Source organism: Pavona decussata, unplaced genomic scaffold (assembly GCF_977016875.1).
Source record: "Pavona decussata unplaced genomic scaffold, jaPavDecu1.1 SCAFFOLD_269, whole genome shotgun sequence".
Classification (NCBI taxonomy): domain Eukaryota; kingdom Metazoa; phylum Cnidaria; class Anthozoa; order Scleractinia; family Agariciidae; genus Pavona; species Pavona decussata.
This window is the reverse complement of record NW_028145671.1, coordinates 451,612-522,088: the sequence shown is the minus strand read 5'-3', so window position 1 is coordinate 522,088 and position 70,477 is coordinate 451,612. Positions and strand designations below refer to the sequence as shown.

Sequence of the window (70,477 nt, the reverse complement as noted above, 5' to 3'; positions counted from 1 at the left end):
GCATTAGCTACGACAATTGCATAAACCTGAATACCATTTAAGGTAAATAAATGCTAAGCAACTATGAAATGAAAAGCCTTCTTTGTCTACAACTTCACGAGAAAATATCTGAAAGAAATGCAGGTATGAAGTATTTTTCTGATCAACTGGTATCAAACTCGTCATTCTACTGGGATAACACTCCAGATGTATTTGAAGCAGTATAACTGTTGTGTAGGTTTCGCCACATTGGTCCTGGCAAGGAAAACGTTCCAAGCCGGATGTTCGTTCACTGTAAAATGAATCATATTAATTATTATTATTTACTTTCAACAGATGGTGCGATCAAATAAATTCCAAATGTACGATTATGGAAGCCCGGAGAAAAACATGGAGCAATATGGACAGGTAGGCTTAGCAGGTCACCTTCCCCTCCACTCTCTCTTCTCAGTCTGCTTCCCTCTCCTCAGGGGCGTCCTTGAATTTAAGAAATCCAGAATTTCAATTTTCAAAATATGAAAAATAAAAGCGAAGGAAACTGTAACGTTCACTTTCATGGTTACCCTTTACGGTTTCATCCACAAATTTAAGATAGAATGATTTCAAACAACACGACACTATATTAAAACAGTGAACACCCCTGCGTTGATTCATTGAATGTTAGGGAGATTTAGAAGTGCGTTTACAGGGAACGGCAAACGGCGAAAATGACCACATGACAGTGTGTTATCCTACATTGCCAATCGCTGTTCTCAGTTTCTTAGTTCTTAGTTTTGAATTAGCGTGAAAGGCTAGAATTGTTTGCACTATTCTTATCTATGTATTCATCTTTTTTTCGAGAAAACATAAACGCGAATCTCACTGTTTGCCGTTTGCCGTCAACGCAATTCTAAATCTCCCTATCTCTTGCACTTAGCCCACCGCTCCCCTGTACAATGCGACAGCCATGACGGTACCAGTGGCCTTGTACTGGGCACAAAACGACTGGTTAGCGGACCCCACTGACATGCGAGCTCTGCTGCCTTTACTGCCTAACAAGCTGTACGACAAGTACATCGAGAAATGGGACCATATGGACTTCATCTGGGGAATGGACGCTGCTACGGTGGTTTACAATGACATCATCAAAAATATGAAATCGCCCTGATTCCACCAGAAGAGGCCCAGACACGCAGAGCGAAATTGCTCGGTATAATCAACCCTGAAAGTGCAAGGGTATCATCTGGGTTAGACCATCGGCTGAAATTTTAACATGGCGTGGTTTAGATTTTAAACATCAAACGATAAATGACAAGATTTTTACAGTCAACCTTAATGGGTATTTATAATATAAAGAGGTGTTAATTTGAGGAATAACCTGTGTGGCAAACGGGATTGTGAACGTCAAGCCTTATTAAATGGGTTAAACCTTTTAAGGAATAACACGGTATCAATTTTGTTCTCTTGTGTTGTAAATGAACTGAATTGAATCCAGTGGCGAGAATTATTTTGATTTTACTTTGTTACTGTAACATCAAGTTTTTTTTCTAAAGAGAGCTATTTAGCTGTTAAACCCTTATCCCCATTAAAGCCTGGGCCCAGTTGTTCAAAGCCGGATGAAGTTTATCCTGAGTTAACGGGAAGTTTGATTCGAGCTTAATTGCAAATCAATATTCATTTTTCCAAAAGACTTTTGCTCTTCAGTTTTGACTAAGACTTTTCTTTGCCTTAAGCTTAAAATCAGCTTTTAAAAATATTTTTGACGAGAGAGATGAAAACCTCGGTTAACTTTTAATCGGGGATAAGCATTAATCGGCTTTCAAACAACGGCACCCCGTCGCAAACGATGGCAAACATCAGAAAACCAGTCCCCAACTGGAAATTCTCTGATCTTCTATTAACAAACATCAGCGGCCGTTTTCGAACTTCCGTGATCCGCGATCAGGATCACAGACATAAGACTCCAGTTGTGCTGACAGTAAGTGGCGATGAGTAAAGTGGTCGATCTGTTTTAAAAACTGGAACAGTAGAGTTGTTCCCATTATATGTGCGTGCAAACATTAGTACAATCGACACGAAAAGTTGCGGTTTCGCGAGAGGGGTGTGACGGAAGAAATACCTACGGAACGTGGTTGGTGGAAGGAAAAAGGGATTATTTTGGATGGTTCTATTTAACTGATACTTGAGAAATTCACCGTTTAGGTTTTACGACGATCAACTGAAAACAGCGTCAGCCTGCAAACAGCAGCAGTGCCAGTGTGAAATGATTCTTCTTTTTATCTGTTTGTCGGTTTTCTTCAATAGAAGAAAGATCCTCACAGTTAGTACCGTTAAACCCCGTTATTACGGACACCGTTGGGACCAGAAAAAGTGTCCGTATTACAGTGTGTCCTTATTAAGCGGGTTAATTTTAAGGGAAATGGATGGACCGGGACCAAGAAAGCAATCCGTAATACGACGTTTCCGTAAAGCGGGGTTTCACTATACGCAACTCAACTCAAGCAGTTGCTTGAGTTGTGTACCGAGTGCGAGGATCTTTCTTCTATTTAATCTTTCACCCGCAGTTCATATTCATTTGTTGGTTTTTCTTTTCGCAATCTCGGGCAAGACGCGAGTGAACACGTTGTGTACGAAGTCCCCACGGCATGTCAATATAAATTGTTATACAGGAAGCAGGCCGAAGCTTAAATCAGTTTCATGACTGTAGACACGAAGTGACTACTTCCTTCTGGATAGTCCATCCCGCTCCCCCGCCTCTCCCCCGCCTCTCCACTCACCGGCATTTTGTTAGGTTTCAATGTTATTATTATTATTATTATTATTATTATTATTATTATTATTATTATTATTATTATTATTATTATTATTATTATTAATAACGCCTGGGTTTGGGCCTGAGGGGAGGGGGTGGTAACCCTGCGTTGAGGAGAGGATGGTCCTAGTGGTCAAATGCCCCCAGTGGATACTGAACTTAGGTGCGGGCACTGCTAATGCACCAAGCTGTTACAGTCAATCCAGGTCACGCGTGAACAGTAATTCCAAGAATGAAATGAACATTCGAATTTCTCTTTGTAATGTCCGACGTGTGAATGAAATGTTGGACATCTCTCTGGAAGTCGTTCCGAAAAAGACGCATTAACTGAAAAAAAGATTCAGAATACTTGGGAAACAATTGTTATTCTTGAAATATTCAATTTTGCAATGTAAAGAAAAATTCATAGCTTTATACTGTCAATAAGCTAGGGAAATTTATACGGGAACTCTGAAATCTCGGTGGCGATTTTGAAAACTGACAAGTAAATTTCAAAACTCCGTTCAAATTTCAAAAATGTCGTTCACGCGTGACCTGGGTTGACTGTAAGGACAGTGCCTACTTTTGTTTATACTGCGTATGCGTCTTGCGCATCTTGAGATACTCGGCTTTCCTAGCTATGGGTTGTGGCTACTAATACAGGGATATTTTTGCGCGATTTAAAACTATATGGAGAAAGCAGAACTTAGCAAGTTCTACTTGTATCCAAAATGAAAATTGGGTGTAACTATGCATTTTTCAGAGATAATAAATCTTTATAGATAAACACCTTATTATTCATAGATAATCATTTGTAAAAAGTTTTTAGGCTAGTGCGTGTTTTTTTTTTTTTTTTTCCTAGATTTTAATATTTTTACTTTAATGGAGGACCTCCCTGAAAACCACGTTTTTACGTGACGGGCGCTTCCTCCTTAAAAATTATATATTTTTATTTTTATTATTATTATTATTATTATTATTATTATTATTATTATTATTATTATTATTATTATTATTATGATCATCATCATCATCATCATCATCATCATTATTATTATTATTATTATTATTATTATTATTATTATTATTATTACTAGTCTTTCACAGTTACGTTTTAATCATAAAACTCAATTTACGTCTTTCCTTTAATTGCTTTACCGAATATTTCATACAAAGAGACAATTTCTGACAGCAACACTGACGGTGCTTTATTCTCAAAAACTAAGAGCAAACTGTGCAACAAGTATTCCGTTTGAAAGGGACTTCTGTGTGCTTCGTATAACCCTTCTTAATGTTACTTAATTAATGTACAACGCAGAATATAACTTAACAGTCACCATGCCCAAGCCGACCAAGAGAAAAAAAATATTGAACGGCACGTTTATTTCATCTTCTCAAAAAGTATTGTTTTAAGGTTTATTTTAAAGTTTAGAATTGTCGCGAGTTAGGCTTGCTTGGATTAAAGCTTCGTCTTTCCTCTTGAAATTCGTTGTCTGTACAGTGGGAACTGGTGAAAAGTGCTCTTGGAATAACTGCACGAGTACTTGTGGAGCCAATTTGTTGATCATCTCCGTTCGCAACGAATGCGAGGTGTCTGGTTCCATTTAAGCAGTTATTGTCACTTTCAAGAGATCTTCCAGTGGAGTCCCTTTTCAAAGGCCTTTGTTCGCCAGAAGCCTCAAAGTACCTTTTGCTTTTGTTGAAGTCAGTAAATGTGTTTTTCAAAGACTTGCAATCAAATCTTTCAGTTGAGCATTTTCTCTTAGTTCCCTTGGCTTCTGTATGTGCTCCTTTTAGGAAAGATAAATTCATCCGATTATCACTGCGAGGAGGTTTGTCAGTCGCCGAAGCCGCAATGAGTGCGTCTATGAAAGTTCTTTGTTGGCTAATCATGGAAAAGCTGTTCCCTTTCACAGGTGTTCCACGATAATCAATGTCCTTAGTACTTGTTCCTTCGAACTCAGTGTTGATGGAGCTATTAAACTGACAGTATTGTTTCGAAGTTGACGGTTTGTTTAGCATCTTGAATGTACGATCAACAGTGAAGCCTTGCTTACGTTTTGCTTTGCCATTGGCACAATCAATATCTCCAACTAACAATCTCTTCAGAATTGGCATACGTCGGTTACTTTCTGTTTGCCCTTTCACCGTCTTTGCCTTCACGTTCGTTATTCTGCAGTCGTCATTAGAGCTACCTTGCTCACCTGCTTTCTCGTAGAAAACAGTTGCTAAGTCAAACGTTCCCTTCGTCAGTTTAACATCCTGGGATCTTTTGGAGCTTTGTTCATATTTTGATCCTTCTCCATGGCATAAAACAGAAATGTTGTCCGACTGATAGGGAGAGCTCTGTATCTTTGCAGTTGGTGGTTTCTTGGGGCAGCTATCTTTATTAATGTTTCTAGCTGTCTGTTCTTGAATAAGCGGCCTTTTCCCATGTCTGCCAGGACAAATCAGTGCTCCTTGCGATATTTCATTTCGGGAGAGGGTAGGGAATGTGGTGCCCTCTGCAAAACCCAAATAATTTTGGCGCTGATTTGTCTGAGTTTTCTTGGATGCCAGATCAGTTCGGACTTTGTTTAACACAAGGCGATCAATTTCATCAAATAACTGACAAACTGTAGCCGTTTGTTTCCCCAAGTGCTTCGCTGTATCAATCTTGCACATTTTCCCTCTGTGGCTCTTCCACTTGCTGTCTATCCTTCTAAGGAAGTCGTTAGAAGAATTTATGTCAGACTTGATCTCAGAATCTGACCGTCTCTGGTCAGCGGTAGCTAAACTCTCCTCCTTGCTGCTGACCAAAAAGAACGCGTCGTCTGGGAGCGAGGCAGACGAATGGCTGGGTTCAGTAATTTGTTGGTCACATCTTTCTTTCCTTGTGTTCTTCATGTCAGTAACATCAGTTCTTTGGCGTTTCAGGTTCAGTGTGTTTTGACTGTTGCTCCTTTTACAACATTGCCCATGTTCAATGATGTTTGCAGCCTTCCTTTTCTTCTCGGTGGAAGCAATGAAACAGTTATCTGCACTTAGACCTTTGCCATAACAACATTTCACAGCACAATGATTTGCACTTGTGCCTGCATTTCCTTTAATGGAGCATATTGAGGTTTTATTCTTGTTAGTACTTTTCTCGCTTTTTGTGCCATTTAAACAATTGATAGCGTTCGGACCCTGTGCAGTTGTCCTACTCAGCGTCTCTCTTCGGTGATTATCCTGTGCGCTGAGTAACCTTCCTGGTCTGTTGTCAATTGTTTTGCTTTTTTCATTGTTGAAGCATTTTTGTTGGTTTTTAGCTCTCATTTTTCTGTGAAAAAACACTTTCAAAAGTGGATCATAACCATTCGATGTGCTAGCCCTATCATTACTAAATGCGTTAATGAAATGCTGGGATGATCTAGGCGTTTGTCTTTGTAACTGCTTCTTTTTAAGGCTGAAAGTTCCGGACACTCCTTTAGGCACGTTTCTCTTGTATACGTCACCAGGGTGATAGCTTGTCAGTGCGTCTTTACCTTGGATCATAATGCGTTGTGTAGCGCTTTGTAGATTATCTTGCAATTCGCATCCCGGAGACAGGTATCTGTCCTTCATGTGATTAAAAGGTAGTTGACATTTTCTCACAGATGTGATTTTATTGTCAACCCGCTCTGGCCGTATAAACGTCTTTCGTTTGCTGGATTTGGGTCTCACATAGGAGCTAACATCTCTGTCCCTTGACACTGCCTCTTTTGCCAAGAGATTTACCGAAGTACAAAATTCTTTTGCTCCTTCGCCTTTTCTTCTGCCATCATCTCCAGCAGGTGTTCCTCTGGACTCATACACACCCTCTTCATTTATACTTGTGCTTCTTTCAATACCATTTGGTCCAACATCGATAGCTAAATCATCTTTAGTATTTCCCCCTGTTATTTTCCTTATTCCTTGTAAACTGTCTTCTCTGATTGTTGCTGTGCTTGTTCCGGGTTTGTTTAGGTCTCTTCTATTTCCCATGAACGTTCTTTCACATTCCAAATCGTCATATTTTACGCAAAACCCTTCCCCCCTCAGCTCCCCATGAGCAACAGCGTATGCGTCTTTGTCAGATTTTTTATTCCCTTTTCCAACTCCACGTGATTTGACACCACGAGTCACATATTCCTCTTCCATCGCGATCTTTCGTAGCTGTAATAAAGAACAAACAAAGTTTTTTTTATCTATGTAAATTTTGTGTATCTTTTATAAAAAAAAACTTTCAGTCGTTATCTACTAACTGAATGTTTATATACAGCTGTTGGCACTATGCTAGGCCTTTAATGAAGAACAATTTGTCTTATGCGTGCAGTTATCTAATATGGATATCTACTTCCCTTTCTCACTTATCATGCCCGCCCTTGACCAGTTATTTTTAATTTTTAACAAACCTTGCCTTTGTAAGGTACGTAACTGAGTATGACAGAATATCTCACTTAAGGATGATTCACTGGCTCACCTGTTTGTAACGAATCTGTTGTTTGGTGACATAGTAATAATGAACACACTGGGCCACCGTCTGCAAAGAAACAGATATCAAGGAGAAAAATACGTGAAAACCTCGACAGAAACGAAAAATTATTCAAATTTACTGGTTCAAATTAAAGTATGATACAAATTACCGACTTGGGCTCAAAGAATCTGCTTTCGTTTGTCTTTCTTTTTTCTTTCAGGTGTTTTTTTTTCTCTATACTTTATGGAAAAGGCGTCTGCTCTCCCAGGCTACATGATGGGAATTAAAACTAATCTGATTTAACCATGAAACCATGAACGATTATCGTAAGCAAATCACTTGGCATCGTGGCCGCCATTTTGAACTGTATTTTCTCCATTAGACTGGAGATTCAAAGTAAAATTTATTTCATTGGTAGAGGAAATACTTCGCGTAAAGTATAAAATCTAATATGTTTTCGAACAATTATCACGAAATGAGTACTCTATTGGACAACGAATGAATAGGAAAAATCTCAATGCGAAACAATTTCGTTCTCGGGAGGCACATAAGAATCAGAAAAAAAAATACAAAAAAACGCTACGTGAAAACCTATTGGGAACATTCCTGGCCTCCGCTATTTATAACTCTTACCAGTTCTCCTTGTTAGTAAAATTGTCAATTGCCATTTTTTATGAACTCCAAATTTTGAGAAAAATCTCAGAACACAGTCGCCATGACTATCATTTAGGATGACGTCACAGATACTTTGGCAACGCCATAATCTATATTGCTAAACTTACTGTCTTGAGTTCAGTTACAAGGAAAACCTCAAAGTGGTTGCACCTACCCCTTGGCTTGCATTTCCGAGGTTTAACGATTCAATTCTTTTGTCAAATGAAAAATTTAATATCTCGTTAGTTTAGGTAATCTTATATACTCTTTATTTATTCCGAGTTACAACCCCTGACAACTTAAATGCTTACCTTTTGTGGCAAAGCATTGGCAATTAGCGCGAAGTCCTTTCCAAGCTTTACAAATCTAACAGAAAAATAGTACTGTTACAACTTGTTAAAATTAAAGTAAATTAAAATAAATTGCGCTAACTTAAAATACACTTGCGCACCTCATTCACCAAATCACCCTCTTGAATAAGGTTCTGGTCCCGGTTGTTCAAGAGCGGATAACTATCCAATGGATAAATCGCTATACAGTAGACAAAACATATTCCAACCAATACATTTTATCTCACTGGACTAGAAGTTATTAGCTCTTTGAACAACTGGGGCCTGGAGTATTACAAAAAATGCACTGGCTGTCGATTTGATGATCAACGCATTGCCTCTAAATTTGTACGCGAATGCGGGAACTGTCCTACGGATATATGCGTTGAAACCGGCAAATTAATAGCTTCAAGAGTTCGTTTTATTGGAGCCTTACTCAAACCTCGCTACCGCTAGTTAACATGGGTCATACCTTTGAGTGAAGATATCTTTTTCATGTTCACTCCAGGTTTCGAGTACGCTTCCTTTCTTGTTGATAGAAATGCTTGATATGCATTCTAAAGAAACAATGAAAAGAACATTAAAAGAAGTCGGCCATGTACATAACATTATGTCCGTGGGATACGTTTCCTCTTTCTCTATCGTCTCACATGTACAGTCTTACTGTCACGGAGATTTTGGTGTGTTTTTATCAAAGCTAGTCAAAAATTTCACGTGGGATCTTTTCTCTAACATGAAATTGTTCGTGGAGCACTGGGAGAAAAATATTAACTGATTTATCCAAGAAAAAACAATCTATAACTTAGTTTTTAGCAATAGTTTTTAGCAATACTCTGAAAAAACTCTATTATACACTAATTTATCCTCACATCAACTATGGTTTAATGAGCTGGGGCAACACCTACACCACCCATCTCAACAAAATTCGCACCGCCCAAAACAAATGTGTAAAAAATATATTCTTTGCTCACAAAAGAGAAAATGCCACTGTTTACTTCAATCTACTGGGAATTCTAACCATTGACAATGCATTCAAACTCAAGGTTGCCATTTCCACGTTCAAAATAATAAATGATCAAATGTGTCCTGTTTTTGCAAACTCTATTTCCACAGCATCCCCTCGGCACTCGTACAATACCCGATTTTCATCTCGACAAAATTTTAAACACACTTTTCAATTCGCAGCATCACAAATATGGGAAACAATAGAATGTAACATTAAGCAATCAAACTTCGCTTCTTCGTTTAAAACCACTGAAATGCAGGAAAAATTTGCTTATAAACCAAAAGTAATGTAGAGTTCTTCACCGTCATCCGTTCGCTAAACACGCTCTTTTTCTTTTTCAAACCTTTCCAAATAATTTTCTCTTCCACCGAAATAATTTTCTCTTCCATCGTAAGCAGTGCCCAACTCGAAAGCAGCATGCTCCTTTGGGCACTGCTCACACTAAACCAAACAAATTTATCCTAATTCTTTTTAATCCTCCCGTGGTAATATAAATGTTTATTGTTTCTTATGTATTGTATTGAATCTCGTAGTACGTGTGAAAAATAAAAATTGAATTGAATTGAATTCTCCAAAAAACGCAGGAAGAACTTGGCTAATTTTTTCAAGTTGTAATCAATTTCCATCCAAGCCGTCCGCAACAAATTAAAAGATAACAAATACTAGATTATGTATACTCGTAGGGTCAATTGTTAACATTACTGGGCCATTATCTTAACATTTCCATCAATACAAATGCGTTTCTTGGCGATTCAAAGGCACACTGAATATGGGTGACACCGCCCCTTTAACTTTGATGGCAACTATGGGAGCAGGGTTGGCGCAGTGGTGAGAGCACTCGCCTTCCACCAATGTGGCCCGGGTTCGATTCCCGGACCCGGTGTCATAAGTGGGCTGAGTTTGTTGGTTCTCTACTCTGCTCCGAGAGGTTTTTCTCCGGGTACTCCGGTTTTCCCCTCTCCTCAAAAACCAACATTTGATTTGATTTGTAATTATCTGTTGTAAAATAGCATCTTTATTGTAATTGTCTATTATAAAAATATTAACTTTCTTGGATTGTAAAGCGCCTTTGATCATTTAGATGTTAAAGGGCGCTATATAAGTATTAAAATTTATTTTTAATTTAACTTCTACCTTACGTCTACTGACCTTTGGTGAAGTTCCCCTTGGCATACTCCTCCAATGACTTTTCCCGGAACAGTGGAAGCTCGACCTCAGAAATGCAGTTTACGCGAAAATCCTTTTTTAAGGGAAAGAAACGAAAAGGAAAGGATATGAAAAATTACCATAAAAAAATCAGTCATTTGAATTGATAATAAGACCCTACATTGAGTTAAAACAGTTAAAATCTTGCTCGCTTACCGTCCACTTTTTTAGATAAGCATTCCATGAATACTGTGAATCAAACTTGGGAGACCTACAAAGTAAGAGGAGATTAGTTATATTAAGGAACGATAATACACGAAAACGAAGAGTTAGACGCAAACCCTTATGCGAAAAAAGTGAAAGCGCACAAGTCCAAAATAGTAGAAACGTCCGTAGAAAAGTCCATACCGAGGTATTTTTAATTTAAATTAGCTAAAATACAATATTATGATTTTCTTCCATCTCTTACCCCGCTCGCTTTCGGCGTGTTCTCATGATTTTTTACTCCATAAGAATAAAAGCAATTCGCTGTAGCCTTCGGTCACTGAGCATTTGTCTTCACTCCATCTGTCATCTGTCACTAGCAACAGTACGTCTTACTTTGTGACGTGATAATGAAAGCTCTCTCGTTAGTTTTAATTATTCTATTAGACGTCATAACGAAGGAAGCGCGCGCATCCACAGGTTGGAATTTGGCCGTAATTCCGGCTAAATTCACCGGGCACTTCCAACGCGATTCAAACATATGAACCTTCCTGAGGTCATATTATGCGTCTGTTGACTCTTCCGCAAGACAAAAGCCGACTATAAATAATAAGTTGTTTGTAAAGCGAAGCTTTCTGATCGTGTCGCAAAGCCCACAGTCACTTATGTATGTAGTTGTACTGATAAAGCAGAAAAACGTTCATTGTCTTGAGTATAAAAAGAAATTTCAATGCCTCGTGCGCAAGCCCAAAACCGTCAACTACGTTATTTGGACGGCATTAGCGCATACAGTTACGGGACAAATGGAGTCGAAAGTTGATCCAGGTTTTACATCGCGACGCGTTAACGTTTGTTTCAGTTTGTTTGGGCAGGACCAAAATAATTTAGTATAATGCGTACATTCCCCATCGATTCTCCACTCTGCACCCTAAATCTCTTCACAATAGCGAGCTTGTGCAACAGGGCGGCTGACGCGACGGAAGGATCGTTGTGTGACCAACATGATATCTTATTACCTTCACATTTTTAGGCTATTTGCAACTAAAATTGGTGTTCTCTCATCTGTTACGACGTGAAGACCACGAGCGGTAGGAATGTTTCAATCTAGAGTCGTAAATACTTGGACGTCACGTTGGTCACACAAGGACAATTTGCCGTCCCACCACATCAGCCGTCCTGTTGCGTAAAGAACTCCCTAATGTACGTACATGACGGTTGTTCCCGCTGCTAATCAATACGCTGCACTTTCAAGGAAGTTCTTTCTTAAAAGGTTACCGCTCGCTGTGCCCTAAGTACTGAACTAATAAATTAAACTGAACCCAGTCTATAGCTACGGTTATACCTTGAGTGTGGTTACTTGAAAGCGTCATTTTGCTTTGTTTCATGTGCTGCTACTAAATATTAACTTTTTACTTTTTTTTTAATATTTACTTTTTACCTTTAACAAATGAGTACCAGTCAGTCCAAAACGGACAACAAACTGAACATTTCAAAAAAATAAATAAATCTTTATTGAGAATTCAAGTAAAGTTGAATTCAGAATTCAAATTAATGCTTTTGAAACAGGAAGCTAAATATGAAGATAAAGATAAGATCATGCATAGTACAAACTAAATTTCCCCGTAAATAGACAGTTAATGCAGTGCGGAAGAAAAAAATGCGCGCGGTAGGGTTTCTACTCCACAATTTCGAAAAGCAAAGTTATTTATAATCACCAACTGAGTCGTTTGATTAATAATGAGGATCAGATGCTTATTACATAGAGAGAAACCGCTTTTCAGAAACATAAGCTTCAACAATAATATTCGTGAAAGGCGGGAAAGCAGGATTATGTAGGGGTATGGGATCCATTTGAGACGGGGACGAAAAAGAGGCGGGAATCACCAAGGAAACGGCTTAAATTGGGAGTAAACAAGGACCCGGCCGGAAGTTCGGAACCAAACTGTTATTCTTCCGTTTTCCCTTTCCTACCGAATTTCGTTTATGCTTCGAAGTAAACAAGGAGAACAGAATTCCGCTAATTCTCTTGTTAATTTCACTGATAAAAGCTTTGAATTTTGTCTTAGATAGGTTGTGAATTCAATCTGAGGCGTTCCTATAACTTTAGTTATTTTAATTCGTGAAACAGTGCTCTGCTACCCTAAATGAATTTTAAGTCAATCGCCGTATAGCGGAGCTAACTCTCGAGTTTGTGAAAACGTTTTTGAATTGAAGAATTCAATTCAAAAATGGAATACAAGAAATATAAATTACCGCTATCCTAAATAAACGCCGTATAGTGGAGCTAATACGGAAACAGTTTTGAATTGCATATTTCATTTAAAGATATCTAGTGAAACGGGACTTCTTTACGAAGCGATTCTCGAACTTTTCAAGATGTTCAAAAACGAGGCGCTCAAAGTTTCGAGCAGTGCTTTTTTGCGTGTTTTTGTTTTAATCCGGTGTTGGTGAAAATTAGGATTTACTAACTCTAACTGGTGTCTACTTTGTCGCAAGTCCATATATGGTATGTTTTGCCAGTTGAGCTTTGGTCACTTCACCGTTGTAACTTAATGATGTAATTTGGCCGCGTGAATCACGTATAAACATGCTCAGTTCGCTTTAAAAATGACTAAGGCTGGCTTGCACGGGACGCCTGAACGGTGTCTCGGAAATATACCGTGACATGATACGCGGAGCGTGAAATAATCGCTTTGAATTTCCTTGACTGTTCCGTGGGTGGTGGTTTTGTAAGGAACAAGAACTTGACCTGTTGGTAAGACAATACCGTGACAAGGCTAGCACTGTGTCATGCCTTATGGAAGAGCAATTCTGATTTGTCTTATGGTCCTTAAACAATGGATTCTCATAGCGAGTACACATGCTAAACAGGGCGTTAGCAACAAAACGGAAAAAGCTCAAGAACATGGCGTAGATTTAAGGAGTTTGCATTTTCCCACCGAGTATCATGCGACGGGTATTCTCTCGCTTCCCACAAGCAACATAAATGAACCGTTTGAAGTTTGGCACAGTCAGACCTATGACAAGAGTCGCATTGATTACTATCACGGTAAGTTGGTTTCCCTGTTATCAGTCTAATCGTTAACGTTAATTACAATTTATGATTATCGAGATTTGTTTAGATACTAAAATTTATTCTTGTCGAGTTCATTCTGGATCACTTACAGGATGTTTTGTATTTTTATTGGCGAAGCGTCGGTACCCGTAGAGGTTTGCAAAACATTCAACTATCAAGTGTTTTTTACATGCACCAGTACTCAGAAGAGCTTGGATTCATTTTGAAAATCGATAAACCAACAATTCCTTCTGCTATACAGCACCTATTTACAAAAGAATCAAGTATAAATAAAATTGCCAATATGTAGACCCTAAGGTAGCAGATTACCTTGGATCCAAAGTTATGCCGTTGGGTGGATAAAACACATGCGTACTTGCTTGAAAGGATAGAAACATGACACGTTTAGGAATAGCTCCTTCATCAATGCGAACAAATACTTTGGCATACAATTTGTCCACGCAATTCAAAGAAACGTTACATATTAACATACATTTTTAAACTCCTCCTTCCACTTCTTTTAAGTACTTTTATAAAAGGAAACTTATATCCAAACAGGTGGCCTTGTGCCATCCTTGTATTAAGAGTATACCTTATACCTTAATCATTGCTACTTTGCAAAATTAAAAGCTATAATTCACATCTTGAAGCTTTTATGTGAATGCAATAATGAAGCATTGCAACAACGACCCTCCAATTCATCGAATGTTTGAGACAGAATGAACGAGAACAATGCGTTAGGCCGAAAAATTTTTCTTTTATATTACCATTTTGTCCGCTTTAACTTTTCTCACATTGCCAATCTCTTCTTGAAATAAATTGAATTCTGTTGGTAGGCGTTCGGTGAGCGTGTGGAGCACTGTTACAGTTCTGGCATTTAAATTTAAACTAATTGAAAGACAAAATGTGATTCTGCCGCGTAAACGCAAAGCAACTTTCAGGGGACTGGTTACCGCTTATTATACTGACATGAAAAAAAAAAAAAAAAAAGGAAATTTCCAAACTGTGATCGATAATAAGAAATATGCACCATTAAAACACACCCTGGCGCTCTTATTGCAAGAAATATCTGTAAAAAGAATTCAGTTTGAAACGGAACGAAATCAAACAGAAGTCTTACGTTTGTATAGTTAGCTGTCATCAAATTAAGTCTTTACCCAGCCGGCTGTTCTTTCTTTTCCACGGTGCATATTAGGTGAAGTGAAAACCTTTCAAAGAGGCGATTTAGGAAGACATGGCATGTTCTTTAAAATCGTTCCCAAGTATTCATACAAGCTTCACAAGAATCATCGACATTTTAAAGGCTGTTGGAAGAGGTATGGGACCAAAGTTCGAAGGGCTAAGGCCCAGTCCATTCTACCGTGCAACTCGGCCTGGCCATTCAAGTCTCGACTGGAAGATTTTAAGGTAAGAAATTGCCTTCCTGTAGGGAGTAAATAAGCTACGTGTAAATCATTGAGTATGTTAGTGCAAAACAGCCACAAAAGAATTGAATAAACTAGACGTTGTAGTGAAAATATATGTTCACCATAACATGAACTCTGGATTGTATCAAAGCTGACCGAGCGCTTCGAAAAACACTACCATTTTATGGGGAATAAAAATCGTGTTTATTATACGACTGAGCTGGTCCACGCTGAAAACGTGCATTCTGATTGACTATCTGAGCGGTCCGAATTTTCCAATACGGACCGCTAAGATAGACCGCTTGCGTAAAAACGTTCCTTTGAGAGGAGCAAAGTGTTTCAATTTTGACAAAAACAAAACAAAGCAAAAATGTTTGAAATTAAGCTTATTATGAAGTAGGACATGTTCAAAACGTCATGTCGGAGTTTTTACTTTCTTGCACGTTCAGTCGCATGTGCGCATAAGTGCGTATTGCTACATTCAAAAGGTGTACAATTTTCACAGTATTTTTCTGAACGAACCAAGTCTGTGCAGCTGCCCCTCAGAAGTTTTTATTAGCTCAATTCCACGACTTATGACCGAATTTTTATTGCATTCCTTTGTGGCTTCAGTATTCAGGTGACGCTACCATAAATGGCCAGCTGTGTACAAAATGGACTTACAACATGACAATATTTGAACGCAACAACTCGTATGTGTTTTACGCGACTAAAACTGTCCCACCCAAACCAGTGTACTTTGAAATGAATGGCTACGACACCCTGCTTGTGTCTTATTACGACAAGTACGTCATCAAGTACCACAGCTTTGAGGAGTGGGATTATGATCCTGATGACGACCCGGATGTCTTTGAGATTCCACATTGTAAGTAGAGAATCCCAATACAGAGTTTCTCGAAACGGGGCGCTCTTATGGTTAGTGCGGTGGTTAGAATCTCTAAAGTGCTTGAATTAAGGACGGTGTCTACTTTAGTTACTGCGCAATCATTCTGCGCATTTCGAGATACTGGGGTTCCCTATGGGTGGTGCCTAATAACACAGGGATATTTTTGCGCAGTTTAAAGCCATGCAGAGAAAGCGGAACTTAGCAAGTTCTCTTGGTATCCAAAAAGAAAATTGGGGATAACCATGCATATTTCAGAGGTAATAAAAGTTCAATTTGGATAAAAACGCCATACATTGTTTTGTATTTTGCTGCTTTTTAGAATAATTGTTGCTTAATTATCTTTGAAAAGTGCTCCTCTACCCCGCCAGTTTTTCTTTCTGAATTCCAGTAGCCCACACTAAGATCTGCTTTAGATACTTCTGTTTAAGGAGGTACCGTCCTCAAGGCTTGAGTTATATTTGTTCGAATACGTTCAGTAAAAACATTTAAACCCACCATTTGCTAGTTTTTATAAATGTCAAGTTTAAAACAAAGTTAATTGCATGACAATCATATCTGTTTTTTTTTTCTGTAAGTACACCATGATAAATGGTGCTGGAACATAGACAAGAGGTCACGTGACAGTGATGGGGCTTCCATGTCCCTGAACCCTATGGGAGAGTTTGCCATACTCCATCACGAGGAGGACCCGGTTGATGAAGACTTCCATGAGTTCCGCAAGAAACACAAGAGAGCATATAAGGACAAAATCGAGCACCAGAAAAGAAAACACATTTTTAGGCACAATTTAAGGTTTGCGTAATTTCTGTGAATTTTTATGTCGTACTGAACAATAGCGAGGTAATTGAGTAATAAATTACCACCCTAAAGCTACTACAGCTTGTGCAAGTCAAAAGTATTTTTACGGGGTGAATCAAGACTAGTAAACATACAGTTGTGGCCATACGGTGATGCAAGACAACGAAAACTGGACAAATCAAACGGAGACGCAAGTTCAAAGTAAACGAATGGAAGTATTCGAGACTACGTCATCAGTACTTCCAGTCTTTTGCAATTACTTGTGTCCACTTTCTTTCAATTCAGATTTGCATCAAATTAGCCCAAGTACAGCAGCAGGATATGAGCGCGGCTGTACAATTTTTTTTTTTTTTTTTTACAATTTGCTGTGATTGGCCCCCTAGTAATATAACGCTGTCAGTTTATATGCTACTGGTCTTGAATAGTGCCCATAGCAATGGAAATAAAACGAGTCTCGAAGGAATATTTTTCCCTTTCAGTTGGTTAGAAAATAAGTATTCTCTTACTCCTGTCAATTTAGTGAAACACTTAACCCATTTAAGTGTCACCTTTTCCGTCACCAGGTACATTCGTTCTATGAACATGAAAGGTAACTTATACCACCTAACTGTCAATCACTTTGCCGACATGACGGATGCCGAATTTCAAAGCCACAAAGGTCTTATGCCAGGAGATGGAGACTACGGGTCACGTGACTACGATGACAATGATGATTATAACGATGACGACCGAAGGGATGGCCGCAACGGACATGATTACAGAGATGACGAGAAACGGAGTAAAATAGAGAAGAAGAATAAATATGGGCATGTACCAAAGGAGTTAGACTGGAGAAAATATGGTATGCACATTTAAAGATGAATTGCACATTTGAATATTCAACGACTGGCCTCAAAAATGTGGTCGTATCAGAGGGGTGGTCAGATTGGCTGGGTATTCGTCCGCCTTATATCTCTTAATCGAAACAGTATCAAGCGCACAAGGCAGACGCAAACAGCACTATTTAAACATTACGTAGGCCTCACATTATCTGTTCTTTCAGGCTCTACTTCTTGGAGCAATCATAGGACTAAAAGCTTGAGGGAAAATGAAATGTTCTTACGTTTTAGGGTGATACAACAGGAAAGTGTTTATCTTCGGCACATGAAAAATAGAGAACTCCATATATGTGAGGAAAGTACTGGCGCTTATTTCTCGTACAATTTTTTTTTTCATGGCAAGTATCTAAGTTAGAATGTATAATGACTTGTCAAAATTACCCTATTACAAGTAGTGATAATTTTACTCGGCTCTTATGTTTTTTCAGGTGCCGTTCTGCCCACAAAAGGCCAAGGAACCTGCGGCTCTTGCTGGGCTTTTGCTGCAGCCGGAGCGGTGGAAGGCGCGAATTTCATCAAGGTGTGTCAAATAATGTGCTTGAAAAATAATGTTAATAAAAAAGGATTAGATTATTTTGCAAGCCCTTCTTGACGTGTGATCATGGTGGTTGTTTAACAAACCAATAGACTTCAATCCTTCAGAAAAGGTCAGGTAAATTTCTAACAAAGGAAGAAGCGAGAAACAAGGAGACGCCTTTAACAATTTGTTTTTAAATAAGTGACTTGATAGCCGGGCGTACAAAACTGCGGAAGAAAACGTAGATATCAACGGCTAGCAACATTTGTCTGTGAAGGAATATAGTCTAAAGATACAAGTTTAAGATATTTCGAGCACCTTTAGAGCTAATGTTGTGTCCCGCTATGCTAACGGAAGCAATTTTTTCTTGCTTTTAGACTGGCAAATTAATTGACCTATCAGAGCAGCAGCTTCTGGACTGTACATGGGCCACGCCTGGAGTCAAGCATGGAAATAATGGCTGCCTGGGAGGCTGGACATGGAAGGCATTCGCTTGGATAAAAAAGTTTGGTATCGCCACAGCCAACAGCTACGGACTCTATAGGGGACAGGTTAGTGCCTGGTTAGTGCGGTAGTCAGTGCCCACTCTTCTACAATGTTCTTAGTTTCAATAAGTGAAGTTGGAATCTGTCCATTTTATATTTGCGCGCTGATGTGGAAAGAACCCCTTGCTGTCACTCTGTTTTAATGTCCCAAGACGGCTATGTTGCATAATGTGGTAACTATATCGTTAAGGGGAGAACTTAGCTTTCTCAGGAAGATAGTTTCACAGTCAAAAAGGAACTTACTGATTATAAGGCACTTTAGACCATACCTACAGCCCCTGAGTAAAGTCAACGATTTACTTGTCAAGCTACGAAAAGCTAAACAACAAATAGTGACATCAAATTAATTTTTCTTCATAGACCACATCGGTTTAAAGAAAAAAATATCCTATCTTGGCGTTAATGTTTTATCGGTCCGTTTTTACACTATATATGTTTTCCTTTGTCATACCATTTTTTGGTTGCAGGTTCTTAACCGAGTAAGTGGTTTTATGAAACTGTACATTAAGTTATCAAATGTGATATAAAATGGCGTTTCTGTTGTGTTTGACAAACCTATTCAGCGGAGTCTTAGCCATTCCGTGAGGGTGATCGCTTAAACAGGTTCGACTGTAAATTACGTTTAAGCTCAAATTTGCGTTGCGCTTTTGTTTCTACTCCAGGAAGGTTACTGCAAGACTAAAGACTTGAAAAATGGAGCAAAAATCCACAGTTACAGAAGAGTTAAGCGTTACAACAAAGACGCACTAAAGAAAGCCTTAGCTTATCACGGCCCAGCCACCATATCGATCAACGCCAACCCTAAAACGTTGAAATTCTACAGCCACGGCGTTTTAAACGATGCTTCTTGTAGTGAGTAAAAGCATTTATTTGGCATAAATTGGTTCTCAGTGAGCACATTAAGAATACCGTAATATCTACTTGAATTGATCAGTTTTTAGCCTAAAATGTCATTTCAGGTCTCATAAGCAACCATCTCCTGTAATCTACCATCTCTCATCATTCCCATCATGATTTTGTTCGCCAATAAACAATTCAACTTTACCGACGTGTAATAAAGAAGCAATTAACAATTGTTGGATGAGATTGAGCATGACAGCGAGAATTATCAAGGCTGAGGTTTGTATTATCTGCCGAAGTCGACGGATAAGGCGGATAACACAAACTGAGGCCTTGAGAAATCTCGCTGTCATGAGAAAACTGAATCCAACAATTGTTTTATTATCACACACATGACCTTATGTTAACCAAAAAGCACAAAAGAAACAAATACTGAACGACACATCAACTTGCTCAACCTTCAACCTTTTGTCAACTTTTTTACACTCTAAAAGTTTCCAGACCAATGCGGTTACACATTTGCTTTTCGAAACGTAAATGTGAAAGCCCTATGGTTTTGTAAAATGCTTATTGAAAGGTCCTTTAAATGGTGAAAATTGTTACTCCAACTGTTGGCAGCTTGGTAAATGGCGTCGTCAAAGACTGTTATCAGCAAAATGACGTCAGTTTTCCATGTACAAAAACTATTGTCTGCAAAAATGACGTCACCTCTACGTGTACAAAAACTATTGTCGGTAGGGGTGTGGCAACGAAACTAGTGACAGCTTGAATTAGTATTGCTTCTCTAGGAAATCAAAATTAACTATGATAGTGACAGAAGTGCATAATAATATGTAATAATGCACTTTCCAGGTTAATAATGCATGTTGATTTGATTTTCAGATAACAAAACTGATCACGCCGTCTTGCTGATTGGATACGGTACAGAAAACGGAGTCCCTTACTGGTTGGTTAAAAACTCCTGGTCACACAACTGGGGAGATAATGGCTTCATCAAAATCAGCCACGGACTTTGTGGCGTGGAAAAAAGACCATTTGTTGTGCTAAACAGAGGAAGAAAACCTTTACCGTGGCAAATAGAAGAAAAGCAAAAACGTAAACAGGAAGAACTGTTACGGAAAAAGTTACGCGAACAAATGAAAACTGAAGAAAAAAAGCACGAAACTAATGACAATGAAATTGTTCGTAAAGACGCGATAGAAGATCCTGACTTCAGGGATATTGAAGACGACTTTGACGAATATCTTGACAATCAGGACGAATGGTGAAAAGAATAAGAAATATAACTAACATTTTGAGAAAAATACACACACTTTTCATACTATTAAGAAATTTTAGGTAATAAGGAATGTGTAGTCAAATTCCACCTTGCGCAGGGATACCACGCGGCCACGGAAACCTCGTTTGGAGGTGTTTCAGAAAAGTTATAATAGACAACTTTAGAACCACGTTTACGGCTATCTGCAAACCAGTTACAGTAATGACTAATGCTTTCTATCGCGTTCAAAGTGAGACGGTAGTTTCACGTAAGTCATTTAGTCATTTACCTGAAATTGACGTTATTCCACGTTTAAATGTTCGCAGATATACAACCCACTCTTTATAAATATGTCATTTCTAGGAAATTATAACGTCAACAAAGGCCTCGTTGTTGCTTTTCCGTTGGCTCAAAGGCCAACGCTGAGAATCAAGGACTTTTCAATATGGCTTCCCCTATTCTTTGCTCTTGTCTATTTCAATCCATACTATCAAAATCTCCAATGACAAAATCCAAACCTTAAACTGCAGTTTTTGCGGTTAACCCTAAACGTGGTTCTAAAGGTGTGTAATAACTCCTGCCGTTTAGGGAAACAAACCATAAGTAGTCCTGACATAGCGTGAGTTAAATATGCCGCTAGAAGAGACCATTATTTAGAAAGCCCATTTCCCATACAACTGTTATAAATCGCTATTGAAGATTTTTCAAGTAGACTATGCATTTTTATGGTTACCTCTGTTATTGCCGAATTCGTCGATTCCGTTGAGAATTGTTTCACCCACCTGAAACAAGCTTCGCTGGGGGGCAAGATGTACACCGTGGAATTCTGGAAAGTCAGCTCTGGCAAGCTCATGGTCAACATCTAGTTTTAGGCTGTTCAAGATTTCCAACCCTCCTTGCTTTTGTTGTAGATTGCTAATTAAATTTAGTTCTACATTTACTAGGTGAGAAATTGTACCTTCTTGGTATGAAATAACATGCAATTTCTAATTGTTATCACCTCATGATCAGTTGATTTCTAAGTAATGGATTTCGACGAATGCTGCCATTTGCGTTTTTCAAGTCGTTGTATAAAACTGACCATAGATCAATCTTCAACGCTATAATTAAAGAATATCTAATTTAGTTACACCTGTACATGTTATAAATAATGTAGTAGGGAAGGAAACATTGTAGCACTGTTCCCTTAAGATTGTACAGCTAGAAGGAAAGAAGGAGAAAAGAGGGCAACGAAAAATCAGGCATTCCCTCGAGTTTTTGCCGCTACTTTAATAACTGTTTCCATTTTAGATTAATGAACACGTGTGTGGTCTCCAAACGTAAGATCAAAACCAGCCCTGAAGTGACTGCACTGCCGATGCTGTCTCCCATTTAGTGGCGTCATGTAAACCATTTGCTTTGAGTTTTGAATGTGCTGGGATTCATCCTACAAGGTAGTTTGGTTTCTGATTGATGGAACTTAATGGAAACTGCTCAAACTTTAAGCTCGCGAGTTGAGCTTTCGGGTTTGTCCTAAAAAAAAGGAGAGATTGAGGAATTGCCTGAGCGCAGACTTCTGAAACTTTCTTTCTTAAAGAAATCTGAGCGCTCGAGAAGATTAATCAAAAACCACCCTAAACTGTTACTGTAACACAACCGTGATGTTAAGGTATTTTGACGACAAATTAGTTTTGATACAAAACTCCTGTATAGTGTAAAAAGCAAAAAACAGTCTTTGTTTTACCTATCTTTATTCATTGTCATTTCAGCCGTCTCAAAAAGAGAGAAAAATAAATATATATTTCCTTAATAGTGGATGTAGACTGTTGAAATCTCAGACGCACTGCGGCCCTATTTCCCCAGAAGGTCTTCAATAGCCTCTTTTCGATATATTAAAATTCAACTTGATAATGAAGCCAAGAGGACACAAACAAAGAAAATTCGAAAATCATGTTTGTTCGTTTCAATTGTTGGTGTCCTCTGGACTTCGATATCAAGTTGAATTTTAATATTACGAATGCAGCTTGTTATGTTACTATATTTGTTGTCTTTCAGTTCAGTATATTTATTTAGTACATGCAAAGCGTTATTTTAACTGGTTCCAAATATTGAATTAATGTCAATGGTAATGTTAATCTCGTGAGACAACAGAAACACAGCAAGTCTGGTTTCTTCCATGAACGAATGCTTACGCCCCTTCCCATCACACACCGTGCGCCTCAACCCACTTTCCTATACAGTCTTTTCTCGACCCGAAAATAAATAAAGAGTGCCAGCTAGTTACGAGTCTGACATCGGTCCACGAAAACCACTATAAACAGTGTCCTCTTTTACTTTGCAGTTTTTACGCTCAACTTTACTTCGTCACCGCAAGTGTAATTTCGGTATTAAAATACTGCAGTAGTGTTACAGTGAGGTCAGTAATAAACTGAAAGACAAAACTTCCAGCATCATTCCCAAACCTTCGCTGTAAATTCTTAACTTCTGTAAGCCTCGAAATTGGATTGTTTTTGTGTGAATAAAATAAAGTAATATTTAGAGGGCTGTTTGGCTTTTCTAGATTAGGGCGAAAATAGGCCTAATTTTAAAGGGATAGAGTTATCTATTTTTATGTCACTTTGAATAGCCAAAAATAACATTTGAGTCGATGGAATCGTCAAAACAATAATTCAGTTAACAATTACCCTGCTAATGCACGGAAACTAGTATTAATTGTGTTTGGCTGCGGGTCGCTAGGGTGGAAATTAGATGGATTACAACTTTCAAAAAAATGGCCAACTTTTTCAAGTTCTTCCTGAGTGTGTTAAAAACTGATGATAGCTTTTTCTTCCCCGGATAAATTCCTTAATATTTTCTTCCCGGCGCTCAAACAGCAATTTCGTGTTAGATAAAGGGTTATTTGACAAATATTTGAGCATTTTTTTTTACCAAAATACAGCAAAATCGCTGTGGCATCGCTGATATGCACGCAAGGGTCACCACGGGATGGCAGGGCGAGGGTGGGCCGAAACAGTTTTTGAGTGGGCCTATTAGTCCAATGGTATGCAAAATACCTTGAGCCATTGTTTTAGATTTACAGATCGACTCAGGAAAGACGGTGGAAAACTGCCAGTTTTTTCAAATGTACTTACGGGAGTATACAATTTTTTTTAGTCAGAGCAATGTAATAAAAGTATAGCTATAATTCCGTAGGGGAAGTACTGCATGTAAGTTTTTGTATCATGCAATTGGAAATTCCACTCCGTAAATTCATAGTATTTATTTTAGTCCCTCAAATGGAAATAAGTAAATTTTGGGTAATGTGGTTCACTTAATTAGGCACATTAAACAGCCCTATATTGAACGAGAGGAAATCCACCCAAGGAAACAATTAAATTCCTGGTTGGACTGTTAAACATTTCGATGGGGCCTTTTCCTGCCAGTTATGATTAAACCTGTCCTAGAAGGTGTCCAACCAGACCAATGGGGCGTCAAGGTTGAAGCAACACTATGGGATTAAAACAGGCCTTCTACGACTTCTAAACGGCCCACAGGCTGTTTATTCGTATTAGTTGATAAACGCCCATACTACTTTGCAGATTAGATGATGATCCCGGAGTTTAACCGGTACTTGGGTATCACAACAAGTGACTTTTTAATTATTACTTCATCTGCGATAAGATTTTTCGCAAACTAGCTACTTGGTGGTTGAAATAAGAAAAGCGACAGTTCTGTCGAAGTGCGCACAGCGAGGTTCCATTGATAACGGGACATCTCAAATTACGCCTTTTGTGCCGTACTGTTTCTCATTTCTTACGGAGGGCAACTGGTACCCGTTATTTTAGTCCGTTGTGACAGGTTATAGATCTCTTAAATGACCGAATCCAAGGATATACCTTGCGGTCTAGATAAACAAGTGCTCTTACCTCCCAATTGTTGTGACAGTTTTGGGAAGTGGTGCTATGAGATAAAGAACGTCTCCGAGCGATATGTAACGAAATATCCTTTTTGCATGGTTGGAGGGGTTGAGAGAGACGGAAATTAAAAAGAAAACGTTTCGCAAAGAACATGTATAACGAAATTTTCAGTCCTCGACGACTATTACCTTGCTGGTTTGTATTAAGTACATTTGTATGCGTATCACTGAGCAGTTGTAAGGGACAGCACTATTTCTTTGAAGAAATCAAGAAAGCCCCAAACAACGGCGCCACTGATTATGGAGATCAAAATACAACAGGTGGAAATCACAATGGGGAACAAGATACTTTCATCTCTTTCGAAAATGCAACTCTCCTGCAAGATAAAGACCCTCAAGAATCCATTCTGGAAAAGATCAAGTTCCCTGAGTTTTATCATGCACAGGGGATTATATCTTTGCCTTACGATGGCATTATTGAGCCATTTGAAGCTTGGTATGCAGGCCAGCATCAGATGAGTCGTATCGACTACTATTACGGTAATCATTTGTTATTGACCTTAGTTGTGAGTTGTCTGCAGGTAACACATTGTCTACCCGTATCCTAGTTTAACGTATTTTTTTTAGGTGTGTAAGTCATTTGAAAGCCAATAGAACGGTGTTAAAATGGCCATAGACCACTAAAGAAAATATGGCGGCACCGACATGCATATGCTATTTCGAGATACACCAAATCAAATGTATGTAACCGTGTCGAAACCGGAAATCTTCTTTATCGTCCGCAAATCTTACGCTATTCCGTCTTTGATCAATAATAAATATTTCTTTCCTTAGTTTTTTTCTTTTGAACAGAGTTGTCTACTTTAATCACAATTGGATGTTGTCTCAAATAGAGCAAATAAACTGTGAGACGAAAGACGATGAGAGCTTCTGGCTGCGCTATTCAGTGGAGACAAGAATTTGCAATTCCCTTGCGAGCATTTGCGCTTTTTTCTACCAGCTTTGACAAGTTCTAAATTGATGGAGACAGCGAGGCACCCTCACTTCATGCCAATACACTAAGTAATATTTTGACTACTGCTTTAAAAACTGTGACCCTGGCTAGTTCAGGCCAATGATCTTTAGTACTGAACGTCTGTCACATTTATTTTTGTAACACACTTCTCCAATTCAATTTATTTCCAAGGTATGGACAAGACGCTTCAGAGAGGGGACCTTAAGCCGTACGGAGCACTGATAAAGTTTGTACCCGCTCACTGGAGCAAAGGAACGAACCTAAATAAAAATACACGGACCTGCTGGTACAGGCCAGGGTTTAGATGGGCTCCAGAGAGAGCGCAGAGTGTTTTGCCAAAATGCTTAAAAGGATTCAAGGTAAAGAATTAAATCCATAAAGCCGTGATATGCAAAAGTCCTGCCCCACAGATTTTTCATTCTTTAGGTATGGACAGCAAATAAGTTAGTGATGTCAGAAATGCAAAAAAATATTGGGGGTCACCGACTTCGTTTCAGAGATATAGGGAAAATACCTTGATTTTGACAACTTGGGCCTTCGTAACTCAAAAACTCCATAGTTTTAAGTTTAAAATATTCAAGATGACTAGCTGGAGACAAACTATTTTAGTCAAATTTTATCTAAGGGTGTATGTTTCGTAACTACGTCCAACAGGTGTCATCCTTGTAATTAACTTTAGCCCATAAAGAGGACATTCGTGATCGTCACACAACCAAAACTAGAGTGCAATTTGATGGCGCGGGGACTGAAAAATAGAAAATAATCAAACTTCTGCCCCATAGATTTTTTTCATTTTCCCCTAAAACGTAGACAATCGATAAAAAAAAAGTGATTAATTGAAAAAAAAAAACTGGGGGTCACCGAACATCTAAGAGAGTTATAATCTAGACAAAGTAGTCGCTGTGGTGACAAATTTACAAAGGCACGTTTTTTCGTGACAGATCAGGGAAGGACTGGAACCTAAACAGGGTTATCTATCCCATAATTCACAGCTAACAGTGGTGCTCGAGTCAATGTGCTGTCAAAACTTTGATCGTTTAAGTTGTTTATTGTTATTCTACCTTCAAAACTTATACACCTGTTTAGCCAATGCCAAGAAATGCATCTATAGCCGTTAGTGAGGCGAAAATGTGAGAAGTAAGCTTATTTATTTACCTTGAATGGGTAATATGTGGAGATTGATTGTACACGGGATTGATGATCAATACTGGAATTGCTCTCTTGTAGGGTAAACCTTTCTCGTTTACTATCAAAACTTAAAAAAGCTTAATGGTGACTTCGTATTACGAATAGACTATATAAAGTATTGCATTTCAATTGTTTTGTTATATCGAGAGTCAAGTAAATATCTAAATCTCTTGGCGCGAAATACCCGCAGGTATCAACGCCTTTTCTTGGTCTTTTTGTTGCAACCTACCCTGTTTAATGGTTTCACGTCGAGTTTTCGTTTTCTAAACTGTGCAACGGAGATGAATTTCCCCCTTTTCCATCTTTTTAATGCTGTCACATCGGCTGAGATGTGTGTTTATCCCCGTGTTTCTCCGTGCCTAGTATCGTCAACCATGAGTTTGCGCGTGACATGTGTGCGTTACTTGCGCACTAAAGATGCTCATAAACAATTAGCGCGAACGTCCCTAAGTTAAGGTTAGTATCGGATAGTGAGCGGAGCGGGGTTAGTGCCGGGGATTAGTGACAGACGAGATGTAACAAAAAACACAAATGAAAAGAGCAGTCATTTACAACAAGTTCATTTCATCATATCTCATTTCATGCATGCCAAAAAAACGAAATCAAATGTTGCGATAACACTAACCCTAACACATCACGTTACCTGCAATGAGAAGTGACAGAACTAACCAACTAAATAAAGAGTTATTATAACTATTATCATTACTTTCTGTCTATTCTGTACTCTTTTCACCCTCTTTTCTAGTTAAGTTTATTTTGCTTATCTATTAGACAGTAGCTAGCCTACTGTCATAACGGATCAGCAGTGTTTGGATTTAGAGGATTAAGAGAACAGTCGAAACCCTAGTCTGGGACAGTTTTCTTAAGAAGGTGTGCATGGGCTTAATTGATAGCTGAGAAATGGCGGCTTTCTTTTTACTGATAGCTGAGAAACGTCAAGAAGACTGTTTAGTTAGCTGAGATGTCAAAACTTTGCTCGAGTATAGTGTTAATTTCACTTGCAAAAAATAACTAGCCAACTGTGTTGTTAATACCTGGAGAACAAGTTAATCACGAACATGGCTCGGAGCTTCTCACACAAGTTGTTCCTTAAAGTCGTAAGTGTCGTTATAAGATGATAATCAGTGGTCGTTAAGTCTCCAAAGAGATTGGAATCACTCGGAAGTTCTTCAGAAACTTTGGGATAATACTCGGCACTTAATTTCGATAATGAGACGGACATCGTTGATACGATACAAATCCACAAAAACACGTGAGAAATAACTTTTCTTTCTGAAACTTTTATATTTTTTGGCTCGTATTAGTGTTTTTTTTTTAGCTGTTTTTCTTTTTAATTATGTTTCGTTTTGGCGCTTCCCTGAAGTTTGGGAAATCCAGAAATCCAAGATGGCGGGTCCAAGATGGCCGCCATTTGGCAATTATGACGTAATTACCATGTAATGCGACGCCATCGCTTGTCTTTGTTGAAATCAAAGGAAACATCTTTGGACGTACTGTTTATACTCCAATTAGTGTCATTGACATAGCTTTAATAGTTGCGGAGATATGGAGGGCGGAGGAGAACGGAAAGACCCGGTGTAGATCCCCGAGGGTTCATGGAGATTCCACTGTATTTGAGGTCCGCGTTAAATAACATTGATCAGATTTCCAAAGATAGCAGCAATGTTGAGTCGCTGTAGATAATTGTGAAGAACTCATTTACTCTCTTTTTAAACGTAGAAACAGTAACATTCATACTTTTTTCTAAGACTTTCTTCACAATACAAGAAGTTTACCTGCGTATCTGTGAATCGAAATGCTTATTTTAATTCTTGTCTAGAAGAAAGGTCAAGTATTTCAGCTGATACCAGTCTCGCTCTTAATCATTGCAGTATATTAGTGATGAAATCCACAGTGGGATGCCTGTGTACAAATTGCAGCGCACGGCAACTGTCTACAAGAAAAACAACACTTACACACTTTACGTTACGAAGGAGAAGCCACACAAACCCGTGCGTTACGTCATGCACGGATATGACACTCTGCTTCACTCGTTTTATGATCATTATGTTGTGGATTACCTTTCACTTCATGAATGGAAGTTTAACTTCGATATCATGAAAATACCTAAAGGTACGTAAGACGATGTAACATTAAAGAGATTAAATAAGTATATGGTAAAAATTTTCAACCCTGGTTAAACTGTTAGTTAGCCTTGGTTTTTTTCTTACTTCTTATCACGACTTCCATCAAAGCAACTAGATTATTAGCTCTATTATTTCTACGCGTAAAAAACCCTGAGAATATCAGCGCCCCTCGCTACCAGGTGAGAATTTGCAATTGCTCTCAAACGAGAACTCCATACAGAATTTATATATTTTGCTAAGCTATCATGGTAAATACTTTGAAAAAATGCTATTCAGTGTACAGTACATCTGAGTCTTATCAATTTTGTACAAGGTACAGTCTTTTACTTAACTTTCACGTATATCTGAAATCATATTAGAAACCTGTATTAATGTTGCCTTTACCTACAAAAGGAAACTCAAAATGTCTAAAAAAGCTCGATAAAATGAAGTCCAGGTACCATTTTAATCCAATGGGAGAGTTTATGCACGAAAACTTTGAAGATAGTCAAGTGGAGGAAATGTTTGAAGAGTTCAAGAAGCGTCATGGTAAATCATACGATAATCCTGTAGAACACGAACAACGGAAACACATCTTTCGTCATAACATCAGGTGAGTTGATTTTGTAATGTAAGGCTATCAGCTTTAGGAATATACAGAACCATTGCAGTGCTCAATTTCTAGGGACCGTACACAACCGGCAAAACATGGAAAAAACGGCGATTTGAAAGCCAAGCAGTTCCTCTAAACAATTTTGGAATTATTTTGATTACTCGTTGAATTTCTTTGATTGGTTAAAGTAATTATATTCTTGGGGCGTGGGTTAAAGGCATATCTGTAAAGGAAGAAACAGTTGCCCTCATCACATGTCACTTTGCTTGTTCGATGTCGTCAGTGGTTGTGCAGAAAATGACACCGCAAGGTATCAGTCAAATCAGGAGCTCAGTTTCATTTTGCCTTTGGCATCCCGTGCTTCAATACTTTTGTGGTACTTTGAGGCCGAGAGTCGCTCAGCGGCCTCTCTTGAACAGCTAACTTCGTGACAGATCGGTGAAAGAAAGCCGTTCCTTGAGAGGTTCTCATATGTGTGTTTCGACTTAAACACTTCTTGGCACAATAAAATTATGCCGTCGCTACTGAACTTTTGACGTCCCGTGGATGAATTTCGCAAGTGTACTGTAACCCTTAAAAGGCGCCATTTATCTTACGTTAGCCTACCGATTTTTAATTTTGGAATTTTCCTAGTTATGATTTGGGACGGGCGCTTTTTTGCCAAAGCTTAACGTCAACGGACAAAAAGTAGAGATAGTAATTGTGTTAGTCGAATTTCTTACTGTTTCTCTCAGAAATGAACGCTCGACCAGTAGCAATTTAAATAATTAGCTACAGAGTACACGGTTAGCCAGAGCTAAAATAATAAAGTCGTCTAGATCTTGATATCAATGTATTCATTGGTCGCTAAAAATGTTCGTCACAGGTTTATAAACTCAAAAAACAGAGCATCTCTTAACTTCACGTTGGAGCCAAACGAGCTCAGTGACGTCACAGATGACGAGTTTGAAATGTACAAGGGGTTACTAATAGACCCCAGTGGAGGAGACGAGGTGCTTAAGAAACAGGAGATACCGGAAGCGAGGTTTGAGATACCGCAGAAATCTCTTCCTAACTCCCTGGATTGGCGGGAATACGGTAGGAAACATTTGGTATATTATTAAAATTGTCTGATTGGTCATCAACTTGGCTATTGTACTTGCTATTGTATTTTTCCTCCATCCCCTTTGTCACATGCATTGTAAAAACCTCGTTCCCAGGGCCTTTCCTGCTCCCTTCACCTGGAAAGAGAGCAGAAGAGGAGACCCTAAGAACGAGGTTGGCATTTTAATTTTACATCACTGAGAACATAGCGTATACTAGTGGGTGAAGAACGAAAACACGCACTGGTATGCCCGTTAATCCATCCTTGCCCAACCTTGTAGGATATCTAAGTTTCAAAACTTAACGGTGTGTTTTCAAAGCTTAACAGTTATGCCAAATTCATCGAGGCGAAGTTACGTCCATATAGTAAAATAAAGTGGAAGTTTATTTTGGGGGAAGAAAGTCTCTAAAGAATCTTTTTCGAAAAGTATGATTAAAGCTTGCCATACGCTAGTAGGTCTTAATAGGGTGAGTTTGGAAAACAAAACTAACGTCCTCTGGTACGTTTCAGGTGTTGTTACCCCATCCAAAGCTCAAGGTCTTTGTGGTTCGTGTTGGACCTTTTCGTCCACTGGGCCAATAGAGGGAGCCTACGCTATTCAGGTTACAGAATGATGCTTCTTGAACACAATTATTTACCTGTATAGAATGTAAATAGTCGTCTATTTCCTTCCTTCGATCGAGAGAGCTCCATCTTGAATATCTAGAGGATGGATCGCCGCATGAATGGTCCAGGTTCTTCAGTTGTTAAGGTGTCAGTTTGAGACTTATGGCTTCACAAACTGGACAACGAACATCTTAAGATAGCCGAAGTACTCTGCTGGCTATGTATAACCTTGTGTGGACCTTTCCATGCTCATGTATAACAGTTGGTCTTCTCTCCTAACACTTCTAACACTATTTTACTGTGGGACGGTAAGGACGCACTTAACTTTACATACATACAAACGTTTTTTTAACTCGGTAAAATATTTTCAGTAATAACCCTAATTAACATCCCTGGAGGTAAGACAACCGAAAATGACAAATTGCAGCTGAAGTTCCCAAAACAACACAGCGCACGATCGTTCAGGAGAAATAGAACGAAAGTTAAACCGAATAAGTGCATTTTGACTAATATTTAGGCAATAAATGCAAGGAAACGGTGGTTTGTTTCAGTTATATTTCGATATAATTCTATATCATCGTCAGACTAGGTGACAATGCGGTAGCTAAAGTTTAAATACTAAAAGGGTGGTAAATTAGCATCAATAGGCACGTGAGAATAAAGTAAGTACAAAACAAAAAGAGAAAAAAAAAACTGTCATGAGAATAAGCAGAGTTCTCTGCTGGCCTTCAAGCCATTGTTCAAGGATGGCGATGAACGTTTTATGTGATAGGCTTCTTTGTGTAGAAGGAGGTTCCAATTGTCGTCACTGTCAATTATCTTTGTGTTGCTACGCACGGTTTCGGTGAAAAATTCTTTGTTGGTCGTAGAAGGTGGGCCGGTCTCATTGGAGAAAATGTCTGGTAAATTATACAGGCCTTGAATGTGTTGGATATTATCACACTGTCGAAGATGTTTGTATATAGCGCTTTCTTTATCCGTGAGCGCGTGTTCTTGTGTGCGAGTAAATAGAGTTCTGTTCGTTTTGCTGATGTAAGAGCAATTACAGCCAGGACAAGTGAATTGTAAACAACATCTGATTTGCATAATGGTGGTGTTTTATCTTTAGTACTCGTGAAGAAGCATAGTTTAGTGGTCTTTTGTGTTATTCGAATGTCTACATTTGGGTCGACGAGATTTCTGCGTAGTTTATGCTTAAGTTTCTTAGTAAGCTGTGTTGTTAGGTCTCCAACGAATGGGATGGTAAGCCTTATAGTAGTTGAATCCTGGCTTGTTTGGGAGGTGACATTGGTGCAATGATCAGGAGCCCTATTTTGTGCCATAGTAGTAAAGCGTTTAATTAGCGATTTTGCAATACGCTTGGGGAAACCGTTCCATGATAAAAACTGTCCGATTAGTTGGAGCTCGGTTTTGATTTTGTTTGGAGTGCAGATTCGGTGTACGCGGTCAATCAGTGCTCTAGCCCAAGATATCTTGTGTCGCCAAGGGACGAAACTATCAAAATTAGTGTACTGCCCGGTAAAAGTATCTTTACGGTAAATTCCAAGGCCATCACTGGCGTTGTTGATATCCAGAAAGTGAGGAGTGGTGTTCTCGAATAAGTCATAGGTAAAACGGATATTTCGGTCAAACTTGTGGAAGTGTTCCAGTAAAGTGTTGATTGTGTTGCGTTTGATGAGAAGGAGTGTGTCATCCACATATCTACAGTAGAAGGCTATTAAGCCCTGATCGATGAGTTTCTTCACAATTTCATGCTCAAATTCTGTCATGATGATGTTCGCTAGCACTGGACCAAGAGAGCCACCCATACTAACACCATCGGTTTGTTCGTACAGTTTGTTGTTACAAGGAAAGACGGTTTTCGTACATGTATCGCGAATAAGTTTGCGAAGCGTGGATTTCTTAAGCTTCGTTTTGACAAGCTTCTAGTTGTAGATTCGATCTTCAATGATTCTTAATGTGCGCTGAAGAGGAACATGTGAAGAGGAACGTGTGTAGAGGAACGTGCGTAGCAACACAAAGATAATTGACAGTGACGACAATTGGAACCTCCTTCTACACAAAGAAGCCTATCACATAAAACGTTTATCGCCATCCTTGAACAATGGCTTGAAGGCCAGCAGAGAACTCTGCTTATTCTCATGACAGTTTTTTTTTCTCTTTTTGTTTTGTACTTACTTTATTCTCACGTGCCTATTGATGCTAATTTACCACCCTTTTAGTATTTAAACTTTAGCTACCGCATTGTCACCTAGTCTGACGATGATATAGAATTATATCGAAATATAACTGAAACAAACCACCGTTTCCTTGCATTTATTGCCTAAATATTAGTCAAAATGCACTTATTCGGTTTAACTTTCGTTCTATTTCTCCTGAAATTATCAGCCGGTAATGGTTTCTGCACGATCGTTCATTATCAGTTAATAGTCGATGGCAATTGAAGTAATCAGATTCGCGACTTCGTAATTGGCAACTGGTTGGTGATATCATGATTCGGGTGTCTATAATGCCAGCTATTGTTTCTTTCTGTAGACTGGTAAACTCATTGACATCTCAGAGCAGCAGCTGATGGATTGCAGCTGGGGTTTTGGCAACAGTGGCTGCCGTGGAGGCTTCTCATGGAAAGCACTTGTGTGGGCCAGGAGACACGGAGTGGCCTCCAGTCGAAGCTATGGAAGATACCTTGCTCAGGTATAGAAGGTTGAAAGACTACTATGACTTAGGTTTTTGACGATTATTAACAAGTGTTACCATGCAAACAATTTTTGGTATCAAACCTCCAGATAATAATTACGCCCGCGGGGCAGTTACATGCATCGGAAGAAATCCTATCAGATCTATTTAAGTTGTTTTCTATTACGCCCATTGCTTTTTCGACGACCGACTTGAACCCACATTCTGTGCAATCTCTAAAAGAAACAAGATTACCTTTTATATTAAGAACCTTGTTCTGTTTTTCTATCTGCTTTTGTTGAGTTAAATAACAAGCGGAATTCTTCTATCACAGGAGGGGTACTGTCATTGTGCGGAGGAAGATGGTTGTGACGTGCTGAAATTCAACCGACTGGTGACTGTAAAGAAAAAGGAGGAAAAAGCACTAATACGAGGCCTGGCAAAGTTCGGTCCGGCATCCATAGCGATCAACGTTGGAAGAAAGAGTTTGAAGTTTTACAGCTCAGGCGTTTATGATGACCCTGAGTGCAGTAAGTAACGATTCAGACCCACCGAACAAATTTGCGCATATTGTGCGCAATGCGATTTGCAAAAGTAGAATACTAGGGTAGAGTTTTAAAAACTAGGGGAGATAAATGGCACTTAACGTCAAGATGCTGCGACATGTCTCCGGGTCTGAAATATATAAGGTGCATCCGCGATTTGAATAAATAACAGTCACTTCAATTGGTTTTAAGAACACAAACCCTTTAACCTATTTTTTTTTTTTTTTCGGTTTAACCATGACAATGCCGCACTGGGATTTAGCGCTTGTCAAATACATCACTTATCCCAAAACAAAAATTTTGGCTCCCAAGAAGCTTCTGACTTAGGCTTATAGTTTCAAAGTTGACCTTTGCTTTAATAATAAGTAAATATGCTCTTTAGAATGTACGTACTTCCGTATTGAGGGGAACTGGCTGAGTTACTGTTGTTGTTTTGTAAAAATCCATTCTTGTTAGGCTAACACTTAACTTGTATACCTATTGGTGTCCATGGGTCCCAAATCTAAACAACAACAACAACTTTTTTCGTACATTTAATGGACTGGTTCAACAGGATCGAGACCAGTCGTACATCGGTTGGAAAGAACGATTTTAATTATCCATTAATTTAAAAAGCAATTGTAGAAGAACTTGGAGTACGCAAGCGAATAACTTAGAATAACATGAACAAGTTGATGTAGCAAATTAAGGAAGTAAAGAGAAGAAGGAAAGGAAGGAGAAGACTATCTTGATCGCTCTGAAGTTATCTAGTGAGCCCAACGTTCTTAATTATCATGTTACTATATACTTTTATTATATAGCCGTTTTCGTTTTAGTCTTCTTCTCCAAACTCTTCAATGTTCTTCTTCTTGTCTTCTCTCTTCAGGCACGCAAACAAATCATGGCGTTGTAGCCGTGGGATTTGGTGAAGAAAATGGCACTCCATATTGGATAGTGAAAAACTCCTGGGGTAAATTCTGGGGCCAAGAAGGTTTTGTTAAAATTGCAAGAAAGGATAATTTGTGCGGAGTATTAACCAACGAGCCGATATTTGTGTCCATGAATTCATCGGACGTTGACGACTCGAGTGAAGATTACCCATTTATAAAAATGAAAAAGCAGAACTTTGTTGACGTGGAGAGAAAAATGAACGTGACGACTTTGAAGTTGTCGCCGTTTGATTATAAGAGATCAAAAATCCGCTTTAATGAGCTCAATAAGACGCATAAAAGAACTCCTGGTGGTGGGTAGAATTAAATTTTAGTTTCATACAAATATCAGTTACCCAACAGACTCAAGGGCCGCGAAAAAGGATTGGGCACTTGCTTTTAGATTATAACTTAAATTATTGATTTATTCAACATAAAATCTTAAAAGTTAGTTTTCTCTGTCTCGCCTTTTAGTTTTCTTTTTTTTTTTCTAATACCCGCCCCAATAACTTTTGTGGCCCATGGTATATGTTATATATAAACAGCGTTTTGTTCTGTGCCGTTGATATTTTTTAAATTGCTCGTTTCCAATTCTATTGTATTTTGTTTCCAAAAAGAAGCTTGGGACTTAGCGCCACTATGGCAACTACTGTTCAGTTAAAGGGGAAGTACCATAGGGTTTTTGACCTCTTTTGTTAAAAATGATGAAATAAGACCTTTAGTAGTTACCGAAAAAATAATTCTAGAACAACGAGAGGAAAGAAATCAACTCAATTCTTGAAAGGAACAACTCGTGATCTGTCCTAGCGCGTATTGGAAACAAAAATGCGAGAACTTGGAAAGCGTAAGCCTTTTCAGTCCATTCCGACCTACTCTGTCTCTGGCCAGAGGCACTAATCGACAGTTTTATTGCACTGGGATAATAATTTATAGCAAAACTAGACAATAGTTTTTTTGTTTCTATTGACAGCCTGAGACAAACTTTTTTGGGGTTTTGACATAACATCAAATTTGCGTGATACTTTCCCTTTAAGTAAACAAGTGTTATACACATGAAAGTATCACGTGTTAATTTTACACGTAGATCTAATATTTTTATGTTATTTTTTTTGTATATGAAGAACTAAAATTAGACAGTATTTTTATTAATCCCTAGGTAATGGCATTTTAAATGCAATGTGCACGGTTGTTCACCATGAAAAATTGCTTTATTCAGTAATTAAGAGTTAAAAAATTCTTAATAAACTTCAAAAAGATATATATTTTCTGACGTTTTTGGTCCCGCTATCATGTTGGCCCCTCCTCTAATGCCGGTTTTTACTGTATTGCAATAATAAAAATCGAATCAAATTCGTTCAATGCCGAATGAAATCAAGAAGATGAACTGTCATAGAAGATAAACAAATAACCAATCATCCAAGTTTCTGGTTTGTGCTTTAATCCCATACTTGAGTTAATAATTTGTCAAAATAATTAACTTTTTCAAAATGCTCAAAATTGCCCTAGTAGTGTGAATTTTTACGCACGAAACAACTCCGTCATTTCCGCTATCTTGATGTCTCGTATGGTAAAATGCGAAAAATTCTAAATGCTTTTTTCAAAAAGGTGGGACGCTATCGAGCTGAAAACTTGTAACAGGTGCATTTTAGGTAATATTACGCCTGATGCATGGAGGTAAGAATTCTGAAGGATTCGTGGTTTTGGTGCGGTACGGTGAAAACCAAGAACGTTTTAATTAATATCGTAATGTAAATTCTTTTCTCACTCTCCTATTTTTAGCCATATAGTTGCAAGGGACGTTAAAATAAGGGATACCCAATATTCCAATAATCGGAAGTAGTTACCGTGGATTCGATTCCCGCTCGGGACATGTTTATTTTTTTCTTTTCATTTATGAGGTGTGTGCCCCGAAGTCATCTGACAGAGTTTACTGACTGTTAAACATTCATTCACTCGTCATTTTTTATATTACGTAACCTTAACCTTAGATCTCTTAGTGCAAGGAGGCACATAAGGCTAGGACATCAGCTTTCCACTGGGGTCGGTCTGAGGCTGCCCGGCGCGCCGCACTCCAAGAGTTCTAGCCTGCCCCGTTTCGCTCCACCTCCACCATGCGTCGCCACGTTGTTTTGGGGCGGCCTCTCTTCCTTCTTCCCTCCGGAGTCCACCCTAGGACCACAGCACAGTCGTCTGTTGGTTCCTTACTCAGCACATGGCCAATCCAGTTCCATCTCCTTCTTCTCACTTCATCGCTGATCTTCTCCGCTTCTTCCATCTCGAGAACTGTCTTGTTTGAGATGTGCTGCTGCCATCGGATTCTGAAGATCTTTCTGAGGCATTTTGTTTGAAAGATGTCAAGTTTTTCGTCCTCTTCTTTGATCAGTTTCCATGTCTCGCATCTGTACAGTAAGACTGATAAGACTAGGCTCTTAAAGAGGGAGGCTTCGGTCTTTCTGCTGATGTCTGTTGCTCGCCAGATGTTGTTGGGTTTTCTGAACGATGCGCTCGCTAGTGCTGTTCCCTTCTTGATGTCTGCTGTGCTTCCGCCGTCTTTGGTAACGTTGGCGCCGAGGTATGTAAAGGTGTCCACATCCTCCACTTCGTTGTTTCCTGCTGTCAAGTTTTCTTCCCTCTTGCTGTTGGTTCTCAGGGTCTTGCAATTGTTTCCAGGCCAACTCTTGCTGCGCTGTCTTCAAGTCTGTTTGTTTTCAATTGTAGGTGGTTCAGGGTTGATGACAGGAGGGCTATGTCGTCCGCGAAATCGAGGTCCTCGAGTAGTTGTGAAGTTCCATCGAATCCCGGTTCTCTCCCCCTAGCACCGTCTACCACATCATCCAATCGATCACGAGGAGAAACAGGAATCCTGACATGCAGCAACCGTGGTTCACACCCGTCACCACTGGGAAGAAGTCTGTCATCTCGTTGTCGTCAATCACAGCGCACTGGAAGTCCTCGTAAAGGGTCTTCACTATCTGGGCGAGTTTCTGAGGGCTTTCATACTCTTTGATGATGATCCAAAGGCTGTATCTATGCACGGAGTCGAACGCTTTTACAAAATCCACAAAGTGGGTATACAGTGTAGCATTCCATTCGTTGGCCTGCTCCAGAATGTTTCTGAGGACGAAGATCTGTTCTACAGTTTCCCTGCCTCTCCGGAATCCTGCTTGCTCTTCCCTAAGAGCGTGGGTCAGTCCCTGCCTGGATTCTGTTGACTAGGATCTTGCTGAGCACCTTGCTTGCTAGAGGTAGCTGGATCACTCCCCTCCAGTTGCCACAGTCCTGTAGGTTTCCTTCTTTGGGGATCTTGCATATGAGTCCTTTGGTCCACTGCTTGGGTACTTTTTCTTCTGTCAATATCAAGTCGAAGATGTGCTTGAGCTCCTTACTGGTCTACTCTGGGTCTGCTTTTAGCATCTCTGCTGTGATCTGGTCTGCTCCTGGTGCTTTCTCGTTCTTGTGGGCTTTCATTGCTGCTCCGATTTCCTCCAAGGTCAGCCGCCTCGACTGAAATGTCCAGCTCTTCTACTTCTATGTTTTCATCTTCTGGTGGTGATTCTGGCGTGGCTCTGTTCAGTACTTCTTCAAAGTGGTCTTTCCACCTGGCTAGTCTTGCTTCCTTGTTTTTCAGTAGCTCTCCGTCTTTGTTCTTCACCGCCGCTGCTTGCCTGTTGTTCTGGCCTGCCAGCTGCTTTATGATGTCTTACAGCTCCTTGGATGTTCTATTTTCTGCTGCGTTCTGCGCTCTGTCTACTTTCTCCGCCATCCATCTCCTCTTGTCTTCTCTCACACTTCTCTTGACTTCTCTGTCCTTCTCCCTGTACTCGTTTCTCATTCTGTTCTTGACTCTCTCTGATCGTGTGCTGTCAATCTTGGTCTTGATGTCTCTCCTCTCACCGATCAGTTTCCAGGTGTCTTCACTCATCCAAGGTTTGCCCTTCCTCTTCCTGAAACCAAGCACTTCTTCTGCTGACTCGACATACGCTTTTCTCTGTTGTTCCTACACTTTGTTGACGTCTCTGGTTTCTTCTCTATTCTCCTCCAGCTTCTTCCTCATGGTTTCATTGTAGGTGTTCTTGGTCTTCTCGTCTTTCCATCGTCCCACATCCAGTCTTGGCTTGACTCTGTATTTCTTTTTGTGTGTGTTGAGGCGCAACTTGATGAATGTCCTTACCAAGTAGTGATCACTGTTCACATCGACCCCTCTCTGAACCTTGGTGTCAAAAACGGAAGATCTCCATTGGCCGCTGATCAGAAGATGGTCGATTTGGTTGTTCACTCTACCATCTGCTGACAACCAAGTTGCTTTGTTGATGTCTTTGTGGGGGAATAGGGTTCCTGTGATGGTGAGTCCGTTGTATTACGTCGTCGGATATTAACGCCTCAAGCTTACCCGACAACACCGAAAGGTAGTATACTGGTAGCTTTACACCTTCACAATTCGGTTGTAATTTCGTGACGACCGTGAAATTACAACTAAGTTGTGAAGCCGGTTTAAAGCTACCCATGCTAGCTTTCGGTGTTGTCGAGTATTAGTTTGAGGTTTTAATAGCCGACAACGTTAATTGAAATAGCTATATATACAAAACACGTACGTATTAATTTTGTGTAATAATAAAGAACTATTGAACTGTTGGTGAAATGAGGTGAAAGTGGTAAGGAATTTCGGTCTTCCGAGCACTCAAATCATTACTGAGCATCAATGTAAAAACATACATACATGTAAAAACATTTTCCCATTCGACCAGTTCCTTGTACTCAGAGGAGCTTGTAGAAAGTCTCGTCGTATCAAATTGAATAAGCAAACAAGCAAAATAAAATACTGAGAACAGAACCAAAAATTGATACTGAAACTCAGACTTTTACTTTCCGCTCTTTAAACGTAGCTGTTTCATTTTAAAATTAAACAACTCTTCAGTTTCCCTTTTCAAAGTTAATATGTTTGTGAGTTTTGCCATTCTAACTGTTGAATGGAATCTAAAGTTATGGAAAGTAAAAAACAGACAAGAAGATAATCTATTTGCCGGCAAATATCGTCCTGTTGTTATGAAAATTCTAACCTATTAACAATAACTGCTAAAAAATAACTTTATACTGCAACAACACTTCCAGTCACGAATTCTTGACCTATAAAGTAACTAACACAGATTACGGCTCAGTAGCGATGCCAACATGAATCTTTGTAGTCGGTTTCTCACAGCAGTCCCTCAGATAGGATCGATTAGCAGCTTCACCTATCATGCGTTTTCTAGTCTCCATTTTATTAGTGTAAGAAAAAAAAAAAAACAGAAAACGGCCAATATACTATACAAGACCAAACGTCTAGCAATTGTTTTTGCTAACGTGTTTCTTCTAGCGCTTGGCAATGAGTTGGTGACCTGCGTAATTTACGTTTCTAGATCTCTTGATTAGATAAAGTTTAACTGAGATTATTCGAACTTCCATTCCCCGAGGCAAAATCCTGGTCTAGGCTTTCTTATAGTAAGGCTCGAGAAAGGCTAAAACGCAAAACGAACACGACAATTAAAGGCACGGTCTCGCCAGCACTCCGTACTATCTGAGAAACTAGTAAAGAGAGACTCGGTCATGACCTGAACCATACATTAACACAACACTTTTTCGCCTCCATATGCGGACACGTTTAGCAAACGAATTGGAATGTGGCTCCAAAGTTGTGTACGTTTGGAGGGCTACTTTTGATAGTAGTGTGGCTTTCATTTAACGACAAATTATCGCCGGAAAACTCTTCTTCAGAGTAAAACAAGGTTTACTCAGGATGCAGGTCTTGAATGATGAATTGCACGAGCACCATGTTTGTGAGTGCATGTGTTTTAAGAACGATCTCTCTAAGAACCTCATATTCACTTTTTATTTAAAAAAGAAAAAATAGATTTTGCTGATAACTCTTCCATCAACTTCTCTTGGCAATTACATAACAACTATGAAATACGAATGGAGAAATCTAATTTTCTTAAAATTTTGTGATTCGAACTTTTCGCACCAAGGGCTGTGCTCGAAACCCACTGGCGAGACGGTGAATTTTGCAAGATTTGCAGCTGTTAGCTCTGCAGAGTACAGATCATTCAAAACATACTAGTTAACTGAATATGAGGTTCTAAGGGAGAGTCGCTCTTAAACACTTAGAAGGGAAGAATTGTCAGGTCTTCTTCTGAGAAGTATTCAACACTCTGTCTAGGAACCTTATTGAGTGTTTTAAGAGGATATTCAGCAACTGTAGGGTCCTTTTTGACGGCCAATAATGGGCCATTAGTGAGTCCACATCTATCATTCTTCATAGCAATCTTGATGTAACCATCGTCTCCCCACAGGTGTCCCCAGGAGTTTTTGACAAGCCAGTAAGATCTGTTATTGTAGGCACCATAGCCAACAGTGAGTATAGCGTGGTTGGTCTTTTTTCCTGTAAACAACAAACATTGTGCGCGTATTTGCACTCACGTCTGATTTGTAACATCCTTAAAGGTTAAGGGAAGAGTTTCTCTGATGCGGCTACACCGTTTCCTCTGAAAGCGAAACACTATGCTGAGCCAAGAGCTTAAAAACGGGTAATGTAACTGTTTATGGGCCCATATTTGGGAGGGTTAATAATAAGAATAATTTTACAGTCTGAGTTTAAACAGAAAGCAATAATTCAATTAAAACCAGGCCCGATTGTTCGAAAGCCGACTAACTCTAATCCCCTGTTAAAAATTAATCGAGGTTTTGATCTCGCTTACTAAAAATGTTTTTAAAAGTTAGTTTGAAGCTAGCGGTATAGAAAAGTCTAAGTGAAAACTGAGGAACAAAATCTTTTTGAAGAGTCTTCATTGATTAGTTATTAAGCTCGAATCAAAGTTCACGTCAACCCAGGATTAGCTTAATCGGGCTTTGAACAACTGGGCCCTGGTCTTTAAAGATTGCCTGAAAGAAAAAATCCATGAGAATGAAGTAGAAAGTAGCTGCATAAAATAAAAATAAATAAATAAATAAATAAATAAATAAATAAATAAATGACTGGATTTAAGTGTCGAAGTATTTAGCACTATTGTGCTAATTGGGGACTCTATCAATCATTGAAATAAATATACAAACTGAACAATACATATATTAAAAATCCCAGCTGGTGGGAGCAAGTGTTTACCGGCTTGACCATGGAATTCAACAGGTAACCCCGGCAGTCATCCAAAAAGTCAGTTATAGCAGATTTGGTAAAATAAATTCACAAGAGAAAAAATTGCTGCTTCTTACCACATTCAGGATCATCGAAAATTCCATGGCTGTAAAATCTAAACGTTTTTCTGTCTGAGTTTACGGAAGATGCAATCGGACCGTGTGTCACTAAGGCTAGTTTTAGTGCGTCAGAATTGTTCTTTTTAACTCTCATGAAGCCGCTGATGTGAGTAACAGTACAGTTATCAGATCCACCACAGTGACAGAAACCTTCCTGGAAATAACAGTGGAAGAAGGTTAGGTAAACATTCAGTGGTAATACCTTATAGCTAGATGTTTTCCGGGAATTTTACCTCGCAATTTCTTGTTCTTGGTGCTAAATAATATATGCAATTGCGATTTGGAAATACTGATTTTATTTTTTCGGCGGGGAACTTTTTTTTTTCAGATGCCCCGATATTCGTGTGTACACTATTGACGTTACAACAACAGTGAAATGAAAATTTCCTTTCGCAGTTTAATGTAAAAGCTACCCAAATGGTTAAGTTGAAAACACAAGAAACAACATTTTTTTCCTTTTTCATAGTTACAGCTCATATATTGTTTTGACTTCGGCAGTCTTGTTTTAAAAGATTGACACGTTTCAGTTGATATATGAATATATAGGCGCTTATGTATAAAATAGTGATCTGGGAAATTTAGCAAGGCCAATTTTTTACCAAAAAATAATTTATGGATACAGTTTGTTGAGAGAACTTATTTTTGCGATTTGTGAAAGCAATCACAAAAATTAGAGGCCGTAAAAATTTACTGCCATGCGGTCACAACCGGTGTAATGGCAATGGCAATGACAATGACAACAACAGTGATCATGATGGTTATGGAAATTGTAATAACATGGAAATACCATGGCCAGTAACAACGACACTGACAGTGCAGTGACCGTGGTAAGGGGTGATGGTAATGGTAATGGCAATAGCAATTGCAATGAAAGTGGCAACATTGAAGGTAGTAGGAACGGCATTGGCAATGCTTTAAATGACACTGGGATGGGTTTGAGATGGTGATAGTGATATCAATGTATGGCAATGGTTTAAGAAATGTCAGCGTCCAGTAACTGTTTCGAAATATCTCTGCGTAAGACAATAAAGGGGTAATTAATTGATTGCTAATTTGAGTTTCCTAAAGTATATACCCACGTATATACCTTACAGCAATGTTTTGCAGATTTGAAGTTCGACGATCGTGAGTCATTGATGAATTCAATGAGAACAAAATGGGGACTCCAAAATTTAGATAACACGCAGTACTGACTCTGTATATTCACAAGTGTTAGCCAAAAAATCTTACTTGAGCAAGATAAGGGCCGTAGTCTCGCCTCAGGGCTACGCCGTTACGTTTAACCCATTTCAGCGTTCGGTCCTGGAATCCTCCGCGACACCCATGATTCCCTGAAGGCCACGAACAATCAATTAACTGCTGGTTTGAAAGTTCGACAAGTTCCCCAGTCTGTTTAATAAGAGACGGATAAGGAAAGCAATAATTAAGCGCATGAGTTAACAAATAAGAGGCCCGTGTTGTAGGGCTTTAAAATGATTAATTTGACCATTTTACTCAGTGAACGCCGTGGAATGCTTAGTTCTCTCTTCGCCTTTCTGATTGGTATTTCTTTCCTGAATTTGTTTCATTAATGCACCATTTTAATAGTTGCAGTCGCTATTTTGCGCATTCGCTAAACGTGTGGCATGTCGATAGCCCTCCCGGGCTCTTGCCATTCTCACCAAATTTCTTTTTTTTTTTTTCAGACAGTTAAATTAGTTTTCGTTTTCCGGAATTTGTAACGGTTCCGTCTCGGCCAGATATGTTCAGTTCCCAGCTTAGACATTTGATGTTCTTAACAAGAACATCAAACAAGAACATCAAATAACATTGATATAGAAAAATCTATCATCCAATACAGGCAGATAATCTCTTGACAGAAACACTGTTTGATGTCTGAATAGAGCATGACAATGAACTAAAGCTAATCACATTCGCTTTGCGTATTCGCAATTTTAAAAACGGTCATTACCTTTGTCTACACGAGTCTCATTTTTGTATACACAGCAAACGAATCTAAAGCAATTCGACTTAAAGGAAAACAACGGAACTAAAGACAGACGACGCATCTATTTTTGTTGCTGATTCACCAAGACGGGTACATGAATGATTTAAAGACTTTTACCTTCAGAAAATGAGCTCCCTCTACTGCTCCTAGAGCAGAGAAAGTCCAACACGATCCACACAAGCCTTGACTGTGAACGCGGGTCACCGCACCTTATAAAAATAGGCATAGGAAGAGTCACTGTTGGAATCCTCTTGAAGTGTTAGACAACATATTATAAATGAAAGGAAATCTACAAACAATTTGTGGTTCTTGGTTTGAATTCAGAGGAGAAAAATTATTTGAAAGGGATTTTCAAGCTGAAATATTTTTTTAATCTAATTAAGTGTTATTAAGAAGTTTTCCAGTTGATGCACAAACTTATCATGTTGCTATTTCTAACAAAGACTCAATTTGGTGGTTCAGGAATGGATGGTTGCAGCTTTGATATGCCTTAATGTGGCTGTGCGGTGCAGTTATGAGTCATATGGGCCTGTATTGATTTGACTATGTGACTGCGTGATGCAGTTCTAGTCAAAGACCCACATTTCACCCTTGCTCACCATGGACTCTTTAGTAGCTCACTGGTTAGAGCATCCGACTAGATCACGGAGGGTCATGGGTTCAAATCCCATCGGAAGCTCGGATTTTTTTCCGAGTTTTCATTTGATGCACAAACTTTTCATGTTTTAAAAATTTGCAAGCATTATTCCAATTCCCTCAACCCACATGTACACGGCTGGTGGGGGGAAGGGGTGGTAGACGAGGGTTCAGGAATACTGTTCACGACTGCTGCCTCTTTAAAGGGCTTAATGACAAACCGTTACATATATCAAAATAACTAGTCAAGAACTTATTATAATGTACTCTTTACTACCGTAATTTCTCCAGTCCAGTTCTTCAGGAACAAGGCCCAAAGACAGTGCTGATCGGTTGAATTTCAACATTTCTGAAGACTTGGGTTTCCCGTGTTCTTTCTTATTATGAAGCAGTCCGCGGTGTAGGCCCACTTCTTCCTCGGTCATGTCGGCGAAGTTGTTCGGAACCAATTTATACTTCAGATTTTGGCGGTTCTTTGAGCGAATGTATCTGGATATAAGCAATCGTAAAAAGATCATTAACCTCTTCAGAAACAACTCACTCTTATGTATAGTAGTATTTACAGCGTCTTGTCACTTAACTCAACTTTTCTCAGTATCCAGAATATACTCATTTAAAATTATATTTCGTTCTAAGGAGTTTAAAGATAAAAGACCAGTACCAAGAAAGCTTGGGCGTCGAAGAAGACACTGATTCTTCTTTCTCTGTAAAAGCTACTTTACCCAAGAGACTGTACTAGATCAAAACCATCCTTCTACGGTGAAGTTTTTCTCTTCCGACAGTATCCTCACACGGAATGCCCTCCTCCCTTTCCAATGAATATTTTTCTCGTACGTCGGACTGAAAGTCCCAGGGGTACCCTTTCGGGGAATTTTCCGCATACAAGTGATCCTTCTAAGATGATGAAGTTTTCTAGTTCCTTACAGAAGATAACTCCTCCAGCAGATGCCATGTTTTAAGGTTTAAGGCAAAAAGAAAAGGCTTAAGGCAAAAAATCGAATCGAGTGGATTAGAAAGTGGTTTACAAGCAATTTACGGCCCACTCATGAGATACCACTGAGAAAGTATGGTTACCTGAGGTTGTGTTTGAAAATATGTTTCCGTTGCTCGTGTTCCACTGGTGAAGTGTAATTTTTCGCGTGTTTGATTCTGTACTCTTTGTACGTCTTGTCGAGTTCGCGATCTTTATGGTGGTTAAAATGCATGTATTCCGCCATAGGGTTCGCCAAATACTGAGACTGAAGTTTCTTTGCTTTTTTGTCACATTTCGAGTCTGTAAGAAAAAGGGTATGGAGACTTGGGATGAAAACTACAGTAACTGCCAGAAATATCGAATTACAAAAAGGAGAACGCGTGAATTACCGAAAGCGGAGCAAACCGTCGTCATTTTAAAGCGAACGAGTCCTTAGACATTTTAACAAAATATGACAAGGCCGGCCCCACATTTTCAAATTACACACCATTTCAACCCTTGTCATCAGTCTATACATATTATTTAAAAAAAACTAAAAAAATGTATTTTAGAACAGTTTGTTTTAACAAATAAAATATATACATTGTAAGTAATAAACCGTTTGATTGATTGATTGATTGATTGATTGATTGATTGATTGATTGACTGGCTTACTGATTGATTGATTGATTGACTGACTTACTGACTGATTGATTCAATAAATGACTGAGTTTCCGCCAATTGACTTACTGACTGACTGACTGACTGACTGACTGACTGACTGACTGACTGACTGACTGACTGACTGCTGATTAATGGATCGAATGGATGGATAGATGGATGCGTGAATGGATAGAAAGATGCAAAAAACCAATGGATACTGACTGATTGATTAATTTATTGATTAATCAATCCATCCATTGATTGATTCATTCATTCATTCATTTATTCATTCGTTCATTCATTCATTCATTGACTGACTGACTGATTGATTGACATAACGACTTAATGATTGACTGCTTGATTCATTGTTTAGTTAATCCATTGTTAATCGATAAAACTTTGTGGCATTACTTACTTTTAGGTAGACTGAACAGTGATCTGTTGAAACTCCAAGGCTCAAATGTTAAGTAGTCAAGCACGTAGCGATCGTAATGTGAAGTCAACATGTCGTCATATCCCACCATTTCGTATCGCAGAGGCTTGTGAGGTTTTCTTTTAGAAATATAAAAGCTGTATGTGTTGGTCTTGTTGTATCGTCTGTTTTTTCTCTCGTATTTCAGACAAGGCATTCCCCGGTGCATTTCCTCTGAAGCAAACTGCAAAGAGGGACAATAACAACGTTAAATTAAATAGAAATTATGTCTTAAAAGCACGATGCTTTGTCTTCTAACTAACAAACTAACTACTGAACTAACTAACTAATACTACATGCGTACGCGTCTTTGCTTCTTCTTACTTTTCCGTTCATCAGTTATATTACGGACAAAATTTGGCAAATGTATCATTGTAGAAAACCTTCCATGTCTTCCTTATTTTTGGAAGTAATGTTATTGATCTGATTAAGATTTTTCTTGAACACGTTTGAAAAAAAAGTTTCCGGGACTACAGCTTTGCATGGGCCACAAAAGAAAACCCCGATTCAGTGCACTGAAACTGGAGTCGCGTTGCGTCAACCTTCGACCCCCCCCCCCCCCCCCCCCAGTGGCCCGATGGTGGCAAACCAAACAAAAATAAAACAAATCGAACATACACAAAAATATTCGCGAGCCTAAGTTTTGGTTTAATTTAATACAGGTTGTCGCATGTATTCGCAATAGTCCTGGTCTAATGGTGTTGCACTGAAAAAGGCAGCAAAAGTTGACTGCGCCCGTTTGCATGCAAAACGACATCCTTACCACTACATCTATATTAACTTCACGTTGTCTTTGTGTAGTGACTGGTTATCAATTAAATGTTAATAAATACTGTTATGTTGGTTAATGATATTAGTTATTACAGATTAGTACAATCGATGAAATTTTGCTTTTTTTCCCAGCCCCCTCAGTCCCCTTCTCATAACCAAGAAAAGAGACACAAAACTGCATGGCATTTTGCTTATGATCAATTCTATTTTCTAACCTTGAACTCTGAGAGATTTGTAGGTATGACACTTTGCCCCGCACGCGGTAGCCATTTTGGAAGTATTTTGTACCAACAGCTCATGAAGTCATTATCTGATGGTTTCATTTCTGAGTGCATGGGTACGATTTTAAATAGAATCCCATGTTTACCCAGGTCTCCACGCTGAATTGTTTTGTCCATACCTATCAGATATAAAGAGATGACTGACAGCCACTGCCCCAATTTTTTCACAGGTAAGTGATATACTTGGGATGGAGCCAATGTGATAGTGTAAGCACTGTTTGTTGTTATTATTATATTCAGTTTGTACAGGCAACTTTGCCAGATCATTAACTTTCTGCAAATACTAGACTACTCTACAGTGAAACAAAACCATTGAGCGTTTCCCAAGACGTTGTGTATACGCTCTGCGCATCTCGAGTTACTCGGGTTTCCTATGGGTGGTGCCTTCTAATACATGGATATTTTTGCGCGGTTTATAACTTTGCAGAGAAAGCAGAATTTAGTAAGTGCTTTTGGTATCCAAAAAGAAAATGGGGGCAACCATGTATTTTCCAGAGATTATAAAGCTTCAATTTGGGAAATACAATGCTTTGTATTTTATTGCTTTTAGAATAATTGTTGCTTAATTATCTCTAAAAAATGCGTCGTTACCCCCAATTTTTGTTTTGGATTCCAATAGCCCTTGCTAAGATCTAATAGTCTTAATCCGCGCAAAAATACTTCGGTATTTGTAGGCACCGTCCTTAAATAGGTCAAAACAGTTGAAGTTATTATGAAACGTCTGATGCTTGAGGAATAGAAAGTTTGTTTTCTCTAGCTAAAGCAATAAAAACATAATTGATTGGTATGCGACTGGTCAATGATCCTCATCACGGTTCGAAAAATAAACAAAAGGCAATGAAGTGAACTGATGCATTTAATTAATATCATTATGTTTACGTACCGTAATAATAGTCTATTTTGCTCATGTTCCTTTCTCCAGCGAACCACGCCTCAAAGGGCTCCACAATGTCATCGAAAGGGAGAGAGAGAAGCCCTGTTGCGTGGTAAAACCGCGGAAAATATTCGTCATAAAGCTCATCATAGTCTCCAACGATATCGTGTTTCGCTAAATTGAGACTTGAATCTTGAGCTGACTTTTGGAATTCGAAACCAATTCCTATCAGCCCTGCTATGGTGAACATAGCTGCTATAGTAAAGAATGTTGCTTTGCCCATTGTTGAAGACCTCACAGACAATGCGACAACCTTCGCCTATATCTTTTGGCGATCAATGGGTCAGAGTTAAAATTGTTTTGCTGCTTGCTATTTTCGTTAATCGTGCACCTGTAGACAATTTGTTTGGCTAATTATTTCTCCACTGCCAGTCCCATTTCACAATCTTTCGTGATTAATCTGCCTGTCCATCGAATCCCTCGCAAAAGTCTGTAAACCGATCGATAGAGTTGTCTCCACACCAGTGATTTCAAAGTTCTCGTTCTGGTTGAATTACATTTGTTCCGGCACAGATTCGCTCGATTTCCGCCGCTACCAAATCCTACCCCACTTCTGATGACAACATCAGCAATCATTCTTCTTAGAAGACCCACATCGGTTGAAAATATATTGAAGAATTTCAAAAGATTGTCAGTTGTTAGTCTTGTGAAGTAACAAGTGGCACAGCTACACATATAAAATATTCATTACTGCGGAAAAGTGGATAGCTTATTTGACGAGAGCAAGTGTTCCGTTTCTTGTACCTGCTTGAAAAGTCAATACCACTTACAGTTGACACTGTAAAACAATTACGCCGCAGACTCGTTTGTATATAGCGCACCATGTGTCCCGGGTACCTGTATCAAACAGGGTCGCGGAAGAAGTATTTACAACTGAGTGGTGCGATAGGCGAGAAGAGGCCACATGCATAGGAATCGGGTGCTGCGGCATTTTGGTTTGTTTTTGTAAGACAAGGAATCGACGGTTTTCGCGGCTTTTAGGCACGCTCTGAGCACAGAATTTTTTATGGGATCAAAGGCGAAAAATTATCCCTCGTTGGGACAAAAGGCCGATACTAAAAGGCCAATGAAATCTCTAAAACTGCAACGGAGTGTAACAACGTACAGAAAATTTTGATTCGAATGATCAAAAGTGAAGATTCCGACTAGATACAAAAGTTAGAACCACCGACCACAAACAGTAACAGAAAGTACCTCAGCAAAGGTAATAAAATACTCGTTTTCGCTCGGGTACAGAGCCCGCTAATCTTGAAGAGTATCTCTCTCTCGCTACATGATGCTCTCACTCTGATTTCTAGTCATAAACAAAAATGCAAGGACTTTTTTCAATCAATGTAAGCTACAGTACTCTCTTAAGTTTTCTTCCCTTCATCCTTCTTGTGAGTATAAGACACTTTTTTGTGTTTTTGTTTTGTTTTAATTTTTATCTTATATCATTATCCAGTTATATGCCTATCCCAAATTATTAATTACTGGATCGTTGTATAATGCAATTCCAGGTTTTGATTGGCTTAGCGGCCATGGTATATGAGCCATTATAATCCATCAAATATTTTCGCTAGCGCGCGATTGGTCTAAACGCCTCACGGGACCGAATATACCCCAGCTAAAACTGGGGAATATCCGAGGATATTCCCCAAGTGATATTCCCCAATTTCAAAAACTTCAAGGAGCGTCAAGTTTGCAATTATGATGAATGTCAAGATGGGGGAACGGTTCTCTTTTGTGACAGAAGAAGAGATAAACCTGCTGGTCGATAAACCAGTACCAGAAAACAACAGACGCTCTAAACGTTTTTGACGGTAAGCTATTCGTAAACGAAATGTTGAAATACTCAAGCTCGTATTTGCGACATTTTCTCTTGGTTTGAACTCTGTTTAACAGTCCTTGAATTAAAAATGTGGTAAAACTGAAAAATATGAAAGGCGAAAAGTTTTAGCCCATCTCGTTTAAGAGTATTTATGGTTTTCTTTCAGTCTGGCGAACAGTGAGAAAGCTATCAACAAGCTATTAAACGAGTTTAATTAATAAGCTCGAAGCTCGCTCACACGACGGCAAATATTACAGTTGTAATTCAATGAGAGCAATTCGTGCTGGCCTAGATATATGACGAAACCATAAATTTCAGTACCATTACTGACAGAGTTCAAGCCGGTAAATGATGCTATCAATGCTCACCTGGTCGAGATCGCTCGCGAACATAAAATCTCGTCCACGAAACAAAAACCAGCCATGATACCCCGAAATGTCGAAATTCTCTACGAAGAGAAGCAGCTTGTAATACTCTCGACCAACAAGTTTAATCCTCAGTGATTGTGAGCGACTTCGTTGCTGGCTCCATTCAATGTCAAGGTAGCAAAGAAAGCGCTCTGATGGAATCCAGCAAAAACAACCGATGGCGTCGTATTCGACTGCAGGTTCAGCTTCGATTTCTTCACAGGTCGTTTTCGGCTAGCAAATTCCACAATTGTATTTTCGATATAAAGTGCTGCTCCAATTGAACACGAGATAAAGGAAGAGAACAGCAAAGCTCCGTCTGTTTCGTTGACGGCAGTTTACACTTTTTACGGAATGCGATACTTTACAGACTTTCGCTTTCAGTGATCCTTAGCTTGTTCCCGAGAGGTAGTTAGATTCCCTGTAACCTTATGGACAATATGAGTGCAATCCACTAGCATTTTCTGTGAATTTTGGTCATCAGTCATTTTGCTTGGACTCATTATAAAATGTGATTACTGGAGTACATGTGAGTGGGATTTTGTAAGGCCATAATGCATCAGTCAATTCCAGCAGTGCCCATCCCCTCCCCCCGGGCAATAGTGGGGCATTTTCCCACACTGTCCATCCCGGGGGTCGGGCATTAGCCTTCCATCCAAATACCCCGGGGCATTTGACCATCTCACTTTTTTCACCCTACAGCATTGTCGCTTCCTTAAACAGTAAGTTTCTTATTGAATACGTCTAGATAGGACATAAAATGGGATGCTAGAGCTGTAGAATGACCTATTTTTGCACTAACTACGGGAAACAAGGCCCAGCTAGGACTTAATTTGGCCTGTATTAGCTCAGATTTTACTGCAAGTAAGACGAGAGACGAAGAAAATAAAACGTCTTTGAGCCACCACCCCGGGGCATTTGAACAACTATTTTGTCCCGGCGGTGGGTCATTTGCCAGTTTATTTTGAAAAAATCCTAATTCCCGGGGGTCGGCCCGGGAGGGGATGGGCACTGTTGGAATTGACTGATGCATAAAGTTGATAAGAAAGAGAAAAAAGCATTTAGATTCATGCACATGCGCTGAAATGTGAACCCTCCCTTTAATTTGGCTAACTTTCACCTCGCGCTACACCGACAGAAAAAGAAATAGACTCGTGCGATTGAAACCGACTTATCAGGACGATAAATCGGTATATAATTAGCTTTATAATTTCCATATCGTGATTTTTCCCGTAGTGATTCAAATTCGCTTTAGGGTAAATATCTTACTCAAATTTCTGCAAGGCTGGACTGCGTAGAAAACTTAATACGACAGCGACATGATAGAGACCAAACCGAGAATCAACAGAATGCGGCAACTGTGGACAGCTGTTTCGAGCTGGTTGGCTCTCGTCAGCACGGTGTAGCACAGCAAAAAGTAGAACACCAACGCGAGTCGAGTGGTCTACCAAATACACGTGGTAGCCGATTTCGGATGGGCCCAAATTCAGACATCAGTCCACGTCATAGCGCGTGACTACGAACAATGAACAAAAGAACTGAAATATCATGTCGCTGTCGAAATAAGTTAAATGAGAAAAGCAAAACTTTCCGAAACGCATAGTTTACTTTGTCACAAATTTATACGAGTATAGCTTGACATGGGTAGCAACCTGAAAGAACACTTCATGGAAGGGCGCATATTGCTTCCTGCATTCCCACATCATTTCATGGCCTTGCAAAAGGCACATTTGTGTCAGCTAACATAGTTTGATCTGTCCGTATTCTTAAACTGCCCATGAAGTACAAAACCAAATTTTCTTGTTTGAAAGGTCTTTCAAAATGATGAACAATGGTCTTTTCTTTTTTTGAAATATCTTTTCTCGTTCCAGATATATTCAAGTTTTTGTTTCTAAAACTGATGGCAAATCGTCTCAGTACAAAGATAAATCACAAAATCAAGAATATTTCGGGAAATATTGGAGTGATGCTGCTCAAACTTGGCATCATAATAATAATAATAAATAAGATATTTTAACAGGGAGCCCACGTCACAAAATGTGGTTTTCAGTGAGGCCCTGCATAAATCTAACGTAAGAATACAAAAAAATTACAAATATAGTTATCTAAAAAAATAAAAAGTAAAAAGGATAAGATCGATAAAAAAGTCTACATGTTTCTAATAAGACGTCTAAAAACTAAAAAATTGGAAATGTTCCTAATGCCGTCTGGGAGAGCGTTCCAGTCATCTGCCGCATCAGTAATGACCTCGGGTAAGAAACAAAAAGGCACCTACTGTACTGTTTTCATCATGATGGCAACAATTTTGATCTCGGGTCTATTTCATACTCGATTGACGTTTTCAGTTTTTGTCTTAATCAGACATCGTTTACTCCCAATGAGATGGTTAGACGACATAGGGCAATAAGGGCAATTCGTGCGTTTTAAGTAGGACTGTCTGCCTCTCATTACCTGGTAGAAAATGGAAATATTTGGTTCATACCTGAAAGGGACTGGGGCCTAGAGTAATGCCACGGCAACGTCAAAATGGGTGTCAGTTTGTTTCTTACCTGGAATACATTATTGAAGCGAAGTCAGAGATATTCTTGATTTTGTGATTTATCTTTGTACTGAGACGATTTGTGACAAAAACTTAAATTTATATGAAACGAGAAAAGATATTCGAAAAAAGAAAACGCCAAGCTTGTTATCTTTGAAAGGCTTTTAAAATAGGCATAAATTATTTTTCACTATCTAGCGGAAAATCTAAATCGCAAAAATGTTTAGAGAACGGAATGTTATTCCCTGCAAATCCGTAAGCTCTAGTTTCCCTTGGTTTTTTCGAAAATGCCAGCTGCATGGCTTTTCTTGGCTCTTTTCTTGTCCCTCCAAAAACAAAAAAGGGGGGTTTTAAAAATTTTCAGCGTTGCGAAAGTTTGAGGAGATATTTCGTTAAAGAAAACGCTAGTTTTTCTTCCGAATTTTTGAGACGGGTTATGTTCCTTCCAACAGATATTCCACCGAAACGAACCGTTGAGTATAGCGGTCAGTTTTAGCTATCAACACGTCTCAGACGTGTTGATACGGCGGTGCCGAACTCAATTCATAAATTGGAATCGAGCAGTTTTCAATTGAGTGTCGAAAGTAATTTCGCGTTTGCTTTGGAAAATCACTACCGTGACCGTGGTTTGGATACTTGTTTCTTATTACCATATAAATTTTGCCAACTTAAGCCTTGAACTTCTCCAAAAATTATTGATCATTTGAGAAGCCATATCGAACACTTGAAAGTGTGTTTCATCAGATATCCAAACACCTCGACGTAGTTAAAAAAAATTCGTCTGCGCCTCGTTTTTTCAACTTACTTCTCAGTGTTTGGATATCTCATGAAATACTCCTTCTCGTGTTTGATATTTTACATACAACGCGAAACTTGAAATGCACTGGGCTAAGAAGAGCATGGCTTTTCATACGGCAAACCCCAATAATTTTACCTTTCACATCCCAAATAGCACAGAGCTCTTTTATTATTATGATCCGGAACAAAGCTGTAATAGAATCTGTAGCAAAATATCTAAAATAGAAACCGCTGTCCTCGTTTGAAGCTGACGAGAGGTGGAGAGATCTGAACGCTACGGTGTTTCGAGAGAATGAGCTCGCAGAGAGCATGCATTGCGATCGTAGCATCCTCGCCAACATGTAAGATACCGGGTCAGTACAGATGCTTTTAGTTCGTTTAGGCTTTACAAAAAAAATGCGACCGATTTACCCGCAGTAAGCAGTGAGTAAGAACTTTCAGGTAAAAGCTCGTAAAATATATCGATCTCTTTTGTGTTTTGGGAGTAGCTTCTAAGTGAATTTTAAAGATTTGCACAACAGAAACATGAGAAAGACTCGGCAAAGGCAATATTCACCTCCTAGGTGGTGGATAATGTGGACTGTTCCGAGACAGCGGATCAATCAGATTAGTTAAAATGCCTGAGGTCACAGAGTTGGTATCATTATTCAGTTCGCCTGCCAAACAATCGTCTTAAAAACCTATTCATCATCCAAATTGTTTGCATTTGATTTTTGAAAGCTGAATAAGAGTATTAGAGAGCATATCGGGGTACATTTTTAAGCGCAAAACTAAATCAATTGTCTACAAACAAACGCAACTGAAAAGCTCTAATTATTGCGGGCAGGTACTAATTTGATCTAATTCCATAATTTCATTACAGTGTATTCTCTGTACCCGATTTATTTTTAGTGATAGGTGGCATAGAAACTAAGAGAGGTATGGTATTTTATAGTTTCTGTTAGATCTGTTTTTCTTCTGATCTACTCTTGGCACTTACTCGTTTGCGTGATCAAATATTTCGTGACCGCTTTCTAATGTTGCGTGACTATTAAGGCAAACAGGACCATGAACCTTTGTTTCCCAAGTTGAGCTGATTTCATGATCGGACCCCCAGCGGTTGCCAATTCGCATGGAAACTTGATTTGTTTCTCGAAACGGCAAGAAATTTCGACGTCCTTTACTATCCGTCGGTTGCCCAGTGGGTACTTTTAAATTTCAACACTGAGTTTTCAAAGAGAAATCAGTCGACACGAATTCAGCAGCATTCAATTAATCAGAAATGAAGAAATATAATGCCATGGTTGTTTAGGGAAGGCTGGGGCAAACAGCTATTCAGAACATTGAGTTGTTTTAAGGATGTTGCAATTTCTGAGTGCCTAACGCCTCAAGAAAGCCGGATTTTTAATGAATGAGCCGTTCGTTCCAGTAAAGATATTTTTCCGCCATATCTAATGTGCACATAACTTATTTCTCAAGAAGGGTGTTGCTATGACGATTTCAAGCTTGGTCACACCGGCAAATCGTTCTTCTATGATGAAGTTTAATCCAGCATAAGAGAATAGTAGAGTCATGTTTGAGACAGAAATGATCATTTTTATTCCTCAACTAACATTAAAAGAAATCGTACAACCATTTCCTTAGATGCTAAACCTATCTATTTATTTTATCAGCTGATATTTTGCTTAGTCATTTTATGATTGTCGTTTCATTTACGCAGACCAACTATGTTTATCATTTCTTCTGTGTCTACTTGCCCCAGCCGTACTCTCTGAAAAAGAGAGAAGCAAGATAATTACAACAGGTTCACAAATGTCTTCGATTTCACTCGCGTTAGTAAACAAAGCAAAGCAGCACCTGTCACGAGTAGATTTGATTACGCAAAGTTTTTAAGTACGTTAACATGAATTTTATTATTTATTTATTTATTTATTTATTTATTTATTTACTTTTGCATCCCTAGTGTGTAAAACAATTCATTTGGGGTTTTTTAGCATCATCCATCAAATGCCTTGCCCAAGCTACACACAAATTATTAAAAAGGCGCTTCACTTACAGTGGGGCCCTCTCCCGGGGGGGCCCGAGGGCCCTCTCTTGAAGCAATTTGCTCCAAGAACTGATAATGAGATGCCGGCTTTATTGGGAAATTCAAACGACAGATTCACCGAACCTCTGACTTAATTATCAGGCTATAATAATTACACGCTAATCATGAAAACCAGGTTTTAAGCGAATTACTTTTTATTTTGCTTTTACTTTCACTAATTGTATCAGTGAAGGTAAAAATCGGATTTTTAAGGATTATGTATGTATACTGACATGCATGTATACAGTGTTGTATGTGACTGTATGCATGCATTTAGCAAGGCAGGTACATGTAGGTAGGTTTCCAGCAGAAACGTATCAAAAATTGTACTTTGACGGATGTGAAGTGGCCCCAGATTTTATATTCTAGATTACTTTCTGTAAAGATTCTCTGCGAAAACCTCTCAACGATGAAATTTGTAAATTTCGTGCCCTCCTCCGCGCACCCAAGAATTGTGCAATTTGGTGGCTACACAGGGCTTCCAAACCTTATAGAGATACGTCATTAACTAAAAGGACTTACTCCCCCTTACTTTTTTACATCTCCTTTCCTCCTCATTCTGGAGAAATGTTATTTTCTTACTAAGTTAGTGATTACTGAAGTGGATTCATACCAATTTTGGCAACAGCAATAGTAGCCGCCGTTTTCACCAGAGCAGTAGTAATCTTGGCAGGGTTGCATACCCATGTTATAACACATGTTCGGATCCTCCACACAAAAGCCGCCATAATCTTCACAAAAGCCCTGACCTTTAGTAGAGTAAAATAAAAAAACATTTTTATTGGAATGGGCCACCGTCAAAACATATGACTCCTGCAGACACAAATGAAAACTTACGTTTTGCCTTAACGTGGGGCTCGTTCTTTCCCTGCACACTTAATACTCCCAACAACAGCAATAGAAGACAAATGTTGAGTTTGAAATCCATTGTAAGGGCACTGCAAGAGATAAAAGCAAGAAGTATTGAAATGTTATTGCTGAGGGACAGATTTAAGAGTGCTTTTATTCTGGGGAAAGCTCATAGTCTTTAAAATAAACGGTTAATTTGGGCTACACTGTAAATTCAAAATATCTGTTAATCAGCCCCAAAATCGCAATATAACCCTAGTGATCTAAGGCTGATTCAACCCCTTGTAGAGCCATTTGGGTCACATTTTGACACAAAACGGTGCTTGCAAAGATCATTTCATCCCACGTTAGAACTGATTTTAACCCTCAGGCGTACTTCAGATCCTAATTGAGATCAAAACATTTTGGCCACAATTCACAAGAGCCAAATTTGTCCTGAATAGCACTGTATAGTTTACTCACGTAACGGTCTAAATTTGGGGATCTTTTTAATTTACAGTTATAAGGAAAGACATCTATTTTTCTGTGCTCCCTGCAGCTCAAGATCTTCAAGTAACAAATTGAAATCAGAGTCAACCCAGCGCTGAATCCACATGGCATTTCACACCCAAAAAAGTGTCTTTCCCAGAGAAAGTCATCAGCTTCACTATAAACGATAACTGCTACTTAAACAAGTACGATGAGATGGCAATGGACACTTAAATTATGGATTAGAAAATACAGAATCCTGTGAAAATTGAATATAACGATATAATGTGAGGTAGAGTATAATTTTCTTAGGCGATTAAGACCTTTCGGTCAGATATCCATCGAAATGAACCTAGTTAGTTGGCCCTGATTGGTTTGGATCAAGAAGGGATTGTTCCAGCGAAGTGGGCCTTTGTGACAGCCCACATTTTTGAATGTTTGAATCTGTGTGAAACTGTTTCCCAAGTGCGTTGGCGGTACATTCGAAATTTTTTCCCGCTAACCCCAGGATTGTGTTAAACCATATTTAGAAGTCAAATAAAGCGGATCACTTCCATTATTGCGGTCTTCGCCAAACTTGTAAGACTTCATAGCTCTTTCGTAATATGCTAAGAATTCCAACTCGGAACCATAAAATTCTAGTGTGATCGAAATTGATACTGAAAACGATTTTTTTATTGTTGAGCTAATGCCGAAATTTCGGGTTGCCATGGTCCATTTTTGAGCGCCCACAGCCCTTCCGAAAAATCTTTTAGTTCCATTCTCGAGTGTGGAATTAGAAATTTCTAAAGTGCGTTCTACAGGTCGAAGATAGTCAGAGCCATCCGAGAGACTGAGTGAGAAACCATCGAATCAGTCCTCTGCGTACGGATTTGCGTTTCGCGTTTGAGAAAACGGCGTTGTTTGGATGTCAAGTGATGTTGCCTCGATTGATTGCTGAGTCGCGCTATCAGAAATGCCTTGATTAGTGTAATAGTGGTTTTAGGTAAACATGGATGGACAAACTGGCGGCTGAATATGAGTTAAACTTAATGCCGTCGCAATATCGATCGTGAGGCGGTGTCATGAGCGAAGAAAGAAACTTTAGTTTACCTCCTCTCTACACTTTGAAAGGTTCGGCGGGCAAGCGAGATAAAACGTGGTCACGATTTACAGGAACGAAAAAGTTAGTAATTCGGCCAAAGTGTATTATACAATTGAACGCTCAAATCAAAAAAGAAATTTAGAAAACTAGGTAAAGCGAGGCGCTAAGTACCATGTGTTTCAGAAAAGAACTCTCTCGTCCTCGAAACCAGAGCGTTTCCAGAGAAAATTATCAGGAACCCCTAAGGGCCTAATTACTTAAACTGGTTTGTCAACATCGCAAATGGTTCGACAGCACTCACAATTCGTGGTTATTACAAGATGCATCAGGGTTTTGCATTCTCCACCAGTAAATCAGGAAGAGCACATTTCTTTTCGAGAAAACAGGGTACTACGATTTTTCGTATATCTCCTTTACCCTTTAAATTACATCAAGCAAATTAGAGGAATTTCTATTTGGAAACTTTCATTGGTATTAATAAAAGGTAAATGATCGTTATTTTGTTCATACCAAAGTTAATCTCACCTCTGAGAAGTTTTGAACGGCAAACTGACAATCTTGGCTTCCTTGATTCCAAAGAGGTTCCTCTGCTATCGCTGCAAGAAGATAGTGCAAAGCAAACACCCTCTCTGTTTTTTATGCTCTTCTGGTATCCATGGTACCTCTTTTTAGATTGCAAAAATTTTAATTGCAGTTATTAAAGTTCTGCTAGAAAATGCTTTCACCATAAGAAAGTTTCACTAGATCTTTCTGGACCCAGTTAAATTGATGGCGGGTATAGAAGGCGAATAAATTATCTCCGCGGGTTCACTTCCAATGTGCACTTTCCAAAACTCTCCTATGCTTTTCTAAGCTCGATAACATCATTTTAGATGATGACAGATCACTTATTTTAATTCATTACAGTAAAACAAAGGTCTGTTAGGAGACACCCGCACATTCTTGTTACCGTAAGTAAGCATATTTATTTCTCCTCTCTGACATCGATTCGATGCCAACAGCCAAGCGTGTTTGCCAGAGCAGACTTCGAAAAGTCTCTTTGTTCTCCTAAGTTCCGTAGAACGCGCACGATAAATGTAGCGAGCGGCCAAGCCGCGAGAAACGCAGGTGCGCAGGAAACGAATCTCTCCCCAATCCCTCCTCGTTCACTTTCCAATTTGCATAATTTTACCGTCACCTTGAGCGTGTGATCTGAAGAAAAAAGTACGACTGCTCGCGGTCTATTGCTGAAGCCACGCTTCAGACAAACAACAAGAAGCAGAACAAAAACTCTTTTGACCATTGTTAATGGTCGCTTTATATTGAAAAGTGCAAACGTGAGCTAATAAATGACAGACAATGAGGTAACAATAAGGTATAAAAGCTCTAGCAAAGGTAAGGGCCAGAAAAACGGCAAACTACAAAAAATATGCACAATAATAATTTGGGGTGAGTGTCACGTGATACTCATACGATGGTAATCTATTGTTGTAAAGATCCAAGGTTCACACGACGAACCTGAGGTATTGTCTCACAATCAACTCACCCCTACCCCCCTCTGGTAAGCTATTGGAAAATAAAATTGAAGCTTTTATTTGATTACAAATAAAATTCACTTTTCCGTGGAAAGTTGCTGTGATCAGACAATTTTGCCGCGTTGTCGCACATTCGTTTGCTAGTCGGCAACGAAGTGATGTAATACCACGAGAAACGCACCTTTTAGATTTAACATAAACTAAAGCTTATTTAACTCTAGAAAAATGTTCATGTATATTTTTTTTGCTCCATTGAACTTTCCTTACCTTTCTTACGAATGAATGTATTCATGAATTATTATGAATTTATTCAAATAAGACATTGGTGCAGACTCGTATGGAGTAATTGTAATGCGCGGGTGTTGTTTGAGTGGAACTTTCTTTTATTCTAACTACAATAAAAAATTTGTCATCTTGTAAAAGGATTCTATAAATCTTGAAAGAACGTATATGGAAAATTGTCTACATTCTATGAGCAATCATTATCCCTGTTTTCCAGATATTTCGGCTTTAATCAGGCCGATGCCAATGAATTATCATGAATGCATAATACACCGTGAATGAATTAAGACATTGATTGGAGAGTTGATATGGATAAACGGTAATGTGCAGCGGTGTTGTTTGAGTTTTCGGTATCTGCAAGTCGGTGCGTTTGTCGCTAAACATGATGTGATAACCTAGTCGAAGCTAGTTGAGAAGACTTAGCTATATGGAAGATAAAATTGAGGGCAAGTAATTCAGGTTAGATACCATATAGTCACCCACATAACTGTAACCCTAACCCTAACCCTCCATATAGTTACCCTAACCTTAACATGAAGTATATGTAAATTGAGAGCTTTTATTTGCCTACAAATAAACTTCATTTTTCTGTGGAAAGTTGCTGTGATCAGACAATTTTGCCGCGTTCTCGCACATTCGTCTGCTAGTACGCAACGAAGTGATGTACTTTGAAAAATAACATATCACGACAAACGCACGTTTTGGATTTACTTAAACTGAACAAGGATAATGATAAATAAAATAATATATCGTTATAAAGATCCAAGGTTCAAAAGAGGAACCTGAGCGATTGTCTCATGATCAACTCAACCCTAGCCCCCTTTCATAGGTTATATGAAAGATAAAATACAAAGCTTTTATTTGATTACAAATAAACTTAATTTTTCTGTGGAAAGTTGCTGTGATCAGACAATTTTGCCGCGTTCTCGTACATTCGTTTGCTAGTAGAAGATGTACTTTGAAAAATAACATATCACGAGAAACACACGTTTTGGATTTAAAACTAAAGCTCATTTAACTCTAAAAAATGGTAATCTAGCTTTATTTTTGTTTTACTGAACTTTCCTTACCTTTATTACGATTGACTTCAAAGGTTCATTTATGAATGTACAGTGAAACCCGGTCAATACGGACATCAAGGGGACATGCCAAAGTGTCCGTATTATCCGGGTGCCCGTATTAAGCGGACTCTTAGAAAAAACCTCAGGGACACATGTTTTATCGATGTAATAAATAAAGCAGACATTTTACGGCAGAAAGGCGTTGTTTAATTTCTCTACTGTAACTATAACAAGTTCAAACTAAAGAAACGTTCCCTCATTTATCATAGTCCTGGACTAAAACTACTTTATTGTTCTTGTAACACGGCAACGGAATCAAAGTCCTATAAGCATCAGCCTCTGCGTCGAGGCTGATGCTGATAGCGGCAAGCCGAAAGGATCGAAAAGGACGTCAAAGAGGAAGAAGGCTACGAGCAATTACTGCAGCAAAAGGCCAAGGAAGTAAAACTTTTGTGTAGGAATAGTAAGCAGAAAACTTTATTAAAGGACTACAGTACAAGTGTCAAACCCCGGCGGGAAGAAAGGCTGATCAAACAAGTTACGCTATTGTGCTGTGTTTTAGTAACAAAATCGTGTTAACCCGTAGAAATCTGCTATTATTTGAAAAGGGTACAATGTCTACAATTAGCGCGCGATTGTGACAATGAAAATAGACAGTACGCACATAACCCGCGTCCGTAAAGCGGGATTGACGATGTATAAGAGTTTGTCAGACACTCGGAAAGCAGGAAAGTGTGCGTTGTCCGTATTAACCGGTGTCCGCATTAAGCGAACTAATTTAAGCGAAAATACGAGCTTTTCGTCGGATCAAACGAAAGTCTGTAATATCCGGGTTCCTCATTAAGCGGGTGTCCGTAGAGCGGGATTCCATTGTATTCATAAATTATTATGAATATAGACATTCGTGCAGACTTGCTATGGATAATTCTAATGCGCAGGTGTTCAAGGTTTCAGTGGAAATTTCTGTTATTCTATTAAAAAAAACTATATGACAAAAAAAATCTGTCATCGCAACGCAACGCTTACGGGAATTTTTTTTACATTCTGTGAGCAATCATTATTCCCGATATTTCGGCTTTAATAACCGATGCCGCGCACAATGACTGAATTATCATGAATTCATAATACACCGTGAATGAATTAACACATTCATGCAGTTTGAGTGTTCAGTTTCTGCGAGTCAGTGCTTTTATCCCTGAAAGTGATAAACTATTTGAAGCTAGTTGATGTCACTAATGATTAGTGGATGTCCTTTGAGCGGAACTTTCTTTTCCTCTAACGAAAATAAAACTCTGTCATCGCAGAAAACGATTATGTGGATGTTTAGCTAGAGAGATATCCATTTGCCTTTGTCTTGGAAAGTCGAACTGTGTATCCCCCGATGAATTGATTAAGAAAGATCATGATGATTGCTTATTTAAATAAAGATATGAAGCGGTGTTTGGCAGAACTTTTTCGCTTTTCTCTCAGTGAAAATAGAAATTTGTCATCACAGAAAAGGATTCTGTGGTTCTAAGGGTGTGTAGCGGTTAGGGTTCCTGCTTTAAACTATTTAAACAATAGAGTGTTTCTGTCGAGTGACTATCGGCCGACGGTTGCTCTGTGGAAATTTGATGTTATTAAACATGGCAAATGTTAGATCGATAGTCCCGAGTGCGAAGAGGAGTTTGAGAGCGAGCTGCAAAGACGGGGATTGGTTAGCGATCAGTTCAGCATTCTATCACAAAATCGGTGCCTTTCACATAGATCTACAGTGTGATTTTATTGGGGATTGAATAAGATTATGATAGCAATAAAGTTTCCTTTTGATGGGAGGACGTTGTTATTTCAAGTTTATAATATAATTCATGAATGTGGATATTTTCCAGGGGAAGGGATTGTTAGTTACAAAGCCTACAAATATACAGGCTTCCAGATGTGGGCAACTGTGGTTTACGTACAGCTGATTTACAGGTGAAATTGTGGAAATCGTCAGAAACTATATTGCGTTCAAGAATTTGCCTGCTGCACAGGAATAGAATGACTGTATTCAGTGGCCAAAAATCAACAAAGATGTCGAGGCCAAGAGACCCTTATCACACATCAGCACAGCACTCCGAACCGCGTTTGATGCTGCACGCTTGACCGCTAATTTCTTCATTCGGAGCAGCGCAACTATGCCAACGGCAACACTATGAAGGACGAAGACTCACTTGCGCACAAGTAAACTTGGAAGTCGTTGTAGTTGTGCTGGGCCTATATGCGGCTTCTTCGAAGTTCCAAGGAGTAACTAGTTTTTCCAACGGGCAACTATTAGACCGATAGTCCTGAGACATTAACTGAGTGTGTTTATATATGGTATTCATTTTGTTCGCTACCAAATTTTCTTCCACACAAATTAGCCGTGAGTCAGTGAGACCAATATTTTCGAATTTACAGCTCATCAATTTGTCCCATGTTTTAAGGTGAAAGCTTGAAATTAAAGAGATGAATGAACGACGTACGGAATAATGACACAATGAAAGTAACCTGTTTTTTTAATGATTTGGAAAAATAAATGAGAGTTTTTTGCACGGACGGAAACTGTCCTATCCTTGCGGGCATTTTCGCCGGATGGACAAATGGATGGACACAAAATTTTTCTGCCGAGGGACTATCTGCTGGTAGTTGTCGCGCAAAAATTTGATGTTCGTAAAACAAATATTCGCTTCGTGAAATTTTCAAGAGGCAACTATCAGCCACTGAATACGGTTCCGAGAGAGAAACTCTCTACCGTTTTTACTGTTCAACACTAAATTTTCGTTCGAAGAAAAACTAACCTTTTGAATCTTCAGCGCACCAAGTTTAAGTTTTTAGATTAAAAATTAAAAGCAACAACTTAAACAGAAAAGGAAAAGGAGTACCAAGACAGTAAACGAAAAACAAAAGCGAAATTACAAGGAATTCGATTTAAAGAAATACTCTAGTCCCTAAAACAAGATTGCCCTCAATTTCAAATTCTCATAGCTTTGTCTGTGGAAAGATGAAAAAGTCACAAAAAGCCTCAGAGAACGAGAGGCCCGATGGAGGACTGAGAGAGATGGAGCGAAGCTCGCGCCAGGACATATCACAAAATAAGCTTTCGCTACTCGGGTATGTTTGAAAAGTAATAATTAAAAAAATTGTCATTGCAATGTAACATGTAGAGAAACTATAGTACTAGCTGAATGATGACAGGCTAAGCGTACCGTATGTTCAGAATTTTACGGGACTGTCGTACATAAGCGGTATACGGCGTGACAGGGCAAAATGACCGCCAATAATACTTTTTTTTCTAAATCAGCATAATATCAAGGTTACAGATCGGCAGGCACCCTAACCGCTGAATACGCTAAGATATGATCCACACAACCCATTTCTGCAATGGTAGACTGATTTTTATTTTCACTATATCTTGAACAAAAGAAAGTTCTTCTCAAACTCCGCCCGACATATTATAAGCAAACGTTCCTGCGTACACTGACTGTGTATACATCATGATCTTTCTTAGACAATTCATCGCATAGACATGTGAGAGAAAAGCAAATGGATGATCCCTCTAGTTTCAATTCCAATGCGTTCTTTCTGTAGGCCAGGGTGCCTGCTTCGAACTATCTTTGGGCGCATGACAGATTGCAATGATTTTCATTAGAGGAAAATAAAGCTTTCGATAGATTCTACTAAATCAGCACAAAGCTCACAGATCTATTTTAACTTTAAATGGAAAATAAATGTAAAACATCATCAGTCTTAATTTTTTGTCTGGAAATCGAAATCCCTGGAACTGTGAGCTCGAATGTACACCGCAGTGGCAGGAAAACTCCAACTTGTTATCCCAAAAAACCCAACGCAATTAACCGACTCCCGAGGGATAAATAAACTTGTTATTCCCGCATGGTAAACAACAGTGCAATTGAAACTACAAGATAAAGTCTCTGAGTTCAGTAACCAGCCCGAGAAATAATTTCTCTACAGCAACGGCGACGAGAACGTCACAAAACAATAAGATTCAATGATTCTACGCGCGTTATAAATTTTGGTACATCTTTTCACCGTCCTCGGCAGAAAAGCAATGTGAAATGACCAAATTCAAGGTTTTATGGAGAAAGCCGGTGTGCACATGGCGGTAAATTTTTCATTCTCTGTCTCAACTTGAACGCCGTTCCCTCCTGTTCTGTTAATGGATAGTTCGCCCACTATAGTCAAACGAAATGGAATAATCGCGAAGTAGTTCAACTAACGCGAACTTATATTTTCAAGTGACGTTTCCTTGGCGTTGCAGTAGTAGTTTCTTGAAGCCCCCCCAACAACGTAAAATAATCAAATTGAAGGTTTTGTGAAGAACGTTAGCACACGGCGACGGTGAATTTTTTATCCTCTGTCTTAACCTTGAACGCCGTTCTTGCCAATGAATTCTGTTCCTGCATAGTTAAGCCATATTGTACAAGTTGAACGGGTTGAAATAATCGCAAAGTAGGTCAAGAAACGCGAACTTATTATTTTAAAGTGACCGGTTTACTTTGACGTCGCCGTCGTGAAACTTGGGACCTTACGAAAACACAACGGCGACGGCAACGACAGAGTCACAATATAATAGGCTCTGAATTAAATGAGCGAAAATCATTGCTCTGCACGTGCGTCTTGATTTTTGCTACGTTGGATCCTGTGTATTTAACCGTTTGTGTAGAAGTTGAACGAGTTGAAATATTCGTGAAGTAGCACAAAAAAAAAGTTATATTTTCAAATGACGTTTTCGTTGGCGTCGCCGTCTTGTGTTACTCGGCCCCTACCGCTTAATTAGGATTTTACTGGTATGCCTGAAAGCTTTAAGCCGCTCAAAAGTGTGCTTTTTAAATTATTAGATCTCGCCCTGTAATCTTCTATTAGTGGGTATGTTTTACTGGTATGCGCGGAAGCTTTAAGACGCACAAAGATCACACCTGCACTCTATCGGTTGGTTAGTGGGTATGTTTCACTGGTATGCGTGTAAGCTTAACATTATCACTTTTTGATATCGCTGTCACTGATCGCTGTCCGCATCGAAGGGAGCGTTAGCCGTCAGTAATGATCCAGAATAGCTTCTTAACATTATTTTAAAAGGCGAAAATGATCCGGATGGAATGTATAGTGGACTGAGAGTGACAAGGACCTTCAGCTCCAAAATGAGAGCGAAGACTCAATAGAGATGAGCGATACGACGTCGCTTACGCTATCAAGCAAATAGTCTTGAAACGGGGAAGAAATACTATTTAGATCAGCTTGTCACGTTCGAAACCTTGCTATTTTCTTACAATAAATCGTTTGATTTAGTTTGGGAGTGTACATCTCAATATTTTTGGTTGGAAACATTTTTTTTTTGAAAAGTGAAATAATTAAGTTCAAGCAGGCGTAAATGTCGAGTTACGGTCCCTATCCTGGATTTGCATTCGATTTACATGATGGTTATTAAAAAAAATGTAGCTCATTCTATGTTTGTTATTTTTCGGCCAGATTTACGGGATGGGTTGCCATTCTATTTTGCAAGTCTTACAAAATAATCAATGCTATTTGAGAGACTGGATTTTGCAGACCTTGACTGCATTTACTATTTCATACTCACAGAGATGCTACACAGCTGCAGCAAGATAAAAGATTCAATTGTAGAATAAAAGATATAAATATATGCTAAATCTGTCATAGAATAAACTACTTGGTAAACGCTTTCACACACGAAGCGCGATCTAATAAATCATCTTTTCTTTCAGCAATTAGTATTTCTGTCTTCATACTCCTCAACACAAAACTAAGTGGCTGCTATGCTTACACATGACCAACTCTCTGTCCTCTGCATAGGGCTCTCTCGCGCTCGAACGGAGACAAGTAAGGATATAAAGAGGAGCGTGGAGATCGAGCGGAGACAAATAAGGGACTGGAGAGAGTGAAATAACGAGGAGCGCGGGGGAAGATGGAAGGAAAAAGAGAGAAAGGAGGCTTAGGCCTCACTAAGCTTCCGACTTTTTGCTCCTCTTTTTATGAAGGAGCCTCTGCGGAGGGGAAAGCATGGCCAATTACTCCGCAAAGGCCAGTGACAATTTTAATTTTGCGGGTGTGTTAAAATGCATGTTTGGTTACTAAGAGTAATCAAGTTAATCGTATCTTATCCATACGCCAGGGCCGTAGACCGCGAGACTTTCAGGAGAGGCGAGGTAAATGTAATCTCCCTCGCACTTAGATTCTTTGTCTCGTCACACAGCGCTCCTCTTGTACTTTACTTGACAAAGTGGTAGGAGCTTTTTTTATCCATCTGCAGAGTGAAGTTAGTCAGTGGGGAGGAACGTTGGGTGGCGAGTCAAAGAACGGCTGCGAGAGAGACTAAGGCAAGTGTTGCGAGTGTCAAAAGCGCTAACGCCTTGGGCGTTATGTGGGCATGTGCGCTTCCTCAGAAAATTTTTACATCTAGAAGCTCTGAAATGCAATTAATTTTTATCGCTTCTTCATTTAAATCTTTTCCAAAAAAATTAATAGATAGCCAACGAGGCGCTGCGCGCCTCGTTGGCTATCTATCATCTCGTATGGGTGCCAGATGGATTCTATTGAACTGATCAAACTTTACAATCTCTATCTCCACAAGGAGAAAAGAAATTAAACGTTTATTCAATAAAAGGCATGGTTACAGCACGCGGGAACGACGCGTAGTAAGTCCAAGCGCACATTTGACTTGTGCAAATCACGTTTCTCGGAGATAAATAAAAACCTAAGCTGTAAAAATGTGGAATGGAAATCACGTTTTGTTTACACTGTCAAGTCGATAGCTAGGCAACACTCAGCCGAATACGCCGCCAAGGATTGTTATACCTTATCGTACCTTTTTGGTACGCTTCGGCGAGTTTGGTCGAGCCAGAATACCCATGGCGAAGGGTACCAAAAAGGTACGATTAGGTATTTACCGTATCTAAATTCAGCCCAAAATCCGCTGATAGCGGAGCTGCGCGCGCCTTCGCTTTAGCCCCATGGGTAAGAAAATTTGGTAAGTTATCAATGCGAGAAATTTTGGCTATGACGTCACTTTCCGTCCGTCCGTTAGGACTGGTTATTCTGCAAAGAGGCGAGTATTCAATTGATTTTGTTGACAAAGCTTTGCAGGTTTGCTGTTTTGCATGCAAGATATTGTTTTTCTTACAGTGTTGATACGCCTTTTAACTTAATACTGCTAACTTCAGAGCAGTCTCTTGAGCTCAGTTTTTCGGTCCTTGTTCATTGTTTCCCTTGGAGACAAGCCTCGTCGAGACACGAATTCGCCGCGAGGCTTGCCGTGAAAAAAACAAAGCTTTCTATTCCCCTGCGACTCAACATAGCCGACGAGTGACAAAGGTGAATATAGAGGTTTGGTGTTCTCTGATTTACACAATATACTGCTTGAGTTCATAACATTCATAAGCAGCAAACTCAATAACAAGTCTTTTATTAAATTTTAATGACTATTATTGTTATTCCATCTTAGAGCAACGTTTTGAAATGATACGAACGTGACAAACATAGCGGAAATTGATCAAGAATACTTTTTGTAAATGCCACTATACATATCTGTGTTTTCCTGTGAAATGATAAAGCTCTTATTTGATGGGTTAACGGTTAATAATGCAAAAACACAGCTTTTCCACGCTCCGCATATTATTTTCTACAGAACCACCAAATACGGTATATGTAGACCTGTAAAGGCAGCACTGCTTATGCAAAAATTGTCACCAAGTGAAGTAAATGTTCCCAACTTTACGGACAAGTATGAATGTTAAACCCAGACCACTGAACACGATTTCTTCTTTGCGTAGAAAATGTTTCAAAATAGTATGACTTGTATGCAAAGAGAAATATTTTGATATTTTTATTATCTCCTATCATTTTCTTCTTGTTCATCTTTGCTGTCGTAGAAAAGTAATGGAAACATACCAATAAAACATCCCACGACAATTCCTAATGCTCTTCCCTGAAACAGAAAGAAAATATATCCATAGTCCTTACAATGCTTTACCATTTCTAAGAAGGGTCGTCCAACATAGCCAAACTGAATTGGGCTGTCTTCGGAACAAACCCATCAAAACCGGTTAGATCACAACATAGTTGGAACCATGACGGGAAACTAGTTTGAAAAGTAGGGCGGATTGCTATGGTCTCCTTCGCAGCCGCTCGGGCCGGAGTCACGCAACGCTCCCCGAAGCGTTGCGTGGCTCCGGCCAAGGAGACTAGGATTGTTACGGCTTGTTGAACTAAAGTTAATCTGACTAAGCATAAGTCACTTTGCCAGA

The 70,477-nt window shown here is 39.1% G+C and overlaps 6 protein-coding genes and 1 long non-coding RNA gene across 7 annotated transcripts in view; 3 read left to right on the top strand and 4 right to left on the bottom strand.

The window, feature by feature from the left end:
- LOC146455834 (gastric triacylglycerol lipase-like) overlaps positions 1 to 1,401 on the top strand; it is a 9,831-nt gene extending 8,430 nt beyond the window's left edge. Inside the window, exons 6-7 of the mRNA XM_085093805.1 lie at positions 316 to 387; positions 896 to 1,401. Coding sequence (XP_084949931.1) covers positions 316 to 387; positions 896 to 1,126 — 303 coding nt within the window. The 3' untranslated portion in view covers positions 1,127 to 1,401. The remainder of the gene's footprint in view (positions 1 to 315; positions 388 to 895) is intronic.
- Positions 1,402 to 3,911: 2,510 nt separating this feature from the next.
- Positions 3,912 to 10,962, bottom strand: LOC146455833 (uncharacterized). The gene is made up of 7 exons (XM_085093776.1): positions 10,810 to 10,962; positions 10,557 to 10,611; positions 10,344 to 10,434; positions 8,661 to 8,745; positions 8,171 to 8,225; positions 7,212 to 7,271; positions 3,912 to 6,904 (listed from the first exon to the last, which is right to left on the bottom strand). The coding sequence occupies exons 1-7, from the start codon at positions 10,833 to 10,835 to the stop codon at positions 4,178 to 4,180; spliced, it is 3,099 nt and encodes a 1,032-aa protein (XP_084949902.1). The 5' UTR covers positions 10,836 to 10,962; the 3' UTR covers positions 3,912 to 4,177.
- Positions 10,963 to 13,021: 2,059 nt separating this feature from the next.
- Positions 13,022 to 22,516, top strand: LOC146455832 (counting factor associated protein D-like). The gene is made up of 9 exons (XM_085093781.1): positions 13,022 to 13,593; positions 14,795 to 15,006; positions 15,618 to 15,870; positions 16,467 to 16,683; positions 17,253 to 17,530; positions 17,996 to 18,087; positions 18,462 to 18,635; positions 19,292 to 19,481; positions 20,352 to 22,516. Exons 1-9 carry the CDS (start codon positions 13,335 to 13,337, stop codon positions 20,735 to 20,737), a joined length of 2,061 nt encoding a protein of 686 aa, XP_084949907.1. The 5' UTR covers positions 13,022 to 13,334; the 3' UTR covers positions 20,738 to 22,516.
- Positions 22,517 to 24,576: 2,060 nt separating this feature from the next.
- Positions 24,577 to 37,300, top strand: LOC146455831 (counting factor associated protein D-like). Its single transcript, XM_085093782.1, has 9 exons — positions 24,577 to 25,141; positions 25,788 to 25,975; positions 28,676 to 28,916; positions 29,324 to 29,522; positions 30,388 to 30,599; positions 31,117 to 31,208; positions 33,748 to 33,906; positions 34,223 to 34,418; positions 35,299 to 37,300. Exons 1-9 carry the CDS (start codon positions 24,754 to 24,756, stop codon positions 35,661 to 35,663), a joined length of 2,040 nt encoding a protein of 679 aa, XP_084949908.1. The 5' UTR covers positions 24,577 to 24,753; the 3' UTR covers positions 35,664 to 37,300.
- Positions 37,301 to 38,619: 1,319 nt separating this feature from the next.
- Positions 38,620 to 50,436, bottom strand: LOC146455830 (uncharacterized). Its single transcript, XM_085093786.1, has 9 exons — positions 49,271 to 50,436; positions 48,322 to 48,506; positions 47,279 to 47,519; positions 46,323 to 46,521; positions 45,526 to 45,737; positions 44,730 to 44,821; positions 43,856 to 44,014; positions 42,584 to 42,779; positions 38,620 to 41,756 (listed from the first exon to the last, which is right to left on the bottom strand). The coding sequence occupies exons 1-9, from the start codon at positions 49,542 to 49,544 to the stop codon at positions 41,479 to 41,481; spliced, it is 1,836 nt and encodes a 611-aa protein (XP_084949912.1). The 5' UTR covers positions 49,545 to 50,436; the 3' UTR covers positions 38,620 to 41,478.
- Positions 50,437 to 56,429: 5,993 nt separating this feature from the next.
- Positions 56,430 to 59,955, bottom strand: LOC146455829 (uncharacterized). The gene is made up of 4 exons (XR_014858945.1): positions 59,867 to 59,955; positions 57,778 to 57,878; positions 57,554 to 57,689; positions 56,430 to 56,625 (listed from the first exon to the last, which is right to left on the bottom strand). It is a non-coding gene; the product is annotated as an uncharacterized LOC146455829 (long non-coding RNA).
- Positions 59,956 to 69,619: 9,664 nt separating this feature from the next.
- The window catches only part of LOC146455828 (transmembrane protein 65-like), a 13,737-nt gene continuing 12,879 nt past the window's right edge, over positions 69,620 to 70,477 (bottom strand). The window contains exon 7 of the mRNA XM_085093813.1: positions 69,620 to 70,158. Within this exon, the coding sequence (XP_084949939.1) occupies positions 70,060 to 70,158 (99 nt within the window). The 3' untranslated portion in view covers positions 69,620 to 70,059. The remainder of the gene's footprint in view (positions 70,159 to 70,477) is intronic.

Excerpts from the sequence above, each read along its gene's own strand:
- LOC146455833 (XM_085093776.1), bottom strand. The coding sequence starts at position 10,835 with ATGAGAACACGCCGAAAGCGAGCGGG. Across the intron at positions 8,746-10,343 it reads CAAGGGGAACTTCACCAAAG|AATGCATATCAAGCATTTCT; the intron begins GTCAGTAGACGT and ends TTGTTTCTTTAG. Across the intron at positions 7,272-8,170 it reads CCAATGCTTTGCCACAAAAG|ACGGTGGCCCAGTGTGTTCA; the intron begins GTAAGCATTTAA and ends GTTTCTTTGCAG.
- LOC146455832 (XM_085093781.1), top strand. The coding sequence starts at position 13,335 with ATGCCTTATGGAAGAGCAATTCTGATTTGTCTTATGGTCCTTAAACAA. Across the intron at positions 15,007-15,617 it reads CTCGACTGGAAGATTTTAAG|TATTCAGGTGACGCTACCAT; the intron begins GTAAGAAATTGC and ends TTGTGGCTTCAG. Across the intron at positions 17,531-17,995 it reads GTTAGACTGGAGAAAATATG|GTGCCGTTCTGCCCACAAAA; the intron begins GTATGCACATTT and ends ATGTTTTTTCAG.
- LOC146455831 (XM_085093782.1), top strand. The coding sequence starts at position 24,754 with ATGTATAACGAAATTTTCAGTCCTCGACGACTATTACCTTGCTGGTTT. Across the intron at positions 25,976-28,675 it reads AATGCTTAAAAGGATTCAAG|TATATTAGTGATGAAATCCA; the intron begins GTAAAGAATTAA and ends TAATCATTGCAG. Across the intron at positions 31,209-33,747 it reads AGGGAGCCTACGCTATTCAG|ACTGGTAAACTCATTGACAT; the intron begins GTTACAGAATGA and ends TTCTTTCTGTAG.
- LOC146455830 (XM_085093786.1), bottom strand. The coding sequence starts at position 49,544 with ATGGGCAAAGCAACATTCTTTACTATAGCAGCTATGTTCACCATAGCA. Across the intron at positions 46,522-47,278 it reads ACTGTTCAGTCTACCTAAAA|ACTCGAAATGTGACAAAAAA; the intron begins GTAAGTAATGCC and ends TTTTTCTTACAG. Across the intron at positions 44,015-44,729 it reads AGGGAGCTCATTTTCTGAAG|ACTGGGGAACTTGTCGAACT; the intron begins GTAAAAGTCTTT and ends CTTATTAAACAG.